The sequence below is a fragment of the Antechinus flavipes genome, chromosome 3 (genome assembly GCF_016432865.1).
Source record: "Antechinus flavipes isolate AdamAnt ecotype Samford, QLD, Australia chromosome 3, AdamAnt_v2, whole genome shotgun sequence".
In the NCBI taxonomy this organism is placed as follows: domain Eukaryota; kingdom Metazoa; phylum Chordata; class Mammalia; order Dasyuromorphia; family Dasyuridae; genus Antechinus; species Antechinus flavipes.
This window is the reverse complement of record NC_067400.1, coordinates 397,069,002-397,141,090: the sequence shown is the minus strand read 5'-3', so window position 1 is coordinate 397,141,090 and position 72,089 is coordinate 397,069,002.

Genomic DNA, 72,089 nt, shown 5'->3' with positions numbered 1-72,089 from the left:
AAGGAATGGATTTGGAATGAAAATATTTGGTTCAAATCTTGCCTCAGATAGTTACTATGTGATTCTGGGCACCTCACTTAACCTCTTTCATTTTCTATTTTCTTATCTATAAAATAAGAATATTAGACTGGATAGCCAATGAGGTTCCTTCCAGTTCTAAATCTATAAACCTGTGGTTCATCTGCAAGACATTCTCCTACACATGTACTATTTTCCCATCCATCTTTGTGTCATTGCCTGCACAAAAAAATCTTTATCTTTTTTCCCATGTATACTATTAGACTGATCTCTTTTGCAAGTTTATGGATTTAATCAAGAAGGACCTATCTGTGGTATTCTTGTGTTTGACAAAATCAATACTGTGCCTTCAGATATTCCTCTGGTGATTCTATATAAATCATGAAATGCTAATTTAAATTACATTTGATCCCCCCAAAATAGTGATAGAATAAATGATAAGTATAAATAAGCTATAGCAAATGACAAACAATGTTACTCACAATTAATGGCATAAGAAATATTATCCCATAATGGTACAAATCAAAAAAGAGACATGAAATGGCCATTGCACAATTCAACTCAACTCAAAAATCACTTTTTAAGCTATTCCTGTATGAAAAGACTATGCAAAGCATCATGGATGCAGCAAAATTGAAATATTTATTTCCATAAAAAATGTCATATTCTAGTGTGAGGTTTGGGGGAAGGAAGAGAGAGGTATGGGAAGGCACAATTTACATACAGAATAAATCAAATACAAGGATTTTTGAAGAAAGTGCACTAAGAAGACAGGGAAAAGTTTATTGACAAATGAACTAAATTTTAAAAGAAAACAAGATTTCTCAAGGGAGAACAGTAGCGAGTTGTTTTGAGGCATGGGAAATAGCTTTAGCTATGAACAATCAAATTCATGGAAGAGCTAGTAGTCTAGTTTGATCAAAGTATCAAGCTTATGAAGGGGGAGTAATGTGAAATCATTCTGGTCAGTAATCAAGCAAGATTACAAAAAAAAAAAAAAAAAAAAAGGCAAAAAACAGTCCCTGCTCACAAATAACTCACAGTCTAATGAAAGATAGAAGCAAACAACTATGTACAAATAAGATATAGATATATAAGTATACCTATATATACATTTGTAAGTGTGTGTGTGTGTATATATATATATATATATACATATACATATATACACAACTTAGCATATTTTTATATGAGAAATTGGAAATAATCACAGAGGGAAAGCACTAGCATTTTGAAGGATCAGGAAAGACTTCTTTTAGAAAATAGAATTATATCAGAGACTTAGAAGGAAGCCAGGGAAGCCAGAAAATGAATATAAGGAAGAAGAGCATTCCAAGCATGGAGGACAGTATGCAAAAATTCTCAGCATCAGGAGATGGATTATGTTATGTGAGAAACACCAAGGAGGCTACTTGATCACAGAGTACATAGGGGAGGAATAAGGTGTTGGAAAGATGAAAGAAGTCTAAATTATGCAGAGTTTTGAATGCCAAACAAAGAACTTATATTTAATGTTAGAGATGATGGTCACTGAAACTTATTAAATAGAGAGGTAATAGTTAAACCTTCACTTTAGGAAAACAATTTGACAGATAAGTGAAAGATCCTTTGGAAAAACAGGAGCCTTGGAGCAGGAAGAACCAGACGGCGATTACAAAAAATCCAGATATGAGACAACAAGGGCTTGCACTAGGATAGAATCAGCATGGAGGAGAGAAGGAGGTGTATTTTGGAGATCTAAGAAGACAGAACAACTAGGACTTTGTAACTGACTGAACAAGGAGGATGAAAGTGAAGGGTCAAGGATACCACCTAAGTTAGGAAACTGAGTCATTAATGAAGATAGCAATGCTCTTGACAATAATAGGAAAATTAGGAAAAGGGGAAAATTGGGGGGTAGGGGTGGCAGAGTAATAATAATTTCAGTTTGGAGTCTACATTGAGTCTAAAACGTTTGTAAGACATGTAGTTTGACATTGTACAAAGGAACAACAAGATTATGGAATGATCAACTGTGATAAACTTGGCTCTTTTCATTCCTTTATTAAAATGAGGTAATGCAGACCACTTCCAATAGACCTGTAGTAAAGAAAGCCATCTGCATCCAGGAGAGGACTATGGGAACTGAATGTGAATCACAACATTTCACTTTTGTTGTTTGTCTGTTTTTTTTCTTTCTCATTTTTCTCCTTTGATCTGATTTTTCTTGTGCAGAATGATAAGTGAAATATGTTTAGACATTTTGTACACATTTAAATCATATTATATTATTTGCTTCTGGGGGAAGGGAAAAGTGGGCAGGGAGAGAGAAAAATGTGGAACACATTTTGCAAGAATGAATGATGAAAACTATCTTTGCATATATTTTGAAAAATAAAAAAGCTGTTAAACAGAAATGATTTTTTAAAAAGACATCTATTTGGGATTTCTAATAAGTAGTTTGACATAAGAGACAAGAGGTAAAAGCTAACAATGAGAATCATCCACATTGATACTTGAATCCAAAATAGTTTAAGAGATTACTAAAAGGCACAGGACAAAAAGGAACAATTGTGGTTAATGGGCATGATCAGTTGAAGATTCCACAAAGGATTTTAAGGAGTATTAAAAACAGATAAGAGAAAAACCACAAGATAGCATTGTCATAAAATTCTAGAGAAGAAAGTATAAAAGCCTCTAGCATGTTGTATAAATGACCCTGAGGAAATCATGGAGAAGAATGAAACAAATATGTGTGTGTGTGTGTGTGTGTGTGTGCATGTGTGTGTGTATAGGAGAGGGCAAAAATGGGTTATGATTTGCACCATGGGAGAGAGTCCCCAAGCTGATTAAATTATGTATCCACATAAATATATCATTATTGAGTATTAAACAAATGAAAGACCTCTTGCATATGGACTCAAGGATCAAGTCCAGACTTCAGATAGTTTATGCAGCCTGTATGTACCAAAAGGCAATATTACCTATATACAATGTGTTTTCTGAAATACCTATTAGCAGATTCCTAAAAAGATCACAGATGGCCTCAAAAGCATGGCAGACAATAAATGCTTGATAAATATTTGTAAAATGAAAATGGGGATTTTTATGTATTTAAATGTGCCCATTACTCTTTTATATTTGTGATTTATGATGTGTGTGTGTTTTATTTCCTGTTGCCTGATCCTATTTCCCTGCATTTGTCTCTATGGATTCTCTCTTCCTTTCTTTTATTTTTTTCCTTTATGTAATTCCTGCCCTCACATCTCAACTTGGTCTTAGTAGAGAACTAAAACATAAAATTGGTCATCTTTCCCAAGCCTCTTATTTTATAGATAAGGGAAAAGACTCAAAATTGCTTGTCCATGATCACATAGTAGAAAGTAGCAGAACTATATTTAGAATCTATATCCACTAACTCCAAATAGGAAAAAGTCAGCTTTTTACTGTACACAATTTTATTATTCATTATATTAGTTTAATAGTTTCATATTCTCTGTTCATTTTAAAAGCAGATAAGAATACATTAAATTTCCCTCTTAAATAAATAGACCTTAATTAGATTATTCTTTACTTATTGAAAAGAAAAAACTGCTTGCCTTTTGATTTTGAAAAAATGAGCTGTTGGCCCATTTGTTTCCTCTGTAGTTCATTTACTGAAATACTGTTTCTTAGAAATTAAGAACCTTCACGTAACAATGTCTATGTGAACTTGTCAATTGGGGGATGAAGTCTATTATTAAAGGATTTGCTTTCATGTCTAGAATATATTTTGTCAGTGGACTCCCTGATTTACCAGGTTTAAACCTAGATAAAGCATAGATTTTAGGGGTAAGAAAATTTTAAAATCAATTAATGCAACTTCTGGGGCAGCTAGGTGATTGTAGATAGAGTGCCAGAACTAGAATCAAGAAGAATCATCTTTCTGAATTCCAAGTCTAGTCTCAGACACTTACTAGCAAAGTGACACTGGGCAAGTCACTTCATATTCACCTAAATTTCCTCATTTGTAAAATGAGTGGAGAAGAAAATGACAAATACTCCAATTTCTTTGTCAAGAAAACCCTCAGATGGGGTCGAGAAAAGTGGACACAACTAAAGAACAAGAAATCCAATCCCTACATTTTAAAAACAAAGAAACTGAGGCCCAAAGGAGTGGGTGGACTTGTCCAAAGTTACACAAATAGTAAATACAGAGTATGTACTTGCTACTACTCTGGAACTATGACTTCAAATCTAGCATTTTTCCTCTGAACTTTTTATTCTCTTTTAGACTCTTACCATTAAAAAGCAAAACTCTTTCCCTAAGAAATTAATATCTGAATTACTTTATCTTTCATATTATTAATAGCTTGGAATCTGGAGGGATTATCTGGGATAACAGACCTATTGAAGTTATAGAACTTTTGTGTCTGGTGTGATTTAGTGTGATCTCACCTTAAGTGTCATAAATTGCTATATTTTCACATGACTAATAATTCTTTGCTCAAGTAATAAATACCACCACTCTATTAAACCTTGCTGTGAAAAGCTTGTTTTAATATAGGTAAACAGCTCCACAGTCTGGTCTCTCTGAAAGAATTCTCTGGCAAACAAATACCATGAGAAATTTTATTTGTTTATCAAGTCCAACAGAAAAGATGTCTTTATTCCAGAAGGAATAATAAAAAATCAACAATGATAAACAAACCAGAAGATTATTTACTTATTGGAAGATGTAAGGAAGAACCCAAGAGGATATGCAAAAAGGATTCCAAGATAAATGGTTTTATGCAGACACTGTTCTGCTTTCTGGCTGCAAGAAAGTTGACTTTGGGAAGGAATAAGCCCATGCTTCTATTCACACAATTAGTCATTTATGTTTTGAACATGTCAACTAGCGTGTTGTAGTGACCCTTTGCTCTCCTGTAATTTGCAGGTCATTGGCACTTGACTAGATTTGGAACAAAACTTCATGCCCTATCCATCCAAATTATAATAAAGCTTCCCATTTCTCTGAACCCTACAGCTGGACATCACTGAAATTCCTAATTTAATTCCTGTCATTTGCTATAATCAAATGCTCATGTACTTATTGCAGCAACTACTTGGAACATTAAATTTGGCAAAATTTCAATGTTTTCATCACTGAGAAACATGTCATGATAAGATTTCAGCCTTGGCCATGAATTAAATATGAATTCTTTCTTGAAAGGATGGTGAAATTCTTCTAGATAATATTTTATGGAAAAAACAATACATAGGTGTATAAACACATCCTACTTAACATCACAGGAATAGTTGGGTGGCTCAGTGGATAGAACACTGAGCTTGGAATCAGGAACTCATGTTCATGAGTTCAAATCCAGCCTCATACTTACTAGCTTATATGACAGCTTACTAGCTGCCTTTGCCAAGAAAACTTCAAATAGGGTCATGATAAGTCAGACATCATTGAAAAACTACTGAACAACAAACTTAACATCATTAAGTGGTTCCAGAAAAATAGAATGTCAGCCAGCACAATGTTCCCAAGGGACCACTACAAAACACTTAACTATAATGTCACAGTAGGGTTTCATTGTATTTTGGTGACATTTGACATAAATACAAATTAGTAATATTGTTATGAAATGATGGTAATCTAAGTAACTTTACACAGACTGATTATAGTGTGTCTTCTTCAAAAATACAGTAAAAACTTTGCAAAGAATTATCTTACCATTTTTTCCCAGATCCCGGTAACTCAAAAGAGATAACACCTTAGAACTACCATTATTAAATACTCTTGTATGGAAAAGCTTTGTGCCATTTTTTATGAAAGCCAAGTTTGCCCTTTTGTTTCCTAATAAGTTGAGAAATAGTCTTAATGCAAATTCAGGCTAAGATGAGTAATAAAGGTACAACAAGCAGTCTTTTTCCTGATGTGTTTAAACATGTAAGATCCTAAGTCTTATTATCCAGCATCTCTGGAGGTCTCCTGGACACGATATAATTTTGTAACCAGTTTCTCTTTGTTTCATTGCCTTAATAATAGTTCCTCTCTTATAGATCTCTCAATCTTTTCTTCAAAGATTGCTTTGTTTCCCCCTTAACTGATAGACTTTTACCTTAGCCTCAATATTTCATTTGACCCAGTATTTCATTAATATAATATAAATACTAATATATAAGTATTAGTATATAAGTATAACTATATAAGTACTAATATAAATTAGCATTAACATAAATATTATATAAATAGCAACAAATATAAATAGCATTAATATAAATATAAATAGCAAATCATCTATGTCTCTTTAGAACCCCACATAAAAGTTCCACAGAAAATTTGACTTAATGTACTTAAGGTTTCCCTTTAGCCTTTTGACTTTATTGACTGAGCATAGATTATATCTGTATCTTTTCCCTGCAACTAACTTACATAAGCCAAAATGAGTTCAGAAGGAAAAACTGGGGAAATCCTGAATATTAGGGCTGTTTTGTGGTTATTGAAAAAATAACTATTCCCTGTTTTATGGAGTAAGGTAATTTGGAATCAAAATGCCTAGTTAACAATAAACTTGGATGAAGTTTGTGACTAAAGTTCCCTAGTCTTATACTGGGAATGTTTGGAGGGAGTACCTGAGGCTAGAAATAGGCTCAGAAGAAAAACAAGAAAGGTTTTAGTCATAACAGGGGTAAAGATGCTGACTTTTTTAAAAACACCTAACTGATAGGGCATAGTATTAGATAAGCTGAGGACTTCAGCAGAGCAATGTCCAATGGAATAGCATGGAATAGCAGAATAGTGACTGGCAGCATCCAGTAGAGAAGCAGGGAAGTTCTTGGTCGTATCCAATGGAGACAGAAAGGCAAAAGCGAAGTAGAGAACCTCTGCAATGTGGCAACATCAGAGGCACATGATGTACCTTTTGCATGCATGTTGGATTATGCTCTCCTTACATGAGTGATTCTTCATTTTTATCTCAATATGTGTCCATTTCCTATTGCTGCTCTGTGTATTTGTGGAAGACTATACAAGAAGTTTGTAAGAAAGATGTTCTATGTTTTAGGTCATTTCAGTAAACGTCTTTGTTTTGAACCAATTACACCCTCTATGTTATTACTAAAAGTTGCTAAAAATGGGAACAAAGTAAGGTTTGTGATTATCAATTTTTGATCTGAAGATAGAGAGTACTTTAAATCTGGGATAGTTATCTCCCAGTGAATGCAACTTATATTCATGAGTTATAAGAGGCAACTCAAAGAAGATGCTGTAAGTTTTGCCATGTGTATTATTAAATTAAATTATTTTGATTTATTTTTAGTATATTTTTATGTTTTAATTTTTATTTCTGAACTGCCTTTTGGTATGTAAAATTTTAAGCACCTTATCATGTGAACAATCTCCAGGAAACAGAAAGTGTAAGTAAAAATTAGGGACAATCCAAAAAATTAAGTTAATGTTATAAGGGTAGCTAGATGGTGCAATGAATAGAGCAGAGTTCAAATCTGATCTCAGACACTTAATATTTCCTAGCTATGTGCTACAGGCAAGTCACTTAATCCCAACTGTCTCACGAAAAAAAAAAAAGTTAATGTTATATCAGGATGATAATGTTCATTCTTTCTTCAAATATTTTTATAGCTTCTTCAAACTCCTCCTTTGTAAACATAAAATTTCAAGTCAGATTCTATTGTAGTCCCCTCCATCTTAATTTTAGTCAAGTTTCTTCCTCACTTACTTGAGAATGATAAGTTGGGAACTTCATCATTTCTTTCAAGTATAAATTTGTGATAAAAAAAACTTTATGTAAAGAGCTGTGTGAATCTCTAGAAGCATGGCCAATCACATAAGTGTATTTTATGAATATCTATGTGAGAGAATTATTTGTGGTCCTTACTCATCAGTTCCTCCAAAGAATGGCACCATTTCAAATGAATGATAACAGCAATCTGCATACTCTTCCCCAAACTGCAAAGCCAGGCTGGATATGACCTGGGTCACAGTGTTCTTTTAACCTTTTATTTTCACTAACAAGCACTGTTTTTTCTCCTTTCCATTCCCTCCCAAATTAAAAACAAAATGAAATCTTTGTTATAGATATGAATAGTCAAGCAAAACAAATTCTCTCATGGGCCTTGTCTAAAAATGTGTATGTCATGGTCTATCTCATGCCATAGAGGAGGGTATCTTGCTTCATCAGTGGTCCTCTGAGCTCTTTAACCTTTGAAATTTGTTTGCCTTTACAGTATTGGTCTGTTATGTGGTTTTTCTCTTTCCTAATTCACTTGTCTTTTCAGATTTCTATGAAATTGTCCTTGAAGTCCATTACATTCAGAAATTCTCCACTATCATTGTCTCATTGTAACTGAACCTGTGGTTCTGTGTCTCCACTTTGGCTTTATCAATCTGCACCAAAAATCTGTTCATGACATGACCTCTACAGGCACTGATCTCTACAATTTTCCTTATGTTGTTGGACTCCCCAAGTGGGAAGGTAATTTTCTTCTCAACAGCTAGATATATACCCTCTCACAAACGGACTCCAGTGTCTATGGAGCCAAACTCCTCTTATGTAATCCAATATTACAGAGAAAATTATATTGATCATATAAGTACTCATGTATAGATTGTACCATAAGTGAGTTAATTGTTTTGACTTTGATTGGTGAGGCTGGAATAGAGATAGAAAGCCACTGGTTTGCCTAAAATGAGAGAATGATAGTGAAGAATGTGTGGATGTAATTAAATACTATTATACTCTAACAAATAACTTAAAAACAGTTTCACAGAGACTTATATGAAATCATATTTAGTAAGGAATTTAGTAAGTAGGAAAAAGTATCCAGTTATATTGTGAATTTAATCCCTAAAAATGTCTCCTGGCCCTAGACAAATAGATATATCCTGTATTAACTATCCTTCCAGCTAATATCTCTTATTTTATTTACTTAATATTAATAAATATTGTATTTATTTAATCTCTAATACATTCAAAACAAATCTTTTTTATTTCATTTTTAAAAAAATTTTTGAGTCCTACATTCTCTTCCTTATCTTCACCCAACAATTAAAAGCTACATGTGAAGTTATGCAAAACATTTCCATAAAAGTCAAGTTGTGAAAGAAAAAATAAATCTCTCACCCTGATGAAAATAAAAACTCTCAAGAAAAATTAAGTTAAAAAGAAAAAGAGAGATAGAAAGAGGGAGAGAATATTTCAGTCTTTATTCAGACACAATCAATTCCTTCTCTGGAAATGGATAAGATTTTTCATCATAAGTCCTTTGGCATAGTTGTGGGTGATTGTACTACTGAGAATAACAAAGTCATTTACAACTCGTCATCCCAGAACATTGCTATTACTTTGTATATAGTACATTTCACTTTGTTCATGGAGGACTTTCAAAGTTTTGTGGGTTTTTTTTTTTTTTCCTGAGAGCATCCTGCTTATCATTTCCCAAAAAATGATGGTATTCCATCACACACACATACCCAGGTTAATATCCTTTAAAACAAAATACAAGTCTAATTTTCAGACAAAATTCGATCACTAATTTGGTGATTTCTATTAAATAAAATTCAGTTTCATGACCAAGTAACAGAATTGCAGGATTAGAAGAGTCTTCAGGGAACCCTGAGTCCAACTTATATTTGAAGAAAAAATCCTCTCTATCACATCCCCAATGAATGGCTCTCTAGCCTCTGTGTGAAAGCCAACAGTGAATGGTAAATTCCAGTTTCTCAAGATAGCCCATCCCACCTTGAGGCAGCTCTCCTTGTTATATTTTCCTTATATTAAGCCAATTTTTTTTATTATTTCCACCTATAACTTCTATCTCTCCCATCTCTCCCACTACCAAGCAGAACAAATCCAATCACCATTTCCTATGATAGTCCTTTCCAATATTTTAAGCTGTTATGAACTCTAGCCCCTGCCAAGTCTTCTTTATAGGCTAAACAAGCCTAATTCTTTCCATTAATCCTCATGTAACGCGATCTCTAGTCATGTTAAAACTCTGAGGTATACTCTCCAGGATATGCTAAAGCTTAGATCACAAGGTTAAAGGTGAAAAGAAAAAGAAAAGAAAAGGTGAAAGTCTTCTAATCCAACTCCCATGTTACAGAAAAACTGAGGAAGAGATAAGTGACTTGCCCAAGTCTCATCAATGTCCTTTCTAAAATGTGACCCCTAGAAGTCTATAGGTACAAAACACCAAGGAAAAATACAGAGTAATCACTATTCCCCTCATTAGAATCATTATGGATTTTTAAAAATCTAATCTAAGTTCCTTTTTTTAAGCTGATGTGAGACCATTGACAGATATTGAGTTTCTAATCTTATTTCATACAAACTGACCAAATATTCTCTCATCTTGTATTTATATAGTTGATAGACCTATTAAATTTTATCTTATTAGATATGACCTTTTATTTAAACCTATTGGGTCCTTTTTGTATCCTAATTCTGCTGCTTAACATATTCAATAACCTTTCCAGGTTTGTGCTATCTATAAATTTGATAAATGTCATCTATGTCCTCATCTTAATCACTGATGAAAATATGGAACAGCAGAGGAAAGATAATAGGAACACCATTCTAGAAAACTTGCTCTAGGTTGATATTGAGCTATTATCACTCTTTGTATCCAGTCATTCAACCTGTCCTGAACTTATATAACTTTAATGTCATTTAGCAAACTTTCTCAGCCTCTGCTTCCTCATCTATCAAATGAGAAAAAAAAATTAAAAGCACTAACCACTCGGTGTTATTTTGAGGGTCAAAAGAGATCATATTTGTAAAGTGTTTTGCAAACCATAAAATGCTATAAATACTAGCTACTACTAGGCTATTACTATGAACATCATTTTGGTCATTTATAACCAAGGACTATAGGTTTATAACCAGGGACTGTAGATTTTGAAAGAGAAGGAATCTAATAATATTTATTCTATATATAATTAGCTCTTCACATTCCATATAGTTATCCATGTTCATGTGTCCCGAACACCTAATTGGGTTAGGGCTTTCCATACTAGCCATAACTAATATTCGGAGTGATGCTAAGAACACAAGTATAAAAAGATGTTCTAGTGCTGTCATTCCTTGATATGTCAATTTTTTACAATCAAATAAATCACATGGGATATATAAGAATTAACTGTAAAATCCAGGTGGATTAAAATATTTTCATATATTATAAGGCAATCAATTAAATTTTAAGCATATATTTTCTGCCACTACATTCAGCAAAGGCCTGCAAAAAAAAGTCATAAAAATGTATATACCCAGAAGTTTCACTTGGGTATGCATAACCTAAAGTTTATTTTTGAGAGAGAAACAAAATCACCAGGTGCCCTTTCTTTTATATACTCTCCAATTCCAGACACAATATGATAGCAATTAGAAATATTATATTATATTATATTATACTATACTATATAGAAATACTATATTATATCCTTCATTCATATTTCCTCCAGCTCAAATATCAGATATTTAAATAGTGAAACCATAATTAATAGAATTATTACATATGCTGGCTAGTGAGATGGAAACATCAGATGAGATTTATTAATATATGCAATTACTATTGACAGTAGGCAATTATCTACTCAACAATACAAATATCAACCCCCTCAAGGAATAAATGACCAATCTGGATCCTATAAATCCTGATAAATGTTTCTTTTACTTGTGTTTATAAGTTTTCCTCTTTTCCTAGACAGAGGCCATGCGTTTTCCTCAGAAGTGGCATTTTGGCAAGTCTATGTCAGCATTGCTCTCAAGTAAATGGGAGATGCCAGAATTTCCGAGTACATAGAAAGCAAGAATCTATCATAGCCACAACCCATTTAGCAGGCAAATGGCTGGAGCCTCTAGAGAAATAAAAAACTCTCACAAGAATTACAAATGTTAATCAAGTTATTAAAGAATTATTTCATGGAATTAGAAAAATTAAATTCAACTAGAAAAACAAAAGGAAAAACAGTTTTTAAAGTGTGAAGGAAAAAGGCCTCGTTTTGCCAAACTTCAAATTATAACACAAAGCAGTAATAAGCAAAGTTAATTTGTACTAGTTTAAAACAAGTCAATTAGTGGAATACATTAATAGCTCTGTGGCTCTCACTAAAACTACAAGTTACATCTAAATTCTGACTGATGATTGAAACACTACCAATAAGTGTTTTAATTTCCTTAAGTCATTAACAAATATTTATCCATTATTTACCAGATTTGGAGGATGAATACATCATTGCCAAAGCTTATTTTATTAGAGAAAACCAACTTATATAACACTTAAAAGATGTACACTTAAGACAAAATGGAATTATTCATGCTAAGTTAACATACATATGTCTACTATAGCATGTTACAAAAATTAGCTATCTAAATTATAATTTTTATTTGCTCACACTACTCATAATCAATAACTATCTATCCATTTAGATGTCTTTATATTAGTAAAGAATGTTTTACAATTCTATTCATATAGTACCCATGTTTAATAGGTAACTCAGGTATTTTATGCATTATATAATTATTTTAAATGAAGGTTCTCTTTCAATTTCTTTCTGCTGACTTTTGTGGTAATATGCAGAGATGCTTATGACTATTTTATATTCTTTAACTTTGCCAAAATTAGTGTTTCAATTATTTTGTGGAGTATCTAGCGTTTTCTAAGTACCATTCACAAAAGTGAATTTTGTTTTTTTTCTTTTCTTTCCTAACAAATTTTTGTCTTTTCTTGTTTTTCCTTCATTTTTTGAACCAACGACATCACTGGATAATATCTTGAATCATGGATAAATTGGATTTAAATGTACAAAGTCATCACATCAAAGTCCAATGACAAGACAAAAGTCAGGATGATTGGCCATGGTGCAGGATGCAGTTGCAGGTCTCATTGTCTTCAATGTCTGATCAAACTCTCAGCACATCATGGCATCTGCTTCATGGCTGTTGGAACGAATTAATCTCATCATCCCCTTCTACTGGCAGAAGTCTTCACATGATTGGAATAGATTCCCCCTTAACTCCCCACAAGTTTGAGGCTGGTCAGTTACTCTCAACCTGGTTTAGCTCATCTGTTGAGATGGTTTATTAGGATGTGGCCCATGTAAGCTACAGCTTCTTGGAATCACAGGTAAGAGCTGAGTGCTAGGTGGACACCAAAAATGGATGAACAGTCCTGAAAAGGGCTCAGTAGGCCCTTATCCCAGACAGACAAGTCTTTGATATTCTCTCTCTCTCTCTCTCTCCCTCTTTCTCTCTCTCTCTCTCTCTCTCTCGCTCTCTCTCTCTCTCGCTCTCTCTCTCTCTCTCACACACACACACACACACACACACACACACACACACACACAGCATCTGTTTTGTTTATGATTAATATCGACCCTTCTACTTAACCATCCTCTCCCTTCTCCCTTTGGTTTCAGTACTAATTGGCATACATTTCTACATCTGATTCTGTGTTTATTTTACCCTCTTTTAATTAGTTCAGATTTAAAGGAAGTTCGTTTGTCTGCTTCTTAGCTATCTCTTTCTTTTAAGTCTTCTACTTATATAATCTGATTATTTGAGATAATAAGCTCTGCCACACTGACTCCTCATTTCTTTCCTAAGTAAATTTCTTTTCTCTTCTCTTCATTTACTTTTTAAGATCATCAAAACAAGAAAATGATTTCTAGGGCTCCTATCTTAGTTAATCCTCACATGACACTGATGACTTTAGAGGATACCTAACATCTTCTACTTTTATTAAAACATAAACACTTCATATCTACTCTGATTCCTCATTTGTATTTACCCTTTTATGTTTTTAAGATTTTACTGACACTTGTGTTTGTACTTCATTATTTGTACTTAGTTCTAATCTTTTCAATAGTAATACTTGCCTAGAAGTCTTCTATTTCATTAAAAGACTACTTTTTAACCTTTAGATTATTCTCAGTCTATATAAATTGTTCTTAGCAAACTTATTTTTTTTTTAAATATATCCCAAGTTCTCCACTTCATACTTGTCATAGCTGCTAAATCTTGGATGATTGTGATTACACAGGCTCCTTGGTACTTGTTATTTGTTTCTGCTATTTGTAGCATTTTTTATTTGACATGTAAACTCTGGATTTTTGTTATCATGTTTCTAAGAATGTCCTTGTCAGTTTGTTATTTTTATTTTCTTCAGGAAATGACTACTGGATTCTCTCTATTTTTATTTACTCTCAAGTTCTAATAGATCAATACATCATTCTTTCATGATTTCTTGAAATATAACAAGTTTCTTTATTTTAGCTATGACCTTTAGGTAATTCAATGATTCTTAAAGTATTTCTCCCTAATATTTTCCAAGTCTGTTTTTTTTTTTTAAAATATGAGAAGGCTGAAAGGCTTTGTGCAGGGCCTCTGTCTCTCCCTACTACTGATCTGGGTTGTAAAAATGAGTCAATGTGGTCCTTGAGTTCTGATGGCTATTTGGTCTGATGCTATATCTTTGTGAGAGTAGTTATAAGGCACAGCTGTTCTGTAGTTCTTTCTCTTACTCTACCATTTTTGTCATTTTTTTCACAATGTATGTTTATGTGTGGGCATGTGTGCTTATGTGTATGTGTCTGAGGAAATAACTTTGTAAACCTTAAAGTACCATATAAATGTCAAACGTGATTAATAATTATGCCAAACCATTTTTTTTCCCTTAAAGCAAATATAATCATTCATTTCTACTCTTCCCTTGTAAGGCAATAACATCACCAACCCATTTCTGAAGATTTTAAATGGCAACCAAAATGTAGTATCTTTTAAAAATAAAGAAGTGATTTCCTACCAGATCAATTTTTTCCCATCTGTGTTTACCTTAAAGGTAAACTTTCCTGAAGGAAAGACTGACTATTATATGGGCAATAGAGAATTATTTAGTGAGACTTTAAATGATCAATCCCCATCTTTGGCTTTTTTTTTTTTATCAAAATGCAATCTCTGGGGGGAAACATGTTGTACATTATTTTCTTAAGTGATTTTTAAAGCACTCTACACATACAGATATATATTGTATACGATTTGAATTTCTGATGGTATTTTTCTTTTTATTGGGTTTAGAACTTTTTCTTTCATACCCCATTAGATGGAGTATGATGCCTGTTTTCTATCAGGCAACTCCTACAACGTGTTAAACAAAATTGGGTTTTTGATAGTAATTTCCAACTACAAACAGAGCTGAATTTATAACCATATCTCAGAGCTAGTGAATATCTATACCTTTGTTTGTCCTTAGTTAAGAAGAGGAAGAATACAAGAGAAAGATCATTGACTCTGGAGTCAAAGGATGTGGATTTCAATCCCATCACTAACATCTACTACCTGTTGTAGCCTGAGGTAAATTGTTTAAATTCTTTGGATCTCCATTTTTTCATCTGTAAAATAGGAAGATGGTACTAGATTGTCTCTGGTCAATGATCTTGTAAACTTCTGCCTTCCCTTAATTTGATTAGCCCTACCATGGCTTCTCATCCTGTGTATGTGTGTTTATGTGTGCATGTGGGGGTGTGTGTGTGGGGGTGTATATATTTGTGTGTGTGTGTATGTATATAAAATTACTCATATGTATTTTTAAAATTAGGTAAAATAGACAAACATATGACCTAATAAAAACCATTAATATATTCTCACCATCTTCCCCAACTCCAATAATCAGGCATGATCACTGAACTATACCAGGTGTTTCTATAAAGCAATGGAACTGGTTTCCATGAGTGATTTGAGAAATCCATTTCATTCCTGTATAATAACACCTCATATATTTTATTTTTATTACTTTCAGCTTAGTTTTTAATATATTCAACTGAACATAGCAGTACCTATCTTGCCTTTTTTTTCTGTATGTCCTTCTGGACTTCAATCTACTTTCTTCTGTGTACAGTTTAAAGTTTCACTGATAGTCATATTTTTAAAAAAGAAGAAAGGAACATGATGAGGTGTTAGTAGAAGTTAAGATGCAGTATCCCACCTACTTTCTTCAATTATGGAGGATAGGGGGAGGACAGGGAAAATAATGGGGGTGGACAGTCCAAGAACCATTCAGGATCTATCTTGTCATTTTTAAACACCAAAAAGTCCTACCAGTTCTGAGTCACTACATGATGGAAACCAGTCTTAAAACTGTTTATTCCCCAAAGCCCAGGAAATTAATCATTTTGTCCTAAGAGTCTTTGGAATTTTCTAGGGATCTCTGAACATGTTTCATGGGATAGCCTCAGTAGGACCTTTCAGCCTAACTACAAGCAAGCAAAACAAATTTGTGATGTATTGATTGTGTCTGGAAATATGTGTGCATGTGTAAATGTTCATATATCTAAAATGAATCACATTTCCTCCAAAAATACAAGGCATACTTCATTTTCAGTCTTTTTGAATCCTGATTAGTCAATCCATCCTCTATAATCTCCAATGAAGATTTAGTTAAATCTGTCAAAGCTGTTTTCACTTATAATGCAATAGTCACTGTATAACATCCTTCTAACATAATTCCATATCAATTCAGACAAGTCTTGGGAGATGTCATTGCATGCATCTAAAACAACACTTCTTATAATAAAATAATATTCTATTATTGTAATGTCTGGATGCCAAAATATAATGTTCGGGCTAGCTTTGGAGGACCTTGGGACCAGCCTTGATCTTAGTGCAGGAGGCAGGAGAGCCACCACGAGGCTGGTCAAAGATAGGATATCTTCCAGTCCTTCTTAGCCCTTATATACCTTATTGTAATTACATCATCACAGCATACTGATTATGTGTGAACTAGAGAACCATTACATCACCATACTAAGTACTAAGTATATATGTGAACTAGAGAACTATTATCTCATCAATTCCACTGAGTTAACAACTTGTTTCAAGTATTCTTTTCCCGAGTGGTTTCTTAATAGGTCCTGAGGGGAATAAGTGAGAGAATCTGGAGCTCAAACATTTTAAATATAAATGTAAATATAGATCCTGAAGTACATAGCACCTTCCAAAACCTTTAAAGAAATAAAAGGGGAGGTATGGGCAGATGGGGAAGCAAAGGATGAGGGAAGAAGACAAAGGAGCAATCCTTGAATGGGGGGGAGGGGTTAAGTAATAGCAAGGCAAGTTATGGAGCTGAATTTATTAAAGAGTCAGCAGGAATAGGAAAGACAAATGTGTATGTGGGATGTGTATGTGTATGTTTGTATATACATATTTATACATAAATATATCTTTATAGTTAACTGCAGCTTGTTTGAGGATGGTAAGGGGAATGAAAGGGGGGAAAAATGAATAAAGTAAATAAAGTTCTCAGCAGAGAACTAAAGAACAATTTACAAGGAAGTAAAAAAAAAAAAGAACAAGATGACAGGAAAAAATTATGATGAATGTTGGAAGGGATGCGGGAAAACTGGGACACTGATGCATTGTTGGTGGAGTTGTGAACGAATCCAATCATTCTGGAGAGCAATCTGGAATTATGCCCAAAAAGTTATCAAACTGTGCATACCCTTTGATCCAGCAGTGTTACTACTGGGCTTATACCCCAAAGAGATACTAAAGAAGGGAAAGGGACCTGTATGTGCCAAAATGTTTGTGGCAGCCCTGTTTGTAGTGGCTAGAAAGTGGAAAATGAATGGAGGCTGGGAGAGACCTACATGAACTGATGCTAAGTGAAATGAGCAGAACCAGGAGATCATTATGCACTTCGACAACGATATTGTATGAGGATGTATTCTGATGGTTGCAAACCCAATTCATTTACCTTCTCTTTCTCTATTTTATACAAATAGGCCTCTAGAGATATGAAATTTCCCCTTATTACCACTTTGGCTGCATCTCATACATTTTGGTATGATGTCTCATTATTATCGTTTTCTTGGGTGAAGTTATTAATTATGTCTATGATTTGCTGTTTCACCCAATCATTCTTTAGTATGAGATTATTTAGTTTCCAATTATTTTTTGGTCTACTTCCCCCTGGTTTTTTGTTGAATGTAATTTTCATTGCATCGTGGTCTGAAAAGGATGCATTTACTATTTCTGCCTTACTGCATTTGAGTTTGAGGTTTTTATGTCCTAATATATGGTCAATTTTTGTATAGGTTCCATGACCTGCTGAAAAGAAAGTGTATTCCTTTCTGTCTCCATTACATTTTCTCCAGGGATCTATCATATCTAACTTTTCTAGTATTCTATTTACCTCTTTGACTTCTTTCTTATTTATTTTGTGGTTTGATTTATCTAATTCTGAGAGTGCAAGGTTAAGATCTCCCACTATTATAGTTTTACTGTCTATTTCTTCTTGCATCTCTCTTAGTTTCTCTTTTAAGAATTTAGATGCTACCCCACTTGGTGCATATATGTTTAATATAGATAGTGCTTCATTATCCATGCTACCCTTTAGCAAGATATAGTGCCCTTCCTTATCTCTTTTAATTAGATCAATTTTTGCTTTAGCTTGATCTGAGATCAGGATGGCTACCCCCGCTTTTTTGACTTCACCTGAAGCACAGTAGATTTTGCTCCAACCTTTTACCTTTAACCTGCATGTATCTCCCCGCTTCAGGTGTGTTTCCTGTAAACAACATATTGTAGGATTCTGGCTTTTAATCCATTCTGCTAACCACTTCCTCTTTATGGGGGAGTTTACCCCGTTCACATTTATGGTTAGAATGACCAATTCTGTATTACTTGCCATCTTATTAACTCCGGTTTATGCTTTTCTCCCTTCTTTCCCCTTTCCCCCCTTTCAGTATTAAGCTTGTGAGCACCACTTGCTTCTCACAGCCCTCCCTTTTTAGTATGCCTCCCCCCACCTTAGAGTTCCTCCCCCATCTTACCCCTTTCCCTCCCAGTTTCCGTATTCCCTTCCTCTTAGCTTATTCCTTCCCTTTTCACTTTTCCCTTCTCACTTTTCAATGAGGTGGGAGAAGTTTCACCATAGATTGAATATGTCTTAAGATTTTTCACTTAAAGCCAATTCTGAAGGCAGTAAGATACCCACTATATTCATCCCCCTCCATTCTTTCTCTCAGATATAATAGGTTTCCTATGCCTCTTCATGAGATGTACTACCCCCACTTTACCCTTTTTCTGGTACAATGTCCTTTCCACATCAATTTCTAGAACAAGGTATACATGTATTCTTTATACATCTATATAGTCGAAATATAGTTGCCAAGATTAATCTTTACCTTTTTAGATTTCTCTTGAGTTCTATATTTGTAGATCAAACTTTTTGTTAAGTTCTGGCTTTTTCATCAGAAATAGATGAAATTCGCTTACTTCGTTGAATGTCCATCTTCTTCCCTGGAAAAAGATGCTCATTCTCGCTGGGTAAGTTATTTTTGGTTGCATACCAAGTTCCTTAGCCTTTCGGAATATCATATTCCAGGCCCTTCGATCCTTTAATGTGGATGCTGCCAGATCCTGGGTGATCCTTATTGTGGCTCCTTGATACTTGAATTGGGTTTTTCTAGCCGCTTGCAATATTTTTTCCTTCATCTGAGGGTTCTGGCATTTGGCCACTATATTCCTTGGTGTTTTGATTTTAGGATCCCTTTCAGTGGGTGATCGATGAATCCTTTCAATGTTTATTTTTTCCTCTGTTCCTATGACTTCTGGGCAGTTCTCTTTGATAATTTCCTGGAAAATAGTGTCCAGGCTCTTTTTTTCATCATTCTTTTCTGGGAGTCCAATGATTCTCAGATTGTCTCTCCTGGATCTGTTTTCCAGGTCTGTTGTCTTCCCCAGAAGGTATTTCACATTCTTTTCCATTGTTTGATTTTTTTGGATTTGCTTGACTGATTCTTCTTGTCTCCTCAAGTCATTCAATTCCACTTGTTCAATTCTGATTTTCAGTGAAGTATTTTCTTCACTCACTTTTTTAAAGTCTTTTTCTAATTGTCCCATTGAGTTCTTTTGTTCTGTGGAATTTTTTTCCATTTCGCCAATTTTGTTTTTTAGAGAGCTATTTTCTGTTTCCAGTTCACTAATCCTATTTTTCAAGGATTTTACTTCTTTATCCACTCTCTCTTTAACTTTCTCCAGGCTCTTTTGCCAAGCCTCCCTCTCCTTTTCCCAAGCTTCCCTCTCCTTTTGCCAAGCCTCACTCTGCTTTCCCCATTTTTCTTCTAGCTCCCTTGTGAGAGCCTTTTTAATTTCCTCCATGAGATTCATCTGTGCTGAGGAACATATGATCTCCTCCTTTGGGGATTCACCTGGGGACTGTCTGTTTTTAGTCTCCTCAGGATTTAGAGTCTGCTCTCTATCTGTATAGAAGCTGTCAAGGGTTAAAGTCCTCTTCAGTTTCTTGCTCATTCTGTCTAATAATCAAAGACAAACTAGCAAAGAAAAACAGAAAAAACTGGAGTCTTTCTTTGGGGGAGGGGCTGGGTGTGTTACCGAGCTTCCTCTACAGACTGCGGGTGGCAGCAGTGAGGCACTAGCAGGACTGTGTGCGCGTGGGCTCTGAGATCCCAGAGCGTGCTGAGTCACTGTGGGGGGGGGGGGGGGGTGAGGGGAGGCGGCCAGGTCCTGAGAGACTCCAGCTGTTTGGGGTTGTATTCTTCAGCCCCGGTGTTTTTAGCTTCTCTGCTGGGCTGCTGACTTGCTGCCAGGGCAAAGTATCCAAACCTGTAGCGAAGCTCTCCCCGCAGAGACGGCTACGATCACTCCCCACCCCCTCTCAGCTCTGCTCCCGTGCTCTCACTGCCGGTGCCCTTAGCCTGCGCCCGATCTAAAACCGTCCCAGCCCTCCAGTAAAGACAGACCTTTCTTGGCGAATCTCAAGGATGGCTTCTCTTGGTAACTATATGTGGGTTTTTTTTCAGTCAAGCATTAATTCAGAGGCTTGTAATGAAATGGATAGTGAGAGAAAGCGCGGAGCTTATGCAGCTATGAGCCTCCTCTCTGCCATCTTAACCAGAAGTCCGGATGTATTCTGATGGAAGTTGATTTCTATGACAAAGAGACCTAACTGAGTTTCAATGGATAAATGATGGACAGAAGCAGCTACACCCAAAGAAAGAACACTGGGAAATGAATATAAACTGCTTGCATTTTTGTTTTTCTTCCCGAGTTATTTTTACCTTCTGAATCAATTCTCCCTGTGCAACAAGAGAACTGTTCGGTTCTGCAAACATATATTGTATCTAGGATATACTGCAACATATCCAACATATAAAGGACTGCTTGCCATCTAGGGGAGGGGGTGGAGGGAGGGAGGGGAAAAATCAAAACAGAAGCGAGTGCAAGGGATAATGTTGTAAAAAAAAATACCCTGGCATGGATTCTGTCAATATAAAGTTATTATTAAATAAAATAAAATTTAAAAAAAAAGAACATTCATAAATCTAATGTCTTCTACATATATATATTTGCTTTCTTTATCTGGTAATTTGTTGTTATATATCTTGAATCCTCCCTGATGTTCCTGCAGGACACATGACAATGTTCTCTTTTGTTTTGCTTTATTTTGTTTTGTATTCATTTTCTGATTTTCTTTTTTATTTGGTATTAAATTTCATATCTAATAACCTTTTTAAAAAATAGCATTTTATTTTCAAAATATATGCAAAGATAGTTTTCAACATTCATCCTTGCAAAATCTTGTGTTCCAAATTTTTCTCCCTTCCTTCTTTCCACCCCTTCTCCTAGACAGCAAATAATCCAATATATATTAGACATGTACAAATCTTCTATACATATTTCCACAATTATCATGCTGCACAAGAAAAATCAGATCAAAAAAGGGGGAAAATGAAAAAGAAAACAAAATGCAAGAAAACAACAACAAAAAGGTGAAAATAATATATGCAAATGGATCTCTCCATCACAAGGCTATTGGAATTGTCCTGAATCATTTCATTGTTGAAAAGAGTTACATCCATCAGAATTGATCACTGTATAATCTTATTGTTACTATATACAATGTTCTCCTGGTTCTACTCACTTCACTTAGTATGAGTTCATGTAAGTCTCTCCAGGCCTCTCTAAAATCATCCTGCTGGTCATTTCCTATAGAATAATAATATTCCATAACATTCATATACCACAATTTATTCAGCCATTCTCCAACTGATGAGCATCTACTCAGTTTCCAATTTCTAGCCACTACAAAAAGGGCTGCCACAAACATTTTTTCACATGTGGGTCCTTTCCCTCCTTTAAGATCTCTTTGGGATATAAGCCCAGTAGTAACACTGCTTAAAGTATCACTCTTTATGTCTAAATCATGTCTAAAATCTAAACCCATTTCTACCTTATCATGTTATAATATGTTAGGTGTTGCTCTAGCTTCTGCTAATGGCTTTTCTTAAAGCTTTATCAATTTTAATCTTTCTGTATCACTGACACCATTGATCATCATCTCATTCTGGATATTCACCGGATTTTTTTTACTCTGCTCTTTCCAAGTTCTTCTTATATTTCTTACCATTTCTCAATCAATATCTTTTCTTCATTCTTTTTGTTTCTTTAAACAAGTGTATTATTTTAAACATTCTTTTCTTTTTAAATTTTGAGTTCCAAATTCTCTCCTTCTTGCCAATCCTTCCCCCATGCTCTGAGAAAGCAAGAAAAATTGCATATCAATTACACATGTGAAATTACATAGCTATATTGCCAAAAAAAAAAAAAAGAAGAAGAAGAAGAAAAAATTAAGCAAGAAAACCAAATATACGTTTTAAATTTGTTTTTCTTTTAAAGGTGGGAGATTAGTCTAGAAGACCCCTGAGGAGCTTTTCCATTATAAATTAATATTTCTATGCACCTAGTTTTATTTACAAATTCAGCTGGGCTATATTTTCAATTGTGTTAGTCTCTTATTTTCAGAATTTCTGTTTTCATTTTAAGTTGTGTTTTTATTAATTATGATTTCTTTTAATTACATGCCTAATTCATTGTTCTTTTATTTCTCAGTTTGTTGAGGAAGGTGTTTTAAAATATAAGTTTTCCAGACTAGAATTATTTATAGAATTAATATTATAATAGTATCATATTATATATGATAGTATATGGTCAATATTTATATACAGGGGTCCTCAATGCAGCAGCTGAGGATGTTTATCCCCCTCACCCAGGGCTATGAAGTTTCTTTATTTAAAGGCCCACAAAGCAAAGTTTTTGTTTTTAGTATAGTCCGGCCCTCCAACAGTCTGAGGGACAGTGAACTGGCCCCCTATTTTAAAAGTTTGAGGACCCCTGAAATTTTATAAGATGTTATATAGACTGAAAACTATACATATTTTTGTGTTATTATCCAAGAGTTTCTAAGGAATTATCATATCTAACTTTTATAAAAGTCTACTCTGACATTACATTTTTTCTCATTTATCTTTTTGCTAGATTTGTCTAGATCTGTCCACCTAGAATAATTCTGTTGTCCATTACTCCTCGTAACTAAATTAACTTTTCTTTCCAGAACTTGGATGATATACTATTCAATGTATATATATTATATATAATATTAATAGTATGTTGTTATCTATGCTATCTTTAAGAATAATGTCATCCTCCTTCTTGCCTGTATTGGTCATCTATTTTTAATGTTACTTGCCTAAGGTTATAGCTGCTATATCTATGTTGTAGACCAAACATGACTCAGAAGAGAATCCCTGTAATTCCAAATTGATATTGGAACAAAACAAAATGTTCAACAATTTAAAAACATGAGGTTTACTTCACCAAGACAGGAAATGGATGTTTAACAATAATAGGTATTTAAAACCCTTTGGGTTGATTTAGTTGAGTAGTTTTCATTGTGATTCACTAACCAAATTTCTGAGTTTTCTCTACAACTCCTCATGGCTACTTTGTATTCACAGATAAAGTAAGTGCCATCTTTCTATCCCTATCACTTAGAAAAATACCTGGACCATAATAAATGCTAATAGATGCTAGTTGGCTGACTGATATAATCACAACTGCACCCATACTATGATGAGGCAATCCTTTATACTTCCTTAAATTATTAACTCATTCCTTCCAATTGCTTTTCCACAACTTTTCCACCTTCTTCACACTTCCCAAGGTGTACCTTTCTCTCTATTTTTCCACCTAAGAATCTTACCTCACATTTCATTGAAAAAATGGGGACACTTATTGAAAGTTGATTCTTTCATTTCCTCTTCATCTCACATCACTCAGATGGCATTCACCACTATCTCCTTCTTCAAAGGATGAGGGGGTCCTTTTCTTTACCAAGGCAATATTTGTAAGTGCTTAGCAGAGTATCTGGAACAGAGTAGAAATTAATAAGTGCTTAATTGACTTGAAAAAATAACTTTGATACAATTTCAATTTGTGACAGTAATGGTCAAGAGTATGTACTTCTGCTGACAATTAAGTGACCCAGAATATCTGAATTTGATCTGATGAAACAAAAATGAGCTTCTCTCCCATACCACTTAGTTTTGTAAATAGAGAGAAAATTTTTGTCCTGTGTATATAGTTTCCAACATTCATTTTTATAAGATTTTCACTTCTTTTTTTCCCTTGCTTCCTAAGATAGCAAGTAACCTAATATTTGTTATACATGTATAATCATGTTAAACATATTTTCACATTAGTCATGTTCTGAAAGAAGAATCAAAACAAAAGGTGGAAACCACAAGAAAGATAAAAAACAAGAAACAAAAAAAATTGAAAATAGCGTTTTTCAATCTTCATTCAGACTCCAGTTCCTTCTCTGGATATGGATAGCATTTTCTATCATGAATCTTTTGGAATTATTTTGGATCACTGTATTGCTGAGAAGAGCTAAGTCAATCACAGTTGATCATTACATAATGATGCTGTTAGTATGTACAGTGTACTCCTGGTTCTACTCATTTCACTTGATATCAGTTCATGTAAGTTTTTCTGAAATCAGCCTGCTCATCATTTCTTCTAGAACAAATGTTCCGTTACATTCATATACCACAACTTATTCAGCCATTCCCCAGCTAATGGGCATTCCTTCAAATTCTAATTCCTTGCCACTTCAAAAAGAGCTGCTATAAATATTTTTACTCATGGGGGACTTTTTCTCTTTTTATGATCTCTTTCAGGTACAAACCTAGTAATGGTATTGCTGGATCAAAGGGTATGCACAATTTGGTTGCCCTTTGGTCATAGTTCCAAATTGTTCTCCAAAATGGTTGGATAAATTCACAACTCCACTACAACAATGCATTAAATCTTGCAATTTTCCCACATCTTGTTCCACATTTATCATTTTTCTTTTCTGTCATGTTAACCAATTTGATAGATTTGAGATGGTACCTCAGAGTTGTTCTAATTTGCACTTTTCTAATCAACAGTGGCTTAGAGAACTTTTTCATATGACTATAGCTAATTTTAATTTCTACACCTGAAAACTGCCTGTTCATATCCTTTGACCATTTATCGACTGGGGAATGTTTTGTATTCTTATAAATTTGTCTTCTCTACATATTTTAGAAATTAGAGCTTCATCAGAAGCACTGGCTATAAAAATTGGAAAACTCTATTTCTTAGAGGACATATTTCAATGACAGGAATACTACAATAGCTGTTCAAGGATCATTCAAGCCTATAATGAAATAGGACTGGTCCCACTAAAATATAAAAAATAATGCAGTCAAAAGAAATAATATAAAAAACTGAAAGATAGTTGCTGCAAAACAATATGGTATACAATTAATTCCAAATATAAGTCTTTAGAGATCCTTACAAGGCATAATGGTTATTATTGATTCTTGTATAGTATATGACAAGCTTCTTCAAAATGGAATAATAATGAGACCAGTTTTTTTTAATCAGCTGATAACTACTGCTATGAAGAAAAAAGCTCATTAAATTCAAGATAATAAAAAATTGTAGCAATGAAACTTGGGGAGGGAAAAGTTATTTTAATTGTGGAAACTCACTTTTCACTAAAGTTAACACTAAAACAATTTTCTAAAGTTTAGATGAATCTGCAAAACTTGGGCATCTTCAATTGAGTCTCTATAATTCAACCTCAAAATTAGGGGTGAATTATTTTTTTATTGCAAATGGTTGGAAGGATTTTGCTGATGCCCCTCTGGCCTCTGCATTAGCTAAGAGGTGGGATCAAATGATTAAAAAAAGTAAAAGCTTTGCTAAAAATGATCCAAGAGTGACAGTTGCTAGGCCCTGGTTATTCGATAGAAAACAATTTTATTAAGAAAAATAAGTCTGTGGATCTAAATAACTTATAAATCCTTATTACACAGAATCCCAAACTAAGCATCTCCCAGTGATTTTTTTGGGTGCCTTCCCATTAGATGATATGACCATAATTCCATAAAGGGCCCAGCCCAGTTGTTGAAAGATGTTTGAGTGAGGTTGTTATAATATTTGTTATCATTTACCAAGGGCAACCAGGAATTAGGCATTGGTTCTTATGCTGATAACCATTTTCCATCCTGGAAACTAGAAAAGTGATCAAAATCTCAACTATTATTTGGTCATTAACAAGGCATTACATGTCCTGACCATGTCAATTTGAAAATAAATCTACTCCAATTCAATTTCAAACTTGATTAAAAGTTCCTATTCAAAATTTCCTGGCTAGCAAAAAAAAAAAGTTAATATTTTCCAAAACTGTTAAGCCTTCCTCATAAATCATATCTCCCATGAGACAAAAATTTGGAATTTAGTAGCATGATTATGTACTATGATATACAGGAAGCACATCTAAACATTCAAAAAATGCTTGCAAAAAGATTGCATTTGTTCAGGCTTTCCTTAGAGCTATCCTATGATATGTTATAACTTAGTAACTTTAATCATGTCTAAAAGAACACTGTTCACAGCAAAATCAGCTTTCCAAAACTATTGATAGAGGTACACAAAAAATGCATTTGTTCACAGATTTTTTTCATTTATACATCCATCATCTCAGTTTATCCTTACAACAATCCTATCAAGTAGATTAGACTAGGGAAATTGAGGCCCTCAGAAGATAAGGAATTTACCCAAAATCACAGCAAGAAAGTGATAACCTTAATTTTCTAGTTCAGTACCCTTTCTAGGACTACACATTTATTATTTAGTCCTCTGCCCAGTGATTATCAATCAAATCCTGAGACTGTTTATGATGACATGTTTTTGCCTGATAATATTCATCATGAAATGCCTTTATTCTACATGCTAAGGTACATGTCACTGTCAACCTTTCTCCACAGTTCAGTTTAAGAAAAAACAGTTATATTTTATCCATGGGTCTATTTTTCATAAGAAGACAGACATGTATACATAGAGCACAGTTAGAACTGAGCACTGAGTGGGCATAGGCAACAGGGGTTAAAATGAAAAAAGTGAAAAGTTGGAGAGGAGGGGGTGTTAGTTATAAAGAGCGAGTAGATGATGCTGCAAACTAGAGACAGTTAGTTGATGTAATGGATAAAGTTGTGGATTTGGAAACAGGAAGATCTGAGTTTAGTTCCTCTCTCTAACTGATGCTGATGCAACCATGAGCAAATCTTTTGACCCCAGCTTTCTTATTTATCAAATAAAGATAATGATAATATACACCTTGCAGGGTTATTGTAAGGATGTTAGCTTTTTTTACATTTAGGCCAAAACAAAGGTCATTAAGATTTGAATCATTTCTATATACTATGGAGTTTGGTTCAATTCAACAAAAATGTATTAAGTACTTACTGTGTGGGTAGGTACTGGAAATGCAAAGTCAAAAATGAAACAATTCCTGCTCTTAAGTTCTGGGATGAATTAAATTTATTCTTTGTGTAATCTTACTTTTCCAAAGGATGTAGTTGAGTAAAACAATTTAAAATATCTCTGGGCAAGAGATGGATGTGGAAGAAAATTACTGAACTGATAAAGCATTTCAGAGAAACCTTAATTATTCCTATTGTAATTTTAAATGAGAGTTATGATCAGGACTTGATTATATGATTAGTTTACAAAAGAATCCAAAAACTTAAGTGCTCAATTAAGAGATTTATACTCGATTGCCCTCTTAATGTGTTTCAGCTTTTTAATGTGACTAGAAAGGGAATGGAAAATGCTTGGAAGAAAAAAGTTTTGAAACTCATACAGGAAAAATGTTTTAGAAGTTATCCCAATGACATCAAACATCAAAGGTTTTTGGTTCAGGTCAAGATTATGGGAGAAGGATTAAGTCATGTGTATCTGGCCTACTTTGTTGCTTCACTCTCACTTTTAATCTGGTTAGCTTTCAAGCTATGTTTTTCAGTAGAATTTTTACCCAGTTCACCTATGTTTCAAATATATCTAAAAACTTATGATTGAAAGATATTGACCCCAGAAAAATCATTATGACAGAGTTATGAAGTGTTTTTGACATCCTTAATTGAGAACCACATGTCTTCAATTAGCTAGCACTGTAAGCTTTCAGAATTGTGTCTTAGCCATATCCCTGTCCTTAATGATCTTCCTCCTCACGGAGTACACGCTGACATTTGGATCAGTTTTTTTTTTTTTTAAATCAGTACAGAAGATTGGAGACCGGCAGGGGAGGAGGTAAGGGTGAAAATTCTACCATGATATAATTATTCTGTTCCCATTTCTCCAAAAAGATGGGATCCCAGATCATGTGGAACAGCTGAGAAAGACACAAAATAAACACTAGTGTGCTTAGCCAACTCAGCCTGCCAATATAAGATTAGTACTCTCCATCGCAGCAAGAAAATCTCTTTGGAAAGTTACTTTCAACATTTATGACTCAGAGATATTCCCAGAGGCGGCTCTTACCATGTGGCAGTAGATGTGTATGGAAACGTGCAGTTCTCATGAAACTGCTGTTCTTTGTTCAGGAGGCAGCTTGGCTACAAGAACTGTTTAAAAAACATTTGTTGGAAAACTGATATGTTTGGGTGTTTGGGGATTTTCAAAAGAGAGATCCAATTTGAAACTAATTTAACTCTTCATTCAACATTTTAAGGAAGAATAGCCAAAAGGGGGGGAAATGGCTACAGTTAAGATCACCACACTAAGAATTCAATCATTTGAATTTGAATATTTGGGTTGTGTTCACTGTATAACTCCCCCTCCCAGCCTTGAAAAAAGCCCTAGGTTTTCTTGGTTCATCTGTTCCTGGCACTCCATTTACTGGCGCTCCCTTCTCTTGGCTCCACTGGATCTTTGGCCCCCATCCTGGCCACCCAGCTCAGTGTCTCACCCTGGCTTCCATATTGACTAATACTGCCAGGTCACCTCCCAATTTACCAGGGCCTCTGCTCCCTGGCTAACCTCTACTCTTGTCCAGAACCCAGATCCCCCTTTTTTGCCTGTGTTCTAGACATATGAATGTCCCACTTTTTCATCCATATTCCTTTTGCTATTCTCTATTCCTCCTTCTTCCAAAGGGATCTTAGAATAACCATAAATGTTAAAAGTGAAAAGGAACTTAGAGCTTATCTGTAATAACTTCACTTTACATATGAGAGAACTGAAATCCTGTTCCTCACAAAAACACAGTTAATGAATGGTAGGGTTAGAGTTTGGATGAAGATCTAGAGTTCTTCCTACTAGATCATACTGTCTCTTTACATTCACTCAGTAAATCTATCCTAACTCTATTGTGCTTTGATTTCTCTGACCCATTAATTTCAGTGTTCTCAGTCCTCCTATTTTACCATGTACCAATTCAGTTCTATAATTGCTATGGTGGAGAAGGAAAAGTAAATGGAAGAGGCTAGAAACTAAATCTCTGGTATATCCTTAGACAAAGTTACATGGTTGCTTCCATTCTGTATTTTCAGTAGTTATGGAAATACACTATAAGAAGGGGTCTTTGTCCAACTCCATGTGAAATAAGTCAAACCCTAGAACTTCCCTGATATACAAATTTTATTCAAAAAATAGAATACTGTAGATTCATTTACTATAATTCTGTTTAACAATTTAAGAACTTAATGCCTTAAGAACTCTCATCAATGTAATGACCAATCATGATTCCAGAAGTTTACTGATGTAGTATGTCACCTATCTCCTGACAAAGATGGGATGGACTGAAAGTACAGACTGAGACAAATATATTTTAGACGTGGCCAAGGAAAGATATTTTTGGCTTAATTGTGATTATTAGTTTTAAAAGTTTTGCTTTTTCATTCATGAGTAGTTGGGTAGGAGAGAGAAAAATTATTTAATTGAAAAAAATAAAATGTAACAAAGAAAAATGAGACATAATTCAATTAATGAAAAAATCTTTAAAGCTATTTGAAAGTATATGCCATATGATCATTTTAATAGTTTAGAAGTAATAATTATATGCTAGATAAGATTAACTTTTTTTTAAATTCTGTGCTTATAGCAAATTATATTACAGTGGTGTACCAGGGTTGATAAATTGTATAGCTGTCTGTTGTATTTGAAAATGATGCTTCTAACGATTGATATTATCTATATTCATGAGCATGGAGCTTATAGTTTAATGGGCAAGGTACATCATATTTCTAGCCTTATGTAGATAGAATGGACAGTCACCTACGTGATGTGATTTAAGAAACACCAGTCTCCATTTTCCTTATCTTTACACTATGTGGATCATTGATTTCTAAGAACTAAAAACCAATTCTACCACACTACTTTTAATAGAGCTATGGATATTCCTTGACATGGGAATTGCAACCCATACATACTTGCTGATCCTGTTCAATTTATATCCATATTCTCCCTTAAATTGTCTGTGCCTTCACACTGTTTTCTGTGGGATATTCCTTTTAAATTATTTTAAAATACTGCTTTTCCATCGTGAATATCTTTATTAAAATGTCTTCAATTATCTTGAGCACTTGCTTTTTGTTGTTAAGAAACACTGAGATTTTTTTATCTTACCTTGTATATTGATCCTTCAATGTTTTCACAATTGCATTTCATCCAGAACAAAAATTCTTCAAATATACTTAGTCTAGTTCTATTACTTTTACTATCTTTGTTCTTTTTAATGATATTTCTTCTTGTCCTATGAACACATTCAGCACTATGGAACTCAAGTCTGAGTGGTGACTCCCTTTCCCTAGATAAGGAAATAGTTTGTGTTAATAATTTTGCAAATCTTTTCCATTTTTCTCATTTGATTTTCATCCTTAAATACTCTTGAGATAATTTTGCTTAATTAAACCTTTTTTGCAAACTTTATATAAATTGGTTTTATCTTCTACCAATTCTCTTCACATATAAGACAATACTACCTATAATCATTTATCACCTTTCAAAAGACTTTATAAATTAGCTTATATTCCAAATTTAGAGTTGCTTTTGGTTGCTATATCTTTCCAACTGGACAACTCAGGTGTTTGCTAACTAAAGCATTTGTAGGCATTTTCTGTCTCTTTGGTCATTTACAGATAGTAAAATTATTATAATAGATATTGATGTCCTAAATATTGTCCACTTTTACTTTTTATCACTTATTACCTGATCCTCATGATCATGTTGCTTTACTTGGGTGTCATATTCTCATTATTATTCTTTCTCTTAGGTTTTTGATTATGATCTTTAACAAAGTAGTAGGATACAATTAACAAAAAATTAAATAGCCTTACCCTCAAGGGTATTATATGAGTATATAATAATTAAGCATAAAGTTACTTTGCATAATTCATTTAAAAGACGGGAGAAGAAAGGGAGAAAGAGAAACAGAGACTCATGAGAGCACTAAAAACTGGAGAATCAGTCAAGTTCTTATGTAGAAAGTAGTATCTGTGTTCTGAAGGAATGTGGGAATTCTAGGGAGCAACCAGGTTGTCCAGCAGATAGAGCTTCAAGACCGAATTCAGGAAGACCTGAGTTAAAATCCAGTCTCAGACTCAGGTATGCGACCCTGTTTGCCTCAGTTTTCTTATCTGAAATATGAACTGGAGAAGGAAATGTCAAATTATTACAGTATATTTGCCAAGAAAACCCCAATGGTATCAAAGAGTCAGACATGACTAATATGATTGAACAATAATAAGGAATTTCATAAGACAGAATTGAGGAAAGAATTCATTCTTGACATGGGGAGCACTTGTATAAAAATAGAGAATGTAGATGCAATATGACATTTAGGAAAAAGCTAGCAAGGCAATTGACTGCAACAGTGTGTGAAGGAGAATAATATAAAATAAGTCTAAAAGGGATGATTACTTTTCTTTTACACTTTAGAGGGGGAGCCTTTCAGTTATGGATTAGACTAGATGGCCATTGATTATATATTTCTATGAAAATTAGGTGGCAGAGAGATTGTGAAAGATTTGAAAAGCCAGACTGAGGAGTTAACATTTTATCCTAGAGACAATAGAAAACCAATAAAATTGTTTGAGCAGGGGAATGTTTACTGCTTTACAAGTGCCAGTTTGGATGGAAAGAGTCATCTGTATCCAGAGAACTATGGAGACTATCATCTTCTTTTGTTTATTTGCTTGGGGTTTTTTTTTCATCTTTTGATCTGATTTTTTTTCACAGCAAGAAAGAGTATGGGTATAGATTTAGAATTACACATGTTTAATCTATATTGGAATGCTTGTTGTCTAAGGGAAGGAAGAAGGAAAGAGAGAGGATGAAAAAATTTGGAACACAAGATTTTGCAAAGGTGAATATTGAAAACTATCTCTTCAAATATTTGGAAAAATAAAAGGTATTTAAAAAACCCAAAATACCCCCAAACAAATATCAGTTTGGCAATTATGTGGAAAACAGACTGGAAAAGAGAAATCAGAAAAGCCAAAGATTATAACACCTGATGGTCAAACAACTGGTGATTATTTCTCTAGATTGATCCTTGAATAGCACATAGTCTATTGAAGGAACTCTATCAAATGCTACTCTAGCTTTACAGTCTGTAAATAAATATTTATTAGTACCTACAATGTGCCAAGCACTATGCTAAATGCCGGGAATACAAAGAAAGGAAAAGATTGTTTCTGTTCTCAAGAGCTCAAGAGCTCAAAATCAACATGAAAAACAACATTGTACAAACAAAATATATCCAAGATAAACTGGAGTAATCATCAGAGGAAAGGTACTATCATTAAGGGAAAATAAGGAAAGGTTTCCTGGAGAAGGTAGAATTTTATCTGCAATTTGGATGAAATCAGAAAAGCCAAAAAGTAGAGATGAGAGGAGAAAGAATTCCAACCACAGGGAGAGATTGTGAAAATGCTAAAAGCCAGGAAATTAAGTATTTAATATGTAAGGGATAAGCAAGGTCAATATTACTGGCTCACAGAGAACATGGCAGATGGGGAGAGGGTCCCAATGATAAGTTTTGAGATAAATAAAATAGTGGGGAAAGACAGGTTATAAAGCACTTAAACACCAAACAGAGGATTTCATATTTGAACCCGGAGGTGACAACAAACAATTGGGGTTTACTGAATGGGCAGAGGAGGAAAGATGATATAGTCAGACCTGAACTTTAGAAAGAACCTACCAAAACTTTGTATTTTATTTGGCATAATCTTCAACAACTTGGTCCATTTCACGTCATGATAATGGTCATGCTAATTTGTCTAGTACAGAGAAGAATTTTTAAAAAGAAATGGAAGTTGGTATCATTAGCATCTCCATTTCAGAAGTGTGATTTATAAGAAAAAATTTCAACTGGTAACAAGGAGAATTGGATCATAATCCTTGATCTGCCAAGTTATGTGAAATTGGGCAAGAACAACACTCACCTCTATGGAGAATATTTCACCCTTTCTTCAGCAGTAAAATGAAGAAGTCAGAATAGATGACTTGGAATCATAGGACCCAAAGTCACAGAACTAGTTGGAATTATTACCTTGTGACTCTAGGCCTTTATTTCATTTATCAAATTAAGAGGTTAAACTAGATGAACTCCAATAACCTTTCCATCTCTATATTGATGATTTTGTGGGTGAATATGACTATTCCCTTGAAAATCAAGGCATATTACCCTAGTGTCAATGGGGACAAAATTTTTCAATTCACTGAAATATTCTCACAGTGCTCTAAATGTACCTGGAAACTCCTGAGAGTATGTGCTTTTTGGTAGCACTCTTGCCCAGCCAAAGACACTCTCCTCTTCCCAGTAGTGCTTGCCAAGAATTGTGGCTAGGTACCACAGCCATGCCCAAAACAACATTAGATAATGCCATCAGCTGTTTCAACAACTTCCTTTTCATTTCAGAAAAGATGCCAAGCAGATTAAAGTTATTTGTGTATATGTTTTCACTGTGCTATTCATTTCAGATGTGTTTGTTCTGGGGAGGGTTTACTCTAGTCACAGGACTAAGTCCTCTTCTTGTGTAACTTTGAAGGTATTCCATGTTACGAAATGAGCTAGCCAGGTGCTTCTCGTGGACTTGAAGCCAGATCTTCATCTAAATCCTGTTCTCTGGAAGTGGGGAATTCCTATTCCTCAGTAATGAGTTCAAAAGATTTCCCAGACTTGACACAGCAGCCAAATCAAATATTGGGAAACAAATGTTAATTATGAAAGCAAAGAGAGAAATACCCTCAACTCAGGAAATTAAAATCAATAAGGCTTTTTGCACAAATTCAAATGTTTGATTCACTGCAAAAAGCTTTTATTAAGAATAAAATAATGACTTGCATTAGGTACAAGGTGACACTCCAATGCTTCATTAAAATGCCTAGGCTCTGGGAGGCTAAGCCAACAGGATAAAACTAAATTGAAAGGTTTCTGAGCATGGTCCTAACAACAAGCTGCCTTTATTTTCGGAGAACCATACTAGCAAGTGGATCTCACCAATAGACTAGTCCATAAATACTTTGACAATGACAGCAAAAAGAAAAGATGAATTCCCAGTAGTGGATATGAATTCTAGATAGACATTGTATGTCAGAAAGAGGAAGGAAGCGATTCCATGCATAAGAGATGAACTACAAAAGATGAAGGAAAAATGATTAACCATCATAATAATATATTACATTTACATTACATTTTATGATTTTCAGTATTTTCATATTTTACTATTTCATTAACTATTTACTATTTCAGTGTTTTCAAAACATGTTTGCATATAAAATAGAATAGGTATTGTTACTATTTTGTAGGTGAAGAAATAGAGACTCAGAGAAAAAGAGAGATGGAGCTCCAGGAAAGAGCACCACATATAGTAGAAATAAAAGATTATTAACATGAAATAAATTTTCATTCTAGCAAATATATCAAAATTTTATCAAAATATATTAAAATGGTTCCAGTGGCTAGTATATGTTTCTCTACATATATTCCCTGTGTAAAGTTGTACCAACTCTTTAAACATATATAGTAAAAAGTATGTAGATGTATATCTGTATATACTCAGATACTGTTTAATAGCCTTTTACGCCAATACCATAGACAATATTGCAATAGCCCACTTGTTTTCAATGGCTATAATAGGGATAACCTACATGTGTAATGCTCTCTAATGTCCCTGATCACCTGCATGTGTAAATTCTCTAATATCCCTGAGTTTTGTAACAAAGATCAACAGTGACATCTGCTGCCACGAGTCATTTTCGTAAAGGCCAGTTCCAACATTCCAAATTAAAGGCTCACGCCAAACCACGGTCTTTTGATAGGATGAATCATCATTTTCAAATGCCTCCTATCAGTCATTAATCTATTAGCAGATTTTCTAAGGGTACCACAGAACAAAGAAAAATGAGAGATCTTTTAAAATGTCATTACAACAACCAAAAAATGAGTGTGGAAAGATTAAGAGAAAAGGGAAGGAACATTTTAATTGTGATATCTAATCCTGGTTTTTTCCCTTTGGCTGAATAAATCTGACATCATTTTAGTAACTACTAGAAGACATGATTGCATTTTAGTTAACTGCAGGGTTAATTTAACTTTTCCCAGCTCCAATACATTCCAGTCCAAAGTTTCAAGTATTTTATCCAGACCATTAAAAAGACAAACAATTAGGAAATGCGTGCTATAAAATCTCACAGATTTACTGTTGCTTGAGAAACCACTTCCTTACTAATTGTTTACCTTGCTTCTCTGATTTCCACATCTGCAGTCTGTTTTTTTCCTTCCTTTTTCTCTGATATCTGATAATATATCTATGTTTAAAATAGAGACCTCTGATTTTTTTTAAACAAAAACCAAAATAAATGCTTTTAAACTACAATAAGGCAAAACTCTTTAGTTAAGGAGAGTGGAAAATTAGAAAAAATTCAAAAATTTAATTCTGTGCAAAATACAGTATATCTAAAAGCAGCAAGGTATAGTGAACATAACATGTACTTCGGAGTTGAGATTTGGGTTTTAGTGTCTCTGGCACTATGAGTATAACATAAGGAAATTCACTTAATTTCTCTGGATTTAAGTTTTGCTAATAGTTAAATTAAGAGATTATAGTAAATAAATTTCTAAATCTTTTCAAATTCTAAAAATTCTATAATTATGTGACATTTTCTCAAAACATTTAGTCTTTTATAATTTAGTGTTATCAGATCTTCTTGTTCCTGAAGTCTATTCCATGTCCTTGTTAGATAATATGAAACACATACTAAAGTCATAAAAATTCTCTGTATCTGATTACATTTTACATCTATTGGTACACATAATAAAGAGAAGGTGAGCATTATATCATTAGGATAATATGTGTAAATATCCTAGAACAATTTAAAAAAAAAGAATCAGGGTAAACAATGAGATAAAATATATATCAGTAAGCAAGAAAAGATCTACATTCTGCAGATTAAAATAGTCACAAAGGTGAAATCTGATAAAAATTCTAGTACAATTTCTAAATCATGAGAAATCTAATCAAAGAAATTCTGGTGAAAATTCAACAACAGAGTTTTAAAGAATCTAGATTCTATCAAATGTTTCAAGAAGAATTAATATTTATTCTACAGATTTTCTCAGATTTGGGTAAATAAAACATAGTATCAAATATCTTTTTTAAGAAAATTTAGTACTAATAGCTGAACCAGAGAAGGAAAAGACAAAGAAGCACAATTATGGATCAATATCACTAACAATGATACAAAAATTATAAATAAATAAAATTCTAGCAAAAATGCTACAGCAATAAAATAAAAATTAAAATATCCACTATAATCAAGATTTATATCAAGATTCAAAAGTAGCTCAATATGAGGAAAACAATTAACATAATCAATAAAAATAAAAATAGCCAAAACTACAGGATTATATTTATGTGACATATAATTCTATGTATACAGTTTGTGTCCTCTGACATACTTTAAAGTTCCCTGAGAACAAAATGGTTTTATGTTTCTATTCCAGTGATTTTTAATGACAAAATTAATCAATCGATAAGATAATTAAGATTTTTAATTCAGAAAAACACAGAATTAAACTTTATATTATATAGATGATATACTAGAGAGCCAGACAGAATATCTTGCCAAAATCCCTCATATAGTTACTGTCAGAAACAAGGTTAGAATCAACCTCCTAAAAATGATTGGCTCAGAAATTCCTCAAACTCTACAAGAATTATGCTTTAAAATGAAGAAAAAAAATTTATTTACAGTAGAAGCCCTAAAAAGCATAGTTATTGAAGAGTCATTTTAGAAAGATAAATGAAATTTATTTTCAAATTGATTTTAATTCAAGAAGATGAATCTTCCCTATTCCAGGCTAGCACTCTATCCAATGTGCCACCTACCTGACCCCATATATGCATACATAAATACATACATACACACACATACATACACACACAAAATTACTATTTGCAATAGGAAAATTCTAGAAACTTTGCTATTAAATAATGGAATAAAATAAAGAATCTTCTTCTCACTGATCATTTACATAGTTCTATAAATGCTGGTGACAATTATGAGGTAAGAGAAATAAACTAAAAGCATAATTATTGACAGAGGAATTGAAATAATTTCTCTTTGATATAATATTTAGTACAATGACTAGCACACAATAAGTATAAAATAAACAGTAATTGATTGGATGATTTATTGATTTACTTAGAAAATCCCAAAGGATTAACTACAATTAACTTCTTTAATAACATCATAGTTTGCAAAATATATTCACAAAATTATAAGCAATTCTGTGTAGCTATGAAAAAGGAGGAAAGAAGAGAAAAAGAAATTCCATCAAAATAATTTTAAAATACTTAAAATATGTGGGAGTCAATCTCTTGAGACCCACTGATGACATAAAAATAAAAGTAAACTAGTCTGTCAGCAAGTTTTTACTTAATATTTAGCCATGCGTCAGGCACTGTGCTAAGGTATTATTTAAAAGACCTATAAAAATAATCAAATTTATTTGAGGTAATTAACAGCTTAGAATCTCACCCAAAAAAAAAATCATGAACAAAAAAAGTAAGAATAATGAAAGAACAGCACTTTAAAACTTCATATTATATTATATACCAGCAATCATCAAAACTCTGGTAATTATCGAGAGAGACAGATTGAGAGGTAGGAGTAAAGGAGGAGAAAAGAGAAGGAGACAGAGACAGAGAGAGAAAGAGATCAGCAAAAGAGAATTTATAAGCAGGAATCAGAATCAATCAAACTCAATAATCTTAAGTTTGTTAAACCTGAAAACAAACTTCTGATACAAGAAGGTTTTTTTTTTGTTATTGTTGGTTGGTTGGTTTTGTTTGTTTGTTTGTTTGTTTTGATACACAGTTGCTTGGAAAACTAGAAAGCAGACCATATGTTACAGCAGGTCCAATATTTGATGTAAATTTAAAAGATCATATCATTTTAAAAACTGAAAGTTATTTCTCAATGTGGCTAGAGGGAAATCCCAGAATGTTACAAAAAATAGAGAAGATCACAAAATATAAAACAGATAATTATGACTACAATGAGAGAAATAATTACTACTCATATTAATAGCTAATTATTGAATTGAGATTGAGGTTTTTCCCCTTCTCATTTCCTCATGTATAAATCAACCTTTCTAGTTTACTCAGAAAGTCTTTGAAATACAAGGCTGATAATGAGATAAAATATTGGATGAGATACATCCAACTGAGAAAATTCAGATCTGATAAAAAACGTGAAGAAATTTTAAGTTAGGTAAATTGATGGATTCTGGGCCATTGTACTTTAGTCAGAGAGATCTGGGTAGAAGTAATTCCCTTTTTGAATAGAACACCATAAATGAGGTGGCATGAGTATAGAAAAACCTTTTTGACCAAGACTGAGTAATAAGTCACTCCTAAACCCTTATTAGAAAAAGCCCATCTCATTATAATATTTATTCTCTTCTTATCTATTAACCAATCAGAATTCATTTCCACCCTCAGGTGCTCTCACTTCAACAATGCTTTATCAAATTATAAGGTTCTACAAGTAAAAAATCTCTCTTTGCTCATCAAGAGGAACAAAGAAATTCATTTTATTAAATGTAATTAATGAAATCAATTACAATTTACTGAAAACCACTTATCTTTCAGAAGTTTTCACTCATCACAACAGGAAATTAAAAAGTTTTTGTACAAATAAAATTTTCATAGCTTGAATAAATTACTAGATGGGAAATTGTATTAAATATCTCATAAAGTTCTAATATCTAAAATATAAATGGAATTAATCCAAATATGTAAAATCAAGATTCATTCCCCAATTAATAATTGACCAAAGGATTGAAACAAATAGTTCTCAAAGGGGCATTTTAAACTATTAATAATTATATTAACCTAATAACTAATAACAAGAGAAATGCACATTTTAAAAAACTCTGTGGTTTCACTTCACATTCAGAAAGTTAACAAATATAACAAAATATAGAAAAAAAGGAGTTTTAGGAACTTTGGGAAGACAGGTTCATTAAAGATATGGATCTGGTTTTGAATTTTGCCTTGATAATTATTTGATGCTAAACAACTCCCTTGGGAAAGTGGTTGGCACTATGTGTAGAGTGCCAGGTCTGGAATTAGGAAAGTTCATCTTCCTCAATTCAATTCTGGCCTCAGACACTTATTAGCTGTGTGACCCTGGGAAAATAATTTAACCCTGTTTCCCTCAGTGTCCTCATTTGTAAAATAAGCTGAAGGAAATGGTAAACTACTTCAGTATTTTTCCTCCCCAAAAAACAAAAACCACACACATCCTTAAATGGGGTCACAAAGAATGAGTTGTGACTAAGACAACTGAACAATTACCAAGTCTCTAAACCTCTTTAGGTATGTATTGCCTAATATGTAAAATAAGTGCATTGGACTTGATGATTTTTAAGATCTTTTTCAAAATAGTATAACAGTAGTAATGGATTCAAGAATATGGAAGACTCAGGTTTGAATCTTGCCACAGGCACTTAATACTTATGTGACCCTGGACAAATCATTTAACTTCTCTGATTTCTGTTTTCTAATTTATAAAATGATTGATTTAGATGTAATTTCCCACTTCTAAACCGAAGATATTCTGATATGTTGGTAGATCTAGGAATCATCTGACTACTTATGAAAGAAATTTGGAATTGGATACAAAAAGAATTAAAATGTTCATATTTTTGACCCTGAAATACCATTAATAGGTTTATACCCCAAGGAGATAAAAAACAGAAATAACCTATACATGCCAAAATATTCATAGTAGCATTTCTTGTGACAACAAAGAACTGGATTATTACTGTGACATAAGAAATCATAAATAGAAAGAATTATGGAAAATATGGGAAGACTTATTTGAAATGATGCAGGATGAAGTAAGTAGAAGCAGGAAAAGAATATTCATAATGATTAAAATAATGTAAATCAAAAGAATAATAAAACAAAACTAAAATATTGTGTAATAATTATTATCAAGCTTGGTCCAAGAGAGAAGTTGAGAAAATGTACCTCTATCTCTTCAATATAGAGTGAAAGAGAGGGAGAAGGGAAGGAGACTGCAATTGTGGACCATTTTGCATGTTTTCAGACTCAATTTATGTGGCAGATATTTCTACTGAATTGCTATTATTTTTCTTTTTCTTGTAAAATCTGTTAAGAGGGAGGGAAGAAGAAAAGAGGAGTGCCAGTCCTGGCTTGACTAACTCCCTGTTAGGCATGGCTTTCCTAAGCAGTTGGAGAGCTACCACTGGCACTAGGTTCACCCACTGCATGTGCCAAAGACCATTCTACATCACCGCCTTCTGACAACTATGCTGGGACTGGCTTGAACAGGCAAAACAGCCACCCCCTGAAGTCAGTTTAGTTCAAACATCGTCTGTATTTGCCTAGTGATAAAGATGTCTATTTCAAAATAGATTTGGGAATTAAATGCCCACTAATTGCTTGAGAACTTCCAATCATAATAACTTTATTATCCCTATCATAATACCTTCCATCTCTTATCTTCATGCTTTTGCATTGTTCATCCTACCTGACCTCTTTCTTCCCAAATCGACTTTCTGAATCACTGATTTCCTCAGTTCAGGAGCCATCTGATACAAAAGACCTTTTTCTGGATGCACGCCTTCCTTCTCTTCCCAAGTAATAATGCCTTCACTTTCATGATTACATTATACTTGATTTGAATATGTACCTACACATACATATACCCCTTTGAAGCCCCTCTATATGTAGTCAGCTTTTTTTTTTACAGGTTCTCACTTAAGTCCAAAGAAATTAATTTCAAATTTCCTTTTGACGTTCTCATCTTTGATTGGGACATTCTCTTATTGCAAACACTCAGAATGCAAAAAAAAAAAAAAAATTGGAGACACACTTTACAAAATACATTTGGTAAATGAACAAGGTTTAGATTGAAAAAGTAACTGAGAGTAGTTGTCCAGGCTTTGATAAGGTGGGGGGAAAAGAGTAGAAAGAGATAACTTCACAATGCCTCATTGCAGTATACACAAATAGGCACATCTATTCAGAATAGAAAATTTTGCTCAGGTAGATGACTTCTTAAATATACTGATGGATCAGACAAGACATCATAAGCTCATAATTATATTGATTTCAGGATAGCAGTATGAGATCTTTCCCATAAGATCATCACTGAAACATTTTACTATATTTCACTCTTTTCTTCCTTCAGCAAAAAAAAATTCCCAAGCTTTCCCTTTATAGACTAGGGAAGATCCCAACTACCATGATCTTTCAGTCTCTTCTTCCTGCTAGGAAAAGATACACTTCCCATCAGCCCCCTTGGTGACAATGGATTACGTCCATATGTATATATGTTCCTTCCCCATGAGAACATAACATCATCAAGGGCAGGTCCAATTTCAGTTTCTTTACCCCAGCACTTAATTTATTGCCTGTCACTCAGAAGGAACTTGATAAATACTTGTGAATGGAGTTCATTCAAAGGATAAGAATATGTAAGGGATATATTCAGAAATAAAATTGCTATAAAAATAAAGCATCAGTCAACAAAATTAAAGGAATTAGACTAAATCATCCTGTGTTGCTATTAACTTGGAAAAGAAAATCAATCAGCTTTACACATAAATAATATGATATTTTAAAAATAGATCAATCAACCAATCAAAAAGCATATATGAAGAACTTATATGTAACAGTGACCCTATTAGGCACTGGGGATTCAGTCAAAATTAAATAGTTCTTGTCCTCAGGGAGTTTACTTTCTTTCAGGGAGTAAAATGTAAGGAAAAAGAGTTTTGGTATATGCCCAAGTAACTTGAAATAGCATTTCTCGTGTAAAAGATGCTAGGGACCTGCTTTCAGGAGATTGGAGGACAGCTAAATATTCTGCAGTGTCCTCCTATGTTACCATTAGTATTACCATTGGTTGTGTAGTCAGAATTGTCTGTATTTTAAAAAGGCTTAACTACGCCCAATAACTGGCCGTTTCTGACATTTACATCTGTAGGAGAAGAACTCCTTTATGAATAGAAAAATGGCACTAATGTGGTAAGGTGGAAAGGCCTTAAGGATGTAAGGATATGCAGAGAAATTCAAGATACAAACCCAAAAGAAAATGATACTGAAACATTTACTAGCAAAGCATCAAAGAAAAATTCCTATTGAGCCTAAATTCAATTAGAAACTTTAAAAATTAGTTTTAAAGTGATTTTATCAATAAATAAGAGTTTTAAGAAAATGGAAATGAGATTTATGGAATAAATAATTGAAAAGTGAGTTATCAACTTGGCCTAAGAAGAACAAAACTTTTCCAAGCAACAAAGTCTCTAAAAATCTAAATAACCACACATAAATCAGTGAGTTCATGAGATAACAAAAAAATATTAAAACAAAATAAAAAAACTGAAAATAAAGCAAAAACATATGACCTAGAAAACAGGACAAGGACAAAAATTTTAGAATTTTTAGACTAGTTAAAAGAGTCTAGGCATTCTATTTCAAGAAACACACACACACACACACACACACACAACTATCCAGATCTTTTAGAATCAGAGGGTAAAATGGCAATAGAAAGTTTTCCAATTATTAGCAAAAAGAGGAAGTTGCTTGTGATAGATTTGTAGTTTCATATGCAATCATTATTTATTTTTCAAATGTTTGTTCCATTTAATAAATTAAATTTTTTTAATATAATTTTTAGAAAAGAATCTGCAATCATTTCCTGAAACCACATATAAAAACTTCAAGGAACAACATAGCCAAAATTCAGAGTTTCCAGGTAAAAGAAAAAAATACTACAAGAATCCAGAAAAAAAAGAAAGATTTCAACTTCCAAGGAGCCACGGACAGGATCGTACATGACTTAGCAACTACCACTATAAAAGAATATGATAATCCAGGAGGCAAATATGTAGGCCTTGAGCTATAAACTTACCCAACAAAACTGAGTGTAATGTTATGTGATCAGGAAGGGAAAAGACCTTCATGAAATAATGAATTTCCCAAGCATTATTGATGAAAAAAACAAGAACTGCCTTAAAAACTCTAAAATCCAAAGACAGGCATTAAGAGAAATATAAAAAAGTAAATATCAAAAAATAATGATAAAGGACTAAGGGATAAACTGGAGAACTGATGTGTCCCATCCGAACTATATCATCATCATAAAAGAAAGTTCAATAAGATAAAGCCTAGGACTTATTCTGTTATATGTTGATGATTTTAAGAAAAGACTAGAGAAGGAAAGGAGAATTGATTAGATATAATGAATGAGGAATAATAAGGGTTATTTAAGGATGACATTAAGGTTGAAAATCTAGGTGACTAGAAGGAGAACGGTTGCCTTGATAGAAATAGAGTAGCTGAGAAGAGGGTGGATTTAGGAAGAATGAGGTGTTATGTTATGGTTATTTTTGAGATGTCTATAGGATATCTACTTTCAACAATCCAATAGGCAGTTTGAAATGTACAAATGGAACTCAGAAGAAACTAGGTTCTGGGTTTACTCTCCCAATTTCCACTAGCTTTGGTAGGCTGGGATGCCCCAGTAATGCTCTTCTCAGAGTTCTAGTAGTGACTCAGAGGAATTGGGATTTTCCTACTACTGTCACATTTTGTGCTGCTTATTGATTATTAGTTTCCAACAGAACTAATTAGCTTTTAGAAAAGGATATTTATTGAGATGATACAGCAACAAAGTTTGACACAAAGCATCCCCAAACAAAAGGTCTGTATGGAAAATGGATTTTAAACAGAAAGTATATGTGTCCAAAGGGTAACTCATGGAATTTGGTTACTTGAAATCTTTTTCTTCCTTAGTGGAGTCTTCATAAATTTTCCTCTATATAGTCTTCCTTCTTAGCTTTGAGTCAATGCCCTTTAGTGTGCTAAAGGCACATTCCTAAGTGTATATATAAATTGTTCTTGAGATATCCCCCAGTTCCTATTGCAAATGCTGCCATTAGCCACTCTTATTACAGGAACATTGCTACCAAATCCTCTGACCTTTTAAAGTAAGCAGGGGTGTTTTTATCTTAAGAAGGGTGGAGAGCAGAAAGAAAACTCAATTCTCTCCCTTCTTCTGCCAGGGGCAAATCCATTGACCACAAGAATGTCTTGTTGCTGAAATCTGAAAAATGCTGGAAAAATGCTGTATTATAGAAGAAGAATCACAGGTGTGTCTGCTTCAGCAATTCCAAAACAATGGCTGTGGTTTTATAATGATCAAAGTACTTCACTCTTCCCAAATTGATTGACCATGTCTTTGTATTTCTACACTTTTTATTTGATTAATTAATTCAATAAAGAATTCTGGGCCTTTGATATTTATTTAATTGGGGGTAGAGAGAATTCCATTCCACCCTTACATATAAATGAGGAAATTGATATTCAGAGAGGTAATTTACCAAAGGTCACACAGTTATAAGTGTTAGAGCTAGAATCCAATTGCAAGTAATTTGACTCCAAAACCAACATTCTTTCCACTATACCAGACTACCTTTTTAACTTATCCTATATATGTTCTGGGCCAAGCCATGGATCCATGACCAGTACACTATACCTCTGGGACTTGGATCTGGCCCAATCATATACAGAGTGTGTCTTTGCCAAAAAGAGAATTGTTAATTGAGAGTGCTAGAAATATTCCTGGGAAAATCATGTGAACCTTAGCTATATGGGAAAATAGATTCCTGTTATAAATTAGGATTTTTCAAATACTTAAATATTCTCTTTGCTCTGTTTCAGATCTTTATGTCATTAATATGAGGGAGATCCTTCCAAGGTATGAAAGCATAATATGAAAACATGTACCGCTCTTCTGCAAACAGTGATCATTATTCCATGAGTGTCTATGTGACTAAATCTATTTGCAGAATTGTAGTCATTGGTCACACATCAAACCTGATTTTTCATACATTCTACCAGCCAAGAGAATGTTTCCAAAATGTGATTGTTCTGGGCATCGAGACACTTTACAACATGTTCCCAGTCCCTGATGGTACTTTACAGCCAGGAGACTGCTACAAAAATATTATTCACTAGAAGAAAGCCTTGCCTGATCAGCTGCCTTATTATTGTCTCTCTATGTCAGCACAGACAGTGTCTGCCACTGAACTTACCAGATGTTTCTGATTTATTTCTCTACCTTCTGAACTACAGGTTTTTTTTTTTTTTCCTGGTACTGAATGGTTTCAGACAAAGGACTTTCTGTGATTTCTTAGCTTATTTTCAAATGCAAAATCCTAGCTAACATCAGTTCAAGAGTCCAGGGGTTTTTCTATCACACTAAAAATCCACCATCCATTTTCAGTCTTGCCAATACTTGAATATGCTCTCCTTAGAGGGAGTTAGAGTCTATGACAAAATGATCCTCTCCATTGACCACACAACTGAGGAATAGATAAATCAATAAAATAGACTGCCAAGTTCTAGAGGCAGTGAAGGATTATTCCCTTTTTGTAATACTGAATTTCAAAAAGAAAAGGATTACAAACAAAATAAAGCCTTAAAATGAAATGGGGAAATGAATGATGATATTATTAAAGTCTAAACACCAAAAATTATTGATTTATCTTCTAATTCTCACAAACCAGTTAGTCAACTAGGATATACTAAGCAATTACTATTTTCCAGATACAGTGCTAAGCACTCTGGATACAAAAAGGCAAAAACAAAGTCCTGCCTTCAGTAAGTTCACATTTGATTGGGACATACCACAATAAACACAAAGCAGACAAAAGGGAACCTCAGAGGAGAAGGCATTAATATCAGAAGGAATCAGGAAAGACCCACAGAAAGTCTTTTGATCTAAGTTTTGAAATAAACCAAGGAAATCAAGTGGTGAAGGTGAAGGGACAGAGCTTTTAGGCATAGGGAACAAAGTAAATATAGAATTTGGGGGTGGGTAGGGAGGGAAATACTGTATAAGAAGACTTGAAAGCTAGAAATTTATATTCGATCCTAGAAGTAACAGAACCTCACAAAGCAGAAGGTTGATAGAATCAAACTCATGCTTTATAAAAGCCATGGAAGTTGAGTGAAGGATGGATTGGAATGGGAAAAGGCTTGGGTAAAGAATCATTAGTATTAAATTATTAGGTAAAGGTTATTATTACAATAGTCCAGCTGAGAGGGGAGAAGGGCTCGAAATAAATTTGTAGCTGTGTGAGCAAATAGAAGGGTGACACAAAGGATCAGTGTTGTGGAGAAAGAATGGCAAGATTTGGTAATAAATAGGGTATAGGGTCAAAGTGAGGAATCAAAAATGACATTGGGACTGAGTCTGATACTGAGAAGATGGTGGTACCATAGGTATTAGGGAAGTTTAGAAGAAGATATGTTTTGGAGTGAGGAGATGGAAAGATGACGAATTATGTTTTGGACAAAGTATTCTTAGTGTGATATTTGATATAATTGTAATATTGTTGACTACGTCTTTCCCCAACACTCTCCATTTCCTAGAAATCTTTGTATTTTATTTTCCATTTTTATTTGGATTCTATTAACACATAATCTTTTAATTTACTTAACCAATCTTCTTTGTCTTCCTAATACTTTTCTGTGAATATTCCCCAGTCCTCAATCCTTGATCTATTCCTATTTTTAATTTTTTCCCACTAGAAAGTTCTTGTTTGAATTCCTTCAACTTATCTCAATTCATGTAGAAGCATATATGTGCATACACACATGTATGTATGATGCTTTAATTTTTGTAAAGCATTTAACAAATTTTATTTTATTGAACTCTAATAACAATCCTGTTAAGTAGATACTATTATTATCCCTATTTTACAGATGAGGAAATTAAAACTAAGAGAGAGTATGTAACTTGCCTAGGGTTACACAGCTAATAAATGACTGAAAAAGAATTCAAATTCAGGTTTCTGACTCTAAATCCAACACTATCTACTGCTCCAACTAGCTGCCTACCACATCAATAATGAAACATGTCATGTTGAAAACTTAGATTATACAATTCTGTGAACCATGATGTAGCAGCCGAAAAAGCTAATGCATTCTTTTACTGCATCAGAAGATCTTTGAAGTTTAAGATAAGGCAGGGATGGATATATGGCACTTTAACCTAGTCAACATATCTGCAGTATTATGTTCATTTGTGGGGAATCACATTTTATGAAGAATGTTAATAAATCATATATTTTAAAAAGGCAAACAAGATAATGAAAGAATGCCACAAAAAATTAGTTAAAAGAATTTAAGAGTAAGAAGACTGGAATTCAAATCCTATGTCTAACATTTACTCTCTTTGTGACATTGTCCTGGGACTCAGTTTCCTCATTTGTAAAATAAAGAGATTGGACTAGTGGATCTTTGTGGTCCCTTCCATTTCCAGATATATGATCCTATGTTAAATCTTGAGAATCCTAAAGACTTGGGGGAAGAGGATATAGTCATGCAAGATGGAAGAGACCCAAGGAATAGTGTACTTTAAACTCCTCAGTTGCACCACTGTCCTTTTAATCATGTTGTGTCTCACACCTAGAATACCCATTCTTTCCAATTAATTGAATCCTGCTCATCCTTCAAAGCCCAGAAGAATTCCCACATCTACTCAGACTTGTCCTAGTACATTAACTCATGTTAATCCCTTCTCTAAATTCTTATGGGGCCAGAAGCCTCTAACCACATAATTTAATACTTAATTACATGTTGTTGCGAAACATTGTTGGCTAGAAATTATTCTAATATGTAAAAGTAGTATTGAATGTAATATTAATAATAGCTCACCCCTATATAGAAGCTTTACAAATATCTCATTTTGTGGAGAGGTTTTTAAATTAAAGGAGAGTTTGGGAGGTAGAAAGAGGATATGATTTTTTAAAAAGGAGTGGAAAAAGAATGTGTGGGGAGTTAACAAAGTTGACTGAAGAAAATACTTATGCAAGATTGTGCTTGCTTAAGTAATAATCAGAACATCTATCAAAATGTCAAGGCAACAGATGTGTATCCAGATGTTCTGGAGCCATCACAGGTGGCAAGCTGACATTAGTCATATAATGTTTATGAACACACACAACTTCTTGATCTGCATACTTTGAAGAAAATTTCTGCAGTGTTCCATCAAATATAATGCTGAAACCATGAAATCTATTGATAATTTCTATTTCATTAAAGACTAACCAAATATAGAGGAAGGAATGAGAATGTTAGCTTGTATGTATATATGTGTGTGCATATGCAAAAATGAAATTGGATGAAAAATAAACCTTCCTTTCTTTGAGGTATTTATAATCACGGAAACATTACCTTTTAGACAGCATGGATAATTTCACATTGTCTACATTTTTCTCAGTTTGTTCCATGAGTTTCATAACTGGCCTAACAAACTAGATTACAAACTTTTAAAACAAGAACTCCATCTTGCCGAATATCGCCCACAATACCTTTTGGGTACAGAGTAAGCAAATAGTGCTGATTGATAGCAAGACAGCAAATAGCAATACTTACTTTGATTTAAAATCTCATTCCTACCCACTTCTAAATTATTTTAAGTTAAATACCAAACAATATAATAATGCTCAAATGAAATCCTTTTAGTTGCATCTAAATATAGATATCTAAATAACGATAAGGTAACTAAAGCTAAAGTTTTCCCATCTTGAGGATGCACATAAAGGAGAGCTTTTAGAGTTTTCATTCTGGAATTAGGATTTACAGATGTTAACTAAGATGCACATTACGTCACTCCTGACTTCATCATCCTTTTCAGTTTTTCTGTATTTTTTCTCAAAATGTTCCTAACGATGCTTCGGTTAGTCAAGTCCATGAAACTATGAAGTTGGGAAAATATGGGTCATTTGTTTTTCTTATTACATTCTGTGAGTTATTAAGAGACCCAACTCAATGATTAACTACTTGTCTAAGTACAAAATGTTCCAGGGCTTCCTCACTGCCAGCATTTCTTTCTTTCTTTTTTATTACTTTCCTGGCTAGCTTATTATTATCCTTACATTTTTGCAGTTAGGCATACACAATAACCTACATATAACTATCCTACCAGCTGAACCTTGAGTTCACTAATTTCTGCTTGATAGAGTTCTATCATAATGTCAAAATGGCCAGTTCGAAAATCTTTAGCCCCAAACCAAAATTTGGCCCAACACTCATAAACACTTTATAAAACCATTTTAATTTAAGCATGCTTTTATTCAGCAAGTATCTTCTCTATTATAAAATGTGTGCAAATGCACATATCAGAAGGCTCATGTCATATCACAAGTAGCATCAAATTTTAAACCAAAAATTAAGTAGTTTTAAAACCAATAGTTAAATACTGAACTTTGGAAATAATTGGTCAGTCCCAATATTATTGATCTATGAAGTCAGAGGATATGAAGAGGCAAAATGACTGAATTCATTTCATCATTTCTCTCACATCTCAAGGTGATAAGTGGATATTATTAAGCAATCAAAAAAGAGAGATGTCAGTGTATTGGTTCCTTCAGTATGAATGAAGATTAAAATAGATTGCAAAAGTGTATTAAGTCAAAACACAAACGGCATCCAGTCTATAAAAAATCAAGGCAAGATTTCTTTCTTCAGACAAAAATTCTCTAAAAATGACTCATAAATAAGTCTGTTTTTGCCTAACATATCCAGTTAAAGCTTAAAAATGCAGGTTTGTTTTGTCAAGTGCTCTCCCTCCCAAGTAATTCTTCACTCTTCTACATATAACCAGTAGATGCCAAATCTTGTCATTTCTATGTTCACAGAATCTCTCATACTCAACCTCTTCTTTTCATTCAAACTAATCACTAGCCTAATTCAGGCCTTTGTTTCTCTAATATGATTATAACTGTTTCTTAATCTGTCTTCCTAACCCAACTCTACCTTCTCCAATCCATCCTTCATAGAGAAGCCAACCTAATTTTCCTAAAGCACAAATCTGACCGCTAATTTTTTTCAGTGAGCTCAAGTAGTTCCCTATCACCTCTAGAATCATATATAACTGCCCATGTTTTGAGCCTTTAAACCCTTCACAGCCTAATGTCAACCTATCTTTCCAAGGTCACTGCACATGACTCCCCTCCACAGATAAAATTATTCAGTCTATCTGGGCTTCTTACTATTCTTTATACTTAGTACTTTATCTCCTGCCTCTATACCTTGGAAAGAAGGAAAGAAAAAAGGAAGGAAGGAAGGAAGGAAGGAAGGAAGGAAGGAAGGAAGGAAGGAAGGAAGGAAGGAAGGAAGGAAGGAAGGAGGAAGGAAGGAGGAAGGAAGGAGGGAAGGAAGGAAGGAAGGAAGGAAGGAAGGAAGAAGGAAGGAGGAAGGAAGGAAGGAAGGAAGAAGGAAGGAGGGAAGGAAGGAGGGAAGGAAGGAAGGAAGGAAGGAAGGAAGGAAGGAAGGAGGGAAGGAAGGAAAAGTGATGATAAACAATTCTCCAACACAAACTAGAAAACAAGGTCTTACTAAAACACAACAAAAAAACAACACATATAGGGAAGTGGTGGCCAGAGAGGGATAGCTTTTTTGGGGGGAGGGATGTTTTTTTTTAACATTACAAGGATAGCTAATGGTAGCTAGGTACTAAGAGTAGATAGAATTCCAGACCTAGACTCGGCAAGATTCATCTTCATCAGTTCAAATCTTTCCTCTGACACTTACTAGCTGTGTGATCCTAGATAAGACATTTAATCCTGTTTGCCTCAGTTTTCTCATTTGTAAAGTGAACTAGAGAAGGAAGTAGCAAATCACTGAAGTATTTTTGTCAAGAAAATCTCAAATAAGGTTATAAAAAGTAGGTCACAACTGAAAAACAGCAAAGGATGGCTAATGGGACCATAGAAGAGGGAAGTGACATAATTTTTCTAGCAACAAAGGCAGTATTGATTATGGCTTCAGAATGGGAAAGGGATGAGGTGAAAGGCACACAAAGGGCATACTCTTCTTACTCCTAGCCAATTTGTCTTAGAAGCTACCCTGCCTCTGGACCAAAGACTACAATCTGGTGTTTTTAACCCTTTCCATTCTGGAACTTCTATCCTACATTTGCTTCAGCCCCTGCCCTATCCTTCTGATTGATGAGTACTTCATCTAGCCCACTGTCTCAGAAAGAATTCAATAATGTTTCACATAAGACTCCCATGTTTACATGGATTATCTCTCAAAGTTTTGTAAAGCTTATGGGAACTTCTAAAAATAAAATTATTTCAGGAAAAAAAAGGGACAAAGTTGAAGAGAGAAAAGGAGAAAAAGGAGAGGAGGAAGAGTAAAAGAAAATTTTGCCACCATTTTTAGCAAAATTATGTTTGTATAAAACACCAGTATGACTTATAATCAAGGCCATTTTTCAATGTGAAGTCATATTTTTTTTCCTTTAAAAGAAATCTTATTTTCAGCATGAGACTTAAACTCAAACAAATAATAGTGTTTTGAGGATATATTAAATGTAAGGGGTATGTCTCAGTTTCCCAAATGCATCTTCCTTCAGGGCCACTTTTGACACAGTCTCAGATTCCCCCATGTCATTAGTTAGACTGGCTAGATAAACTTGAATGCTCTCATCAGATTTCTCAGGTTATAGACAAGATAAGGTTAAGGCTGAGTAAGAAAAGAAGCAGAAATATAATATCCTGGCTTTAGCAAAGGTACCCCCTCAAGCCACATTTTATCCTGCCTTGATATTTTAAGTATTGATACTTTTGCATTTCTAGGATCTAAGATTGTCCTTTGTATGAGAGCAGCTAGAATTGCAAGACCCAAGGACATCCAATGGCAAGATACAGCACTAATACAGACATAATCCTTTCTGTGTTCATATATTGACCAATTCTTGCCAACCTGTTATCACTCTTGGATTGTGGCTTGGATAATAGCTTCTCAACAAGGACATGATTCACAGGCTGGAATGTGGGAAGAAATGCTTTGAGAAGGCAATTGGGTTTGATGTATTTTATAATATTGATCATTTAATATTTTCTTGATACCACAATATTTTAATAATGTGAACTATTTTTGGAATCTCTACTATATGAAGACGTGAAAATTCTAACTCTTCTCAAGAAAAGGACCCTCTTCCGGTTAAGATGGTGGAGAGGAGGCTCACAGCTGCATAAGCTCCACACTTTCTCTCACTATCCACTTCATTACAAGCCTCTGAATCAATGCTTGACTGAAAAAAACCCACATATAGTTACCAAGAGAAGCCATCCTTGAGATTCGCCAAGAAAGGTCTGTCTTAATTGGAGGGCTGGGACGGTTTTAGATCGGGCGCAGGCTGAGGGCAGCGGCAGTGAGAGCACGGGAGCAGACTGGAGAGGGGGTGGGGAGTGATTGCAGCCGTCTCTGCGGGGAGAGCTTCGCTACAGGCTTGGATACTTTGATCCAGCAGCAAGTCAGCAGCCCAGCAGAGAAGCTAAAAACACCGGGGCTGAAGAACACAACCCCAAACAGCTGGAGTCTCTCGGGACCTGGCCACCCCCCTCTTCCCCCCCCACAGTGACTCAGCACGCTCTGGGCTCAGGCGCACACAGTCCTGCTAGTGCCTCACTGCTGCCTCCTGCAGTCTGTAGAGGAAGCTCGATAACATACCCAACCCCTCCCCCAAAGAAAGACTCCAGTTTTTTCTGTTTTTCTTTGGTAGTTTGTCTCTGATTAATAGACAGAATGAGCAAGAAGCTGAAGAGGACTTTAACCCTTGACAGCTTCTACACAGATAGAGAGCAGACTCTAAATCCTGAGGAGACTAAAAACAGGCAGTCCCCAGGTGAATCCCCAAAGGAAGAGATCATCTGTTCCTCAGCACAGATGAACCTCATAGAAGTGATTAAAAAGGCTCTCACAAGGGAGCTAGAAGAAAAATGGGGAAAGCAGAGTGAGGCTTGGCAAAAGGAGAGGGAGGCTTGGCAAAAGGAGAGGGAGGCTTGGCAAAAGAGCCTGGAGAAAGTTAAAGAGAGAGTGGATAAAGAAGTAAAATCCTTGAAAAATAGGATTGGTGAACTGGAAAACAAAATTGGCGAAATGGAAAAAAATTCCACAGAACAAAAGAACTCAATGGGACAATTAGAAAAAGATTTTAAAAAAGTGAGTGAAGAGAATACTTCACTGAAAATCAGACTTGAACAAGTGGAATTGAATGACTCGAGGAGACAAGAAGAATCAGTCAAGCAAATCCAAAAAAATCAAACAATGGAGAAAAATGTGAAATACCTTCTGGGGAAGACAACAGACCTGGAAAACAGATCCAGGAGAGACAATCTGAGAATCATTGGACTTCCAGAAAAACATGATGAAAAAAAGAGCCTGGACACTATTTTCCAGGAAATTATCTAAGAGAACTGCCCAGAAGTCATAGGAACAGAGGAAAAAATAAACATTGAAAGGATTCATCGATCACCCACTGAAAGGGATCCTAAAATCAAAACACCAAGGAATATAGTGGCCAAATGCCAGAACCCTCAGATGAAGGAAAAAATATTGCAAGCGGCTAGAAAAACCCAATTCAAGTATCAAGGAGCCACAATAAGGATCACCCAGGATCTGGCAGCATCCACATTAAAAGATCGAAGGGCCTGGAATATGATATTCCGAAAGGCTAAGGAACTTGGTATGCAACCAAAAATAACTTACCCAGCGAGAATGAGCATCTTTTTCCAGGAAGAAGATGGACATTCAACGAAGTAAGCGAATTTCATCTATTTCTGATGAAAAAGCCAGAACTTAATAAAAAGTTTGATCTACAAATATAGAACTCAAGAGAAATCTAAAAAGGTAAAGATTAATCTTGGGAACTATATTTTGACTATATAGATGTATAAAGAATACATGTATACCTTGTTCTAGAAATTGATGTGGAAAGGACATTGTATCAGAAAAAGGGTAAAGTGGGGGTAGTACATCTCATGAAGAGGCATAGGAAACCTATTATATCTGAGAGAAAGAATGGAGGGGAATGAATATAGTGGGTATCTTACTGCCTTCAGAATTGGCTTTAAGTGAAAAATCTTAAGACATATTCAATCTATGGTGAAACTTCTCCCACCTCATTGAAAAGTGAGAAGGGAAAAGTGAAAAGGGAAGGAAAAAGCTAAGCGGAAGGGAATACGGGAACTGGGAGGGAAAGGGGTAAGATAGGGGGAGGAACTCTAAGGCTGGGGGAGGGATACTAAAAAGGCAGGGCTGTGAGAAGCAAGTGGTGCTCACAAGCTTAATACTGGGAAGGGGGGAAAGGGGAAAGAAGGGAGAAAAGCATAAACCGGGGTTAACAAGATGGCAAGTAATACAGAATTGGTCATTCTAACCATAAATGTGAACGGGGTAAACTCCCCCATAAAGAGGAAGCGGTTAGCAGAATGGATTAAAAGCCAGAATCCTACAATATGTTGTTTACAGGAAACACACCTGAAGCGGGGAGATACATGCAGGTTAAAGGTAAAAGGTTGGAGCAAAATCTACTATGCTTCAGGTGAAGTCAAAAAAGCAGGGGTAGCCATCCTGATCTCAGATCAAGCTAAAGCAAAAATTGACCTAATTAAAAGAGATAAGGAAGGACACTATATCTTGCTAAAGGGTAGCATGGATAATGAAGCACTATCTATATTAAACATATATGCACCAAGTGGGGTAGCATCTAAATTCTTAAAAGAGAAACTAAGAGAGCTGCAAGAAGAAATAGACAGTAAAACTATAATAGTGGGAGATCTTAACCTTGCACTCTCAGAATTAGATAAATCAAACCACAAAATAAATAAGAAAGAAGTCAAAGAGGTAAATAGAATACTAGAAAAGTTAGATATGATAGATCTCTGGAGAAAATGTAATGGAGACAGAAAGGAATACACTTTCTTTTCAGCAGTTCATGGAACCTATACAAAAATTGACCATATATTAGGACATAAAAACCTCAAACTCAAATGCAGTAAGGCAGAAATAGTAAATGCATCCTTTTCAGACCACGATGCAATGAAAATTACATTCAACAAAAAACCAGGGGAAGTAGACCAAAAAATAATTGGAAACTAAATAATCTCATACTAAAGAATGATTGGGTGAAACAGCAAATCATAGACATAATTAATAACTTCACCCAAGAAAACGATAATAATGAGACATCATACCAAAATGTATGGGATGCAGCCAAAGCGGTAATAAGGGGAAATTTCATATCTCTAGAGGCCTATTTGTATAAAATAGAGAAAGAGAAGGTCAATGAATTGGGTTTGCAATTAAAAATGCTAGAAAAGGAACAAATTAAAAACCCCCAGTCAAACACTAAACTTGAAATTCTAAAAATAAAAGGTGAGATCAATAAAATTGAAAGTAAAAAAACTATTGAATTGATTAATAAAACTAAGAGTTGGTTCTATGAAAAAACCAACAAAATAGACAAACCCTTAGTAAATCTGATTAAAAAAAGGAAAGAGGAAAATCAAATTGTTAGTCTTAAAAATGAAAAGGGAGAACTCGCCACTAACGAAGAGGAAATTAGAGCAATAATTAGGAGTTACTTTGCCCAACTTTATGCCAATAAATTCGACAACTTAAATGAAATAGAAAAATACCTCCAAAAATATAGCTTGCCCAAACTAACAGAGGAAGAAGTAAATATCCTAAACAGTCCCATCTCAGAAAAAGAAATAGAACAAACTATCAATCAACTCCCTAAGAAAAAATCCCCAGGACCAGATGGATTTACATGTGAATTCTACCAAACATTTAAAGAACAATTAACTCCAATGTTATATAAACTATTTGAAAAAATAGGGATTGAAGGAGTCCTACCAAACTCCTTTTATGACACAGACATGGTACTGATACCTAAACCAGGTAGGCTGAAAACAGAGAAAGAAAATTATAGACCAATCTCCCTAATGAATATTGATGCTAAAATCTTAAATAAAATATTAGCAAAAAGATTACAGAAAATCATCACCAGGATAATACACTATGACCAAGTAGGATTTATACCAGGAATGCAGGGCTGGTTCAATATTAGGAAAACTATTAGCATAATTGACTATATCAATAACCAAACAAACAAAAACCATATGATCATCTCAATAGATGCAGAAAAAGCATTTGATAAAATCCAACATCCATTCCTAATAAAAACACTTGAGAGCATAGGAATAAATGGACTTTTCCTTAAAATAGTCAGGAGCATATATTTAAAACCATCAGTAAGCATCATATGCAATGGGGAAAAACTGGAACCTTTCCCAGTAAGATCTGGAGTGAAGCAAGGTTGCCCACTATCACCATTATTATTTAATATCGTATTAGAAACACTAGCCTCGGCAATAAGAGTCGAGAAAGATATTAAGGAATTAGAGTAGGCAATGAGGAAACCAAACTATCACTCTTTGCAGATGATATGATGGTATACCTAGAGAACCCCAGAGATTCTACTAAAAAGCTATTGGAAATAATTCATAATTTTAGCAAAGTAGCTGGCTACAAAATAAATCCCCATAAATCCTCAGCATTTTTATACATCACCAACAAAACCCAACAGCAAGAGATACAAAGAGAAATTCCATTCAGAATAACTGTTGATACCATAAAATATTTGGGAATCTATCTACCAAGGGAAAGTCAGGAATTATATGAGCAAAATTATAAAAAAGTCTCCACACAAATAAAGTCAGACTTAAATAATTGGAAAAATATTAAGTGCTCTTGGATCGCCCGAGCGAACATAATAAAGATGACAATACTCCCTAAACTAATCTATTTATTTAGTGCTATACCAATCAGACTTCCAAGAAAATATTTTATTGATCTAGAAAAAATAACAACAAAATTCATATGGAACAATAAAAAGTCGAGAATCTCAAGGGAATTAATGAAAAAAAAATCAAATGAAGGTGGCCTAGCTGTACCTGATCTAAAATTATATTATAAAGCAGCAGTCACCAAAACCATTTGGTATTGGCTAAGAAATAGATTAGTGGATCAGTGGAAAAGGCTAGGTTCACAAGACAGAATAGTCAACTATAGCAATCTAGTGTTTGACAAACCCAAAGCCCCTAACTTCTGGGAAAAGAATTCATTATTTGATAAAAACTGCTGGGATAATTGGAAATTAGTATGGCAGAAATTAGGCATGGACCCACACTTAACACCATATACCAAGATAAGATCAAAATGGGTCTATGACCTAGGCATAAAGAATGAGATTATAAATAAATTAGAGGAACATAGAATAGTTTATCTCTCAGACTTGTGGAGGAGAAAGAAATTTGTGACCAAAGATGAACTAGAGACCATTACTGATCACAAAATAGAAAATTTCGATTACATCAAATTAAAAAGCCTTTGTACAAATAAAACTAATGCAAACAAGATTAGAAGGGAAGCAACAAACTGGGAAAACATTTTCACAGTTAAAGGTTCTGATAAAGGCCTCATTTCCAAAATATATAGAGAACTGACTCAAATTTATAAGAAATCAAGCCATTCTCCAATTGATAAATGGTCAAAGGATATGAACAGACAATTTTCAGAGGATGAAATTGAAACTATTACCACTCATATGAAAGAGTGTTCCAAATCATTATTGATCAGAGAAATGCAAATTAAGACAACTCTGAGATACCACTACACACCTGTCAGATTGGCTAAGATGACAGGAAAAAATAATGATGAATGTTGGAGGGGATGCGGGAAAACTGGGACACTATTGCATTGTTGGTGGAGTTGTGAACGAATCCAACCATTCTGGAGAGCAATCTGGAATTATGCCCAAAAAATTATCAAATTGTGCATACCCTTTGATCCAGCAGTATTTCTATTGGGCTTATATCCCAAAGAAATACTAAAGAAGGGAAAGGGACCTGTATGTGCCAAAATGCTTGTAGCAGCCCTGTTTGTAGTGGCTAGAAACTGGAAAATGAATGGATGCCCATCAATTGGAGAATGGCTGGGTAAATTGTGGTATATGAATGTTATGGAATATTATTGTTCTGTAAGAAATGACCAGCAGGATGAATACAGAGAGGACTGGCGAGACTTACATGAACTGATGCTAAGTGAAATGAGCAGAACCAGGAGATCATTATACACTTCGACAACGATATTGTATGAGGACATATTTTGATGGAAGTGGATTTCTTTGACAAAGAGACCTGAGTTTCAATTGATAAATGACGGACAAAAGCAGCTACACCCAAAGAAAGAACACTGGGAAACGAATGTGAACTATCTGCATTTTTGTTTTTTTCCGGGTTATTTATACCTTCTGAATCCAATTCTCCCTATGCAACAAGAGAACTGTTCGGTTCTGCAAACATATATTGTATCTAGGATATACTGCAACATATCCAACATATAAAGGACTGCTTGCCATCTAGGGGAGGGGGTGGAGGGAGGGAGGGAAAAAAATTGGAACAGAAACGAGTGTCAATATAAAGTAATTATTAAATAAAAATTAAAAAAAAAAAAAAGAAAAAAAAAAGGACCCTAATGCATTATTGTGAATAGTTTTGAATCTAACACTTAGGGTACTGTTACATAATTACATAATTATTTTCAGATTTATAAAAATGAAATTTAATCCATTCATGAACATTTTTCTAAATTTACTATTGATTACTCAACTGACTCTTAATTTCAGTTTCTACAGCTTGTTTGACATGGTACAGAGCATACACGAAACTTTTACAATTTGCATTCTCTTCATAAATCACTATTTTTTTCTTCTCTTCTGTTTATATTACCAAAAATACCTAAATTTTAATCATGTAAATCTTCTTAGTTTTCCTGAGTCCCGTGGATATTTATTTCATTCTTACTTTTTCATTTAAAGAATTTTAAATTTTAAATTCAAAGTTCAAAGAGGACTTCCCCCTCTCTAATATCCAAAAGTTTATGCTGGTAGAATGAGGAATTATAAATTTAGAGGGCTAAGAAGTCATCAGCTCTAATCATTTTATCTATAGATGAATAAAACGAGAGTAAAAAAGACTTGCCCAGGATCATATAGGAAATCAACAATTAAAACTTCAATCTATCCAAACAAAATGGACTGTTAGATAAATTGAGTAGAAAGAAAAACAAGGCTACTGAAGAAATGAAGGATAAACATAGTTTTTCTGTATTAATAAGATTCTTTTACTAATTACTTAACTCTCATATTATACTTTACCATGTAGATAGCTTAATGGTTCCCATAGAGTCACTCTTAAGAACCTTCTGTGCCTCTATTTTCATCTAAAATGAGGGTATCTTCCTCTAACTAATAGAAATTGTTGCCAGGTCATTTTTCATTAATGTCTGACTCTGTATGACCCGGTTGGAGGTTTCTTGGCAGAGATAATAGAGAGGTTTGCCATTTCCTTCTCCAGCTCATTTTACTGATGAGGAAACTGAGTAAACAGAATCGGGGTCATATAACTAGTATGTGTTTAAGGCTAGATTTGAACTCATGAAGATGATTATTCGTGAGTGTAGGCCTGGAACTCTACTGTATCATCTCTCTGTTCCCAATATAAATTATAAGGATAAAGTACCTCTCTTACAACAACCATATAGGGTATATACTTTTAAGTATTAAAATCCCATTTTGCAGATAATAAAATTAAGAATCAGAGAAGCCAAGTGATTTGCCACAATCACAGAGCTAGTTAAGTGGAATTTTAGAATCAGAAGATTTCAGATTTAAATTCCAGTTCTGACATTTATTGCCTGTAAGACTTTAACAAATCATTTTCATGGTTCTAGCTTTAAGTCATCTGTGCTTGCTGAATAACTGCCTAATAAATTTTGGAGAAGTTGATGACCTTAATTCATGACTTCACAGGCATTAATTCCATTCCCAATTTAGACATATGTATATTCTTCTGTAAATATATGTGTGTGTGTATTATATATATGTATGTGTATATTTTTTACAGAAATACACATATCTTATTTGTACATTGTTGTTTGCATCCTATTATCTTCCATTAGAAGGAATTTGAAAGCATAGTCTATTTGTTTTTTATCCTGTAAATTGTAAATTTTTTCCTGTAAATTGGAAACTCCTTGAGATCAGGGTCTATATTTTGCCTCTTTTGGTATCTACTGCATTTAACACAATATATAATTCATAGTGGGCATATAATTGATTGATCGATTAATTTTTTTGCCTTTTTTGTATACTTATCTCTAATGCCTCATAAATAGGAAGTGCTTGTTGAATTCTAGTTGATAGATAATCATGTGTAGAACCCCTTCCTCTTCCATCACGACAACTGTAAAGTGTCAAAAAAAAAAAAAAAAGATGGCCAAAGATACTAAACATCATGATTTTTATAGTGTCAATAAATATCAAATATCAAAATCTGAAAAGATCTTCAAGTTATAATACTAGCCTGAACCTCAAAAAATACAAATTAATAGAAAATCAATATAAAACCCTATGATTGGTTTGGAAAAATCAAGTGCATAAGTATATATCAAGATGAGATGGTTAAACAACAGTTTATCAGAAGAGTATCTGGGGGTTTAAAGGAATACAATCTCAATATGTTTCCATAATATTTTCTTCTTGTTCATTCACTCCAATAGTGTCTGATTCTTCACAACCTCATTTAGGGTATTCTTGGCAAAGATATGGAGTAATTTGCCATGTCATCCTGAGGTGAGGACTCTTCATTGGTCAGATCACATTTAGAGTGCTGTGTTCATGTTCAGCAACCACTTCCTAAGCTGGAAAGTGTTCAGAAGATGACCAGTCTGGTGAATGCCACAAGATCTCCAGAAGTCAATGATTCCAGGAATGATGTTTAATGGTGTTAAATGCCACAAAAACACAACAGGGTTGTGTGACCCTGGGCAAGTCAGTTAACCCCAGTTGCCTCAGTTAAAAAAAATTATGGGGAAATTATTTCATAAATTAAATTCTTGACTTCTCAGAGCCCAACTTCAAACTGCAAAAGTTTCCTGAGCAATCCCTAATATAATACCTAATAATAGCATAGTGGAAAGAGCATTAGGCCTGGAATCAGGAAAACCTGAGTTCAAATCCAGCCTCATATATTTATAAGCTATGTGAGCCTAGGAAAGTCACTTAACCCCATTTTCCTTAGTTCTCTATCTATAAGATAAAATGGAAAAGGAATTGGCAAACCACTATGGTATCTTTGCCAAGAAAACCCCAAATGGTGTCACAAAGAGTCAGACATGACTGAAATGACTGAACAGCAATATCTAACAGTTATCTTTCCAATTGTGAAAATACATAGTTCTATGAAATTGTATAAATAAGCTTTTAAAATTTTCCTGCAATAAAGAATTTCCACTTCCTCTCCTGTAGAGTATTAAATTTAATTTTTTAATCACCATCAAAGTAAAAAAAAAAATCCCACATCTGAGTTCTTTCAAAACAATGTGCAGGCACTGACAAGCCAAGAACCTTTCCAATAACTGTCTAATCTGCTTACATTTTACTTAAATAATGATTATATTTTAAAACAGGTAGGTTTTTTTAAGCATAATGCTGAGCATTTGCTAGCTCCTTAATAAATGCTTGTTGATTTATTATTTAATTGAAATTGGTCATTTAATCCTGATTATGGTTGGTACCTTAATTAGGGAGCCATTCCTAAATTAGAATCTGCCCTGGTCAGAATCACAGAATCTCAGGCTCTTCAAGAGTGAAAGGACCCAGTAACTAGTGCTCCTTCCGTCCACCTAATGTCTGACCATGACATTCTCTTGTAATCTTGATGACAAATGCTTCTGCTCAAAGACTTCAAGTGAGTAAAAACTCACTACTGCCTGCTTCAATCCATTACATTTGTGTGCAGTTCCCATTGTCTGTTTTCCCTTTAGTGGAGCTTAAGTTTGCCTTTTTGCAAATTCCACCTTCCTAGTTCTAGCTTCAGAGACCAAATAGTATACATCTGATCTGTCTTCTACATGACAATCCCTCCAATGTTTGAAGAAGAATCTATTCTTATGTATCTTACGTCCTATAAATCCTAAATCTTACTTGATTCAGCTAAACATTTAACTCTAACCTTTCAACATACTAGATCAAACTCTCCTGGAGACTGCACATGAGACAGCTTGTCCATGTCCTTTATAAAACATGATAACAAGACCTAATAAGATTCCAGAGAGCATAAAAATTAGTGCAAAAAATTATGTTTTTAAATTAGAACTCTATGAATCTTCTTATGCAACTGAAGGCAAGCATTAGTTTTGAGTGGGTTTTGTTTTGTTTTTGTTTTTGTTTTTTCAAGAACAAAGGCCTTGAGGACTGGATACCATGCCACCATTCTACTTCCTAATTTTTAATTGTATTCTTTGTAAGACAAAATTACATACTTAATGCCCACCACTTTCACCTTTCTCCTCTTAGAATAGAACTGAATAATGTACAATATCCTAAGAAATACCCTCATCTCTCATCATCTCACCTTAAAGACTATCATTTTTTTGTTCAGCAAACCAATTATTCCATCATTTTTGTTTGTTGAATTGGGAAGCTATGAGAGGCCTGACATGTATTTATGAGTCACAGATGGCTCATTCTTTGAAAAGGCAAACATTGTGTCTGTCATCTGAGAGAAGCTTTCTCAAAAGGTACATTCCAAAAGTTAGGGAGCAGAAATATGATCTGTTTAAAATGTAACTTTTATAGTCAAGAAAGTACTTCTTGCTTATATTTAATAGGTTTGATTTATTCTCCAAAGCCAGCACTGACAAATATATATTTTATGGTCATAGTAAAAAGGAAATGTTTCATCTTGCATGTGTATACAAGTGTCCCAGAAAAAAAGAGGAGAAAAATACGAGTAATTGCAAAAGTCTCAGTAGTCTGTCATCTATTTCTTGCTAAAAGCAAGTTCAGTGTCTAGATCTTCAGGGAAGTGGGAATGGGTATTCTTGGACATTAGATTCATAACATCTCTTTGATTTACACATATTTTATATGTTGGAGCTTCCAACTTGTATATATATTATAGAGTACAAATATAATGATTAATTTTAATAATTTTAGAATTGTTATGAGTATAGTATCAATTGCTTTTTTAAATTGACTCTGTTGGTCTAGCTCTTACTCTAGAAAAGATATTTCTTATGGGCAGGGACTTTCACTTTTTTCTTTGTAGCTCCTACATTATAGTAACTTAAATGTCAGTTGATAAATACAAGTCCCAAAATCCTAAATATTATAGAAAAACATATCCAGGTTCAAGAGATAATTAATAAGGTTAGTTTTACCTATCAAAGAAACTTTTAAAATTTATCACTGAAGAGTTTACCTATGGATTTTGTGTGACCTCTAATGCCAGTAAGAAGAGACATGCTTAATATCTTACAATCATTTTTTAACTTTTGCTGACAAGGAATTAACTTGTTATGAAATTGTATACGTGATTTTATATATAGAAGTGTTTCACATACCTATCCTATGATATTATAATTATTAAGTGGACTTGTGATGCTGCCATGATTTTGGATACAAGACATTTATTTTGAAGAATATAAATCCATATTATCCTTTTGCCAAGAGTGTATTATCCACACTCATGACAGCCCAGACTTACCCTCAGAATTTAAGCTTGTCACAGAACATCCAGCCGTCATATATCACATCTGCTGAAAGTTGCTATTGACATTATGACAGCAACAATTCCTACAATCACATTGGAAATTTGCTCTGTTAATAAGATATATACTTTTTCCAAAAAATAAATCTAAAAGAGGGTGTCAGAGAGCAATGTAATAAAAAAAGATTAGAGAAAAGTTCTTTTGATTTAGCAGTCTAAAGAAAGAGGAAGAAACACTTTTGTTGCTGAGTATATTAAGGGCTTTATTTACAAATATAGCTCTTGGCCAAACTGTCTGGTATCCTCTCTTAGACTGACTCATTATAATGCAGATTGATCTCTGTCATGCATTAATATTAGTCATGCTTAACTAAAGGATATATCTCCTTATTTAAAGAAGTAATATATTTTAACTTATGTGATACAGGCAAATATAGGCTACATTTTAAATCATCTATCTTAGGATTTATTCCTGAGCTTAGTGTGGCAATAACTTATTTTTATACCAAAGAACAAAAAGGCTTAGGTGTTCCTCTTCCTTGCTATGATCTTTTGTGTTTAAAAGCAACACCAAACCCTGAGAATGAGATTATGTGTGATACTTGGTCTCAGGTAAGACTTTATTATTATAAAGAAAAAAGATTGCAGGACATATCAGTTTTATGCTATAAAAGTTCATTAATTTTGATGTGTCCTAGTGCCTATTCTGATGACCTTATAACTGATCTGAAAAAATTACATCACAATAGTTTTAAAAGAGAAAACATCATCTGCCATTAATCACTTGCATTATTGTATTGTGCATCTTCAACTGCACTGGGTCTCACACTTCAACTATCTTAAATTTTTTCCTCTCATAATCTCTTTTTATCTGAGAAATTTTTACACAGCCCTAGGTATATAGATATATGAAATAGGTATACAAATCAAACATTTATTAATATTAAATTATAAGTTCATGACTACCCACATTGTTACATGACCTCATATGGGGTTGCAACCCAGTTTAAGAAGCATTGATCTAAAATGACGGACAAAAGCAGCTACACCCAAAGAAAGAACACTGGGAAACGAATGTGAACTATCTGCATTTTTGTTTTTCTTCCCGGGTTATTTATACCTTCTGAATCCAATTCCCCCTATGCAACAAGAGAACTGTTCGGTTCTGCAAACATATATTGTATCTAGGATATACTGCAATATATCCAACATATAAAGGACTGCTTGCCATCTAGGCGAGGGGGTGAAGGGAGGGAGGGGAAAAAAATTGGAACAGAAACGAGTGCAAAGGATAATGTTGTAAAAAAAAAAAAAATTACCCTGGCATGGATTCTGTCAATATAAAGTAATTATTAAATAAAAATTAAAAAAAAAGAAGCAGCATTGATCTAAAACATATTCTTTTAGACATAGCCTTGGTGCACAAAGATTTATTTAAATCATCAATAGGCTTAAGTGTGTATTGGATTTAAAGCCAATATGTGGCCAAAGAATCAACAGATGTGTTGAAACTGCTGAGACCAGAAATCTAATCCCTATAATTGGACAGCCCATGTTGAGGTGTCTAGACTTGCGTTTGAGAGCTTTGATACTGTAGGCAGAGGGTTAGATTTAAGGGAAAAAAGTTTAGGATGATTTCAGGTGAGGAAATGAGAAAGGAACATGGCATGTATGTCAAATATTTATGTGTATGTGTGCATGTGTATGTGTATGTGGGTATACACACATGTGTATGTATATGGATTCATATACACTTGAAACACAATAAGGCATTAACTTAGAATTAGAAATAATCTTAGATATCTTATAATCCAAATAATTTATTTTTACAGATGAGGAAACTGAGGCCCAGAGAGGTAAAATAACTTACTCAAACTCATATTTACTCAAAGGAACTAAGTAGTTAAGCAGGAAGGCAATTCCAGACTTCAGTTAAAGTGCTCTTCTCATTATACTGTGCTATATTTTTAAAAATACAAATTTACAGCATCTCATTTTAATATACATAGTTCAAGGTTTCTTTGGAAATGCAATCAGAAAGCAAAATAGGAATCAGATTGAGAAAACATTTATTTTTCCTAATGTTTAAAAATGGCTTCCAAATTTTTTTTTCCCAAATCACTCCAGACAAAATTCAATAAATGAGTGGAAATAAACTAAAACATATTTTAAACTAAAAGGGATTTTGTTTTTTCTACATTTTCCATTTACCAATGGATCTACAATCTCTTTAATATGGCTGCTTCTTCCACTGTTACAGATTACAACGTTATTGTTACAACCCATGTAACAGGTTTTTATGTTCTCTATAACTTCCCAAAGTATTGAGGTTTTTTCTCTGGGTATCTTAACATTAAGTGAACATTAACTGTTTATGTCTTGCTCTCTGGAATGAATCAGCTCCTTTTCTACTCACACCTTTCCCTAATGCTATGTTTTGTTCTGTTTCTTGAATGCAGCTCTTCTTAATAATAAGCTACAAACTTATGCCTATCATTTGTCCCTCCTTAGCCCTTTGAGTGACAACAACATTATATCTTAGGAGGCCGTTTGAGTGATAACAATTTTATATCTTAGGAGGCTGTGATGTCCCATGAAATATCATCTGAAGAACTTTGATGTTAAAGGCTCAGAGATAAGTCTTTGTTTTAAAGAGAAACTTGGGATAATTAAAAAGTTTCTGCTTTCAAGCAGCATACAGTCTACTGATAGGCTTTTAGACCATATAGGTTTTTTACCTTTTATCATCTGTACATTATTCACTAAGAGAGTTGGAAAAGCACTGGATATGGTGAATTCTAAATAACATCAATTTTTTTTTTCAATTGACAAGTCCAGTGACTAAAGAGTCCAGTGAGACTAGAGAAAGTAATGCTAATGATTTCCTACAGTTCTGCCTCCCTTAAATCCACATTTGAAAATCAAAATATCACTTGATGTCATTAGCTCTTTTTAAGAATGAAGAGCAAACAATAGCAATGTGATTTATTATTATGCAATGATTTTATTATAATAGTAAATAATTACTATTTATTATCATACAATAATTATTGTGCTTACAACATGGGAATATATCTACAGCCTCTTCTTTCTACTGTATTATGACCTCCTGGTACTATGAGCCTAGGCACTTACTGGTAAGTTTTTACATTATCTAGCCCTAGTCTCAGACTCAGCACAATATTTTCTGGACACTTCCATGCCAGGTCCTGCAAAGCACACTTTCTTCCCCCACCCCCAACTCTCTTAACTTTAGCAATATATTCTCTTTCCCTCTTAGAATGTAAGCTCTATGAAGGCAGACACTGTTTTGCTTTTTTGTCTTTGTATTCCCAGCACTTAACAGAGGGCCTGGCATATTGCAAGTATTTAATAAATGCATTTTCATTCACCAAGTCACATATTGTGTATTATAATCAGTACTTTCCATAGTTTAATAATCCTGGGGGAAAGGGAATCTCTGCTAAATATTTAGTAAAATGAGAAGTGTTGGTCATTAGTTTTTATGCTTATATCTAATAGTTACTATAAATAGGAGGGTTAAAAACATGATGCTAAAGTCATTCAAGGCCACTATCTCTGTGACCATGGGAAAATGGTATTACTTTGTCTGGGGTTTGCAGCTCAAACATCACCCATCTTTCATTCAATTCACCCAGCTCACTGGATCCAACAGTCATGACCACCTGCTAAATTAATTAGAGCTGTTAATCTGGATTCAGAGCTTTTTTCTAATAAGTTAAAGCTCATCAAGGGAAAATGCACCTCTTCCTTCTTTTGAATATTGTCTGCCTCAACAATCTGACACACTGGACAAATATAGACAGCCTTTCCATAAAATGAGTCATAGCCATGTGCAGCATTTATGTCTGAGACGCAGTCAGCCCAATGGTTAAGTGGACTACAGCTAATATTTCCTTATTTTATGCTAACACTCTGGCAACCTGTGCAGAGTCAAGTTTTTAATATGGATTCTTCCACTGAGTCTTTATTAATACGTTTTTTTTAATCTGGCAGTTGGCTAATGTATAGGACAATGGGCCAGGTTCTAAATACATATGACTCAATTATTAATGGTTGCAAAGAATATAAATTCCACAAATAACTGAAATGTTATAACTAATAATCCAAAATTCAAGTCAATAATTTCAACATGCATCACCACTAATACCTCTTACCAGGGCTGCTAATCCTAGGGGGAAAAATTCTGAGTTTTAACTTTAATTGCTTTCCTAACCATTTTTGTGTCGTGGAGCCCTATAACAATCTGCTGAAGTAAAGAGCTCCCTTCTCAGAATGATGTTTTTAAATATATAAAATAAATAGGATTACAATGAAAACTAAAGTTCATGAAAATAAAGATGTAAATTTTCTAATCCAAGTTCACATATCCCCATAAGCTCTCTAGGGGTTCTGTGGACTCCAGGTTAAGACCCTCCAGATTCTATTGCATAAAATAAAAGAAAGAGGACTAGAATAGAAATCTGGAGACTTTTATTCTAAACACTTAAACTCTTGTCATTAGCTTATCATATTACCTGAGGCAAATTCCTTATATCTTCTGCACTTCAATGTCATTTGTCAAATTAAGTGAAATGGGAAATTATATTAAAATTTCCTATATATTATGAGTTAAGAAATTATTTGGGGGATCCTAGAACACTAATTTTCAAAGTCTGAGGAATGTGGTAGGGGAATTAAAATGATGTTTGTTACTAGGGTCAGATTTTCTCTCTCTTTCCCCATCCTTTCTCTGCCTACTCCCCCCCCCAAAAAAATTGAAGAGTAAGTTTATCATTCCTTTTCTCAATTTCATGATATATTGTGTCCTACCAGTGCTCTCAGTCTGGCCCTTATCCTGAAGAATGGAACTTGACTAAATAGTTCACACTGGAATATTAATATTAGTCTAGTAACTATTTAACACAAAAAGATGACTCTTTAATGGTAAAATTTTAGACTCTTTACTGTGGAAGAAATTTTCAGCGTTTCAAAGGAAATTTTCTTTGATACTATCCCCTCAAATTATGCTATTCTAGCTATTCTATACTTTCATTCAATTTAGTTCAATTCAAATAAACATTTATTAAGAGCCTATGCTATGTCCTGAAGTCAGGAGGATCTGACTTCAAACCCGGCCTCAGACACTCAGACACTAGCTGTGTGACCCTGGGCAAGTCCATTGCCCCCAATTGCCTCAAAAAAAAAAGCATATGAGATGCCAGACCCTGTGTTAGATAGTAATTGAGATATAAAATTTATCTAAAAAACAGGGCATGATTTCATTAAATTTATAATATAGTAAAGGGAAACAAACCATAAACAAATAAATATATGGCATACTTTGACCATGTTGGTTATTAATGATGGGGAATAAATGAATCATATTTCTAGAAGAAAAATTTTCAAAGTAGCTATGACATTAGTGTCTAAGTCTGGTCTTATTTTTTGGAGAAGAAAACTAGGTCGGCTTTAGTTGCTGCACATCTCCACTTCAATTACTCAGCACATGGCATCATGTCCTTGATAATTAAGGAAAACATGCATTTCTCCTGACTAAACTGGTAGTGAAGATCATTTCAGTAAAAATACCAACTTCTATAACTGACCTAATTTTTACAGCACAATTAATCTATAAGTACAGAGAAACCAACGTGAAAACTGGAAGGAAGACATGTTTGTATATTGTAGTATTTCTAGCACAATTGCCTTTCACTCCTCAGTTGATGGCCTCATAGAGTGCAAAAGATTGTTAAATATTTGTTATTGTAAAAATACATTATTCAAAGAGGGCATATTGGCACAAGTCACTAACAGACAAGAAGAAAATTCTATATCTTCCCCAGATTCCTGGTGTCCCCTCTCTACCCTTGGCTTTTTATCCTTAATAAGCATATATAAAACAACAGGATATATTAATATCCTAGGAAATTCACCTACTCCAAAAATTACAAGATGGTACTCTAGAAGTTCACCATGTGCTAGCCTTGCCCATTGGATGGTTATAAAATCTGCCAACACAAGTCAAAAAACAGTGTGCTCAGATGTTTTATCTAAGTAAGACCAGCTTTGTACAGAGACATAGGGCATGTTCTCCTGTACCTCCAGCACCCCTTTTCCACTGCTTTCTTGAGAAATAGTGACCAAAGAACCATTTTTCTAGAAAAGGCATAAACCAAAGTGTCTTAGGGTTCCTTTCAGTATCTCTATTACTGGCCAGACCAAAATATTCATACGGTGATGAGGTTGAGATCTGACAGCAAATGTTGGTGTTTGGCTCCAAATGATGGGGTTCCATAACAATTCACATGTGAAGAATTCACAACAGCTTTCTTCTTTTTCTCCTTTCCAAAAGTTACCTTTATTTATGAGAGGTTATGGATGAAATCAAGAAATAAAATAGATATCAAGAGGGGTAAATATGAAAAAAATTTGGAGAACAGAGAATTAGCAAGGAAAGGGATTTTAACAATTAACAAAGGAAGAGACAAGTTCCCTAGTGGAATTCACAATTAACCGGGACAAAGATAATATGCCATGAGGTAGAGTCTGCAGAATAAATACATAAAGGTGAGACTGGCAGGCTAAATACATAGAGGAATTTAGCACCCTGAAAGAATTAATTAGCTATAACAAAGACACCATCAGGCATGGGGGAGGGGTGAGAAGAAAGACACTATGAGGCAGAATGCCATGGCCCGCTAACTCAAAAGGGATTCAGCAAAGATGGCACAGGCCATGGGCAGATTTATAGGGGAAATTTGGGCAGATTTATAGGGGAAATTTAACCTCAAGGGTCTGACATCATAACTTGGCTTTCTGATTGGACACAGTAAGGTAGAGTTTCCCAAAACCTCCAAAACTGTGAGACTGTAAGGCTGAGCTGATCCCCATGAGTGCCCTTCCCTGCTTGCCTCAGCAAGTATTAAAATCTTATCAGTATTTCAGGCTTTTTTTTCTGCCAACTCCACCTAGTTATCCAGGACCTCATCAGTATGACCCCTTTTTATAAAGAATAACCATGCTTTAAGGTACAGAGACATTGAAAAAAATACAGAAAAAATAAATGTATATTTATATCATTATGGAATAAAATTAATAATCAGTTATGAAGCTCAAACAAATTATGAAGACCCAAAAGGTTACTTAATAAAATCCTATATAATGGCTGGGTCATCATAGAATAACAATTACGTGTGTGGGGGGGGGGGGGGGACAAAGAAACTAAATGCCAGAATTTCTGGGTGGGAAGCCAAAAAACAATCATCAAATGAAAAATTATATTCCTTAAGAGAAATTATTATTAATAACCAATGATTTGGAAAGATTCAGATTTCCCCCTTTTCTCCATCTTCATTTCAAGACCTCAGTCTTTGACTGAGCTAACCTTCTCTATCCAACTCCTTCTAACATTACAAGGAATCTCTAGTCTAAGGTAAATTCTATTCAATCAAGATTTGGTGGAAACGGAACTGTTTTTTTTTCAAATTTCCCAAGGTTGGGTGTAATCTGGGTATAGAAATAGCTTCTCTAAAGTTGACATGCCTTCACTCTCAGCTTCTTGGTGGAGTAAGCCCATTTCTCTTTGTAAAGTCCACCTCTCATTGTTAGCCAATCAGAGTAGATTAACATCTCTTTGAATATTCCTCTTCCAAAAAAAAAAAATATAGGCCCTGAGTCAGCTGCCATGATTGTCTTTGGTCTAAAAGAGAGATGATCAGATGACCACACAGAAATCATAAATTTATTTATAAAAATGATTAAATTACCCAGAAATCATATCTCTTGTACCTTTTTAACATGCATTAACAAAATAGAAAAAGATTGATAAACTGAGTTGATATTTTCAAAAGTTAGAACATCAACACTTAAACACAAATTAAGCAAGAAAAAGATGTTGAAAA